Here is a 72,089-nt window from a genome sequence, read left to right as displayed (position 1 = left end):
ATTTTACAAGACTATGATCTCACCAAGAAGTTTGAACACGCCTACAAATCGCTACAAGTCGACCCCACTTCAATCTCCGCCGTCGACCCCAAGCTCTACTCCAAGAGATTCCGCGATTTTGTGGGGAGAATATTCGTCGAGGATAGATGAGCACACGCAAGAAAACACGATTGGATCAGACTTTTACGAGGAATGCCTGTCCGGAGAGGCATACTCGTTGAATGGGCCGAGTTTTTGTGGGTCGGTCGGCCGGCGATCGATGGGATGGAAATAAGTTAATAGTAGTATAAATTTTTGTACATGGGAATAGTGGGAAAGGAGAAAAATTGGTTGTGGGGTTATTTCTTTTTTTGCTCCATCAAGAAAATGTGAAGAAGATTTTAAAGATAGGCATAGGGAAGGGAGGTAAACTGTTTTTTTCCCAACCAAAAAAAGATTCAAAATATTGGTGGAGGGATTTAAATAATGAAGTGTACAGATTACAGGAGAAAAGGTGTTGCATACTTTATGTTGTTTGGTTGATGTGAAAAGTCCTTTTCACCCCACAAATCTCTCTAGAGAAAGAGGAGGATGAAGGATTTTGTAATAAGCACATGAAAAGTAGATAAAGTGAGGTGAAAAGAAGAGATTGGCGTTTCTTGTTGTTGCCCACTTTGTTTAGAGCATCCACAATGGCGGATGTCCCGGCGGACGTCGGACCGGCGTGTCGGACGTCCGCCATTAGGCAGCATGCATACTGATACGGACGTCCGCTGCGGACACCGTAATTCTGCGGCTTTTCGGGACGTCTGCCATTGCATTGACAAGACAGACGTCCCGGCCGATGTCTCGATTTTTTATTGTTTTTTGTGGATGTCCGTCGGGATGTCCGTCGGAATGTCCTTAGGGATGTTCGTCATTGTGTAGTGGGATGCCCTTATGACGTAGCAATGCAGTGGGATATTCTTATGACGTGGCAGGAGGTGTTTTTAGGAAGTCTGGCGGGATGTCCACTGGGACATCCGTCCCATTGTGGATGCTCTTACTGTACCACATGATCACAACTTTCGACAGTCCTTGATTGTTAATTATTGTAGACGAAAAGAAGAGAGTAGCATTTTAGTTTTTAAAGAAGCTAAATAGGGAGCATTTATATACCTGCAACTATTTTTAATAATAATAATATTATATTGTTACTTAACTTTTTGGTTGTCTTCTTCCCGAGAGTTACGGCGACCATTTTTATCTTCTGTAACTTCCAATTTTCCAATTTTTTCAGCCCCTTCTTGTCATGAACATTTGGCAATTTACTCTTCTGTGGTAGAATCTTAGAAAGGGCTATTGATAAGTTTTGAAATTTTTTTTAAAGTTTAGAAGAAGAAAAACATAAAAAAAAAAAAACCCTTTTGGGGAAGGGCTTGCTGTGTCCGCCACTGGCACAATCTAATCTGATCTGGAAATCAAACATTTTATATAAAATGATTGCGAATTGTCCGAAAATTTTAAATCTAAACTATGAAATCCAATTTGATCCGAAAAATTAAAATTGCATATAAAGATATATAGATATAAAAATCTGATAATTCAATACTGAAATTTAAAAATTAAAAATCTAATATCAAAATTCGAAATCTGATACTAAATACTAGTATTAGAATTTTTCAGCATAATAATAATAATAATAACAATATATTTTTTTATATATAAATATATTTCATGTTTTAGATTACTTCTAATTTCAAAAGGCACTCATCCATAATTCTTTTAATTTAATATATACTTTCAAAAATACAAAAGAGTGAATTTCTAGTTAAGAAGGACAATAGAACATCGACATAAACTGAGCCTATTATGTGTGGTTAGAAGCGAACACAAATACACAATCGACCGGATTATCCTTGCTTTGACATAAATAACTAATAAGACTACTACTCCCTTCGTCCCGCTTTAGGAGTCCCGGTTGAGTTAGACACATGTTTTAAGAAAAAAGTGTTGAGTGTGTAATAAATAAATATTATAGTGGATGTTGGGACTCACTTTTAATTGAGTGTCCAATAAATAAATGTTGTAGTGGATGTTGGGACCCACTTTTAACACTTTTTTATTAGTTGTAGTGGATGTTGGGACCTACTTTTAACACTTTAAACACTTTGTAGCCATTTTTTATTAATTTATTCCAATCGGGACTCCTAAAGTGGGACGCCCAAAATTGTTCAACCGGGACCCCTAAAGCGGGACGGAGGGAGTATTATACTTACTATTTAGATTACTTATTAATGATAACCTAAATTCTTCTTCAACGCTAATAAAAATAAGAACATTTTTTTCGCACATAATCAATCAATTTATGAAAATGCATACAAAAACATGTGGCGAATCATTTGTGTACGGCGACAGTATTTTAATATGTTTACGTGTGTTTCTACGTGGTAAGAAAATAATGCAGCGGTCAAAGATGTGAGAAGAGTGGGGCCCATTTACTGTATGGCTCTTCCTTTGTAGTAATTGGATACTACTCTGATCCTATGCATTAGAGCATCCAGAACGGGATAGATGTCCCGACACACTTCCCAAAAATATCTTCTATCATGTTATAAGGATATTCCACTGCACTACAACGTCATAAGAACATCTCAATGCACAATGACGGACATCCCCAAAGACATCCCGACGGACATCCACAATAATTATAAAAAAAATTAAAAATCGGGACGTCCGCCGGGACGTCCTTGGGAAACCAGCAATGGCGGACGTCCCGACGGACGTCGTCGGTAATCCGCGGAACTCCAGTGTCCGCAAGCGACGTCCGCGTCCGCCTAGCGCTCGCCTAATGGCGGACGTCTGGTACGCCGGTCGACGTCCGCCGCTGCGGATGCTCTTAGTCTCCATCACATTTCACACCCATAATTTCCTTTTTCTTTTCTGAAAAGCCCCTATTTTATTTTTATTTTTATCTTGTGTATGAAGTGAAGAAAGTAAGGTAAGAGCGAGAGTAAAGTAAGAGCAATAGGTGTTTCTATTTTTTTTAATGAGTCATATCTTGGTTGCGATAAACCAAAAAGAAAAGTTAGCATCTTTAATAAGATAGATGGAGTATTAATTTATTCAATTTTATGCATGAGAAGTATATTGTATAAATTCCAGAAATTAATTAATTTGATTGTATATCCAGTTTGGTAATCCACCATTTGTTTTCGAAATAAGCCTAAATCTTTAATTTCGTGTAACTCTAAATCTTTAGGGTGTCCACTATAAGGTGGACACGCCCAATAGCCTCACCCCAGTTTTTTGTCCATAGCCCCAAAATTTTGTGTCCGACACACTATGGTGGACACCTCCAATAGCCCCCAAATTTTATAATCAACTTTCATTTTATAATGTTTCAAGTAATTATGAACAAATTTATCGAGCTATACGTAATTAGAAGAAGCCGACTATATGAATAAAACTAAAAATAAAATACAAATTAAAATTAAAATTAAAATTAGAAATACGCACTAAATTAAAATTAGAAATACACACTAAATTAAAATTAAAATTAAAATTACCTACTACATTGAATCTAGTACAAATCACTACCAAGTTTACACAACGCCACCAAGCTGGACATGTTTTTTTATTTTCTGAAAAAAAGTAAATATTTATTTTCTTGGCATGCATGCATGACAAGAAAGAAGAAAATAATCAGTGAAAAGGAGAAATGGAAAAATAATCAGAGCTTCCTCTATCTCAATAATTTAATCCCACGGAATTAAAAGTATCCTACAATTAATTTTACTCTCACACAGCAGAAACCGCCGTGGCCTCCCTCCCCCATTATAGGCGCCGCGCCTATAGGCGCGGCTATAGGCCCCCCCCCCCCCCCCCCCCCCTCCCTCCCTCCCCCTTCGCCGCGTCCGCCCCCGGGGCGGACACCCTTCCCACTATAAGCCGCCCCGCTTCCGCCCCGCTTTCGCCCCAAACGCGGCGTCCGCCGCGTCCTGATTATAGTGGACGCTCTTACAGTCAACTTTCTATAACAAATGTGCATTTAAAATTTCCTCATTATATGCTTTACTGAATTAAAACGCTGTGAGGTAATATTTCACAATTACATTAAATCATTAATAGTAGTATTTTCTTACTATATGCAAATAGGCAATATGATTACATTTTTTATAATACTGTTGAGATTCTAAAACATGAACCATATGCAATTCTTGCTGTGCTATAAATCTGACTGTCGGTCAAAATGGTGTTTCACAGGCAATTTAATTACTTAAATAAATTGTTTGACTGCAGTAATAAAATATTTTTAGTGTTGGATTAGATAATATAATGCCGAAATATAATAAAACAAATATTATATGATTCGTGTCACGCGTATTTCGAAATGTGACCTCTAAACTAGACTGTCTTTGTGTTGGACTGTGTTAACCGAATCTTGATTACCCCAATTTTTAAATAATAGTAATAATAATAATAACATATTTTTAATTGATGGGTTCATCTTATTATTTTTGGTGTATGGCAGAATATTATAGAAATGCACGAACCTCAGACAGTTGACGTGCATTTTGCGCCTTGATCAGATCTCATAATATTTTGCCAGCTATAATTTTAATACATCACACAAACTTATAGTAATATGGAGAAAAAATCATCGAAAATAGGTTGACTTTAAAAGCCCTAACAAATTAAGTTGTCAAATCATTTTCACATTGAGACCATGAAAAATGAACAAGACATAGTAACAAAACCGTCAACACGAATACAACACTCATGATACGAATATGGCATGAATGCGATACCAACACAATTTAATTTGCATTGACTGGGCACGAAAACGACCCTATAATCACGCGACAAGATAAAAATTCAATTTCACATGTCACGATAGCCTCACATGTAAATTCAAAATTATCAAAGTAAAAAAATCATACTTAAATAAATCCTAATTAATGGTCTCAAGATTTAACACAAACTTATTAAATTTATAATGTATTTGTGTCATGCTCTCAAGCCATGACCAAAACTATCGGCCTAATTTACCAATTCTTGTTTGTAATATAATTTGATAGCGAATAGATTGAATAAAGTTTGCACTTAATTGTGCCTACATGTTGACACTTGTCTCCATTTTCTCCCTTGTTTAGGCCCCCAAATTGAAAAATAAACTTGGAAAATTTGAAAAAGAAATTTGATAATCAAATGAAAAAAATCAAAACAAAAAAGGACGAATAAACATTTTGATTAATTGTACACCTTAAGTGGTGCCTGTAACCATCGAAGTCGTATTCTTAGCGTCGTTTTTTAGTGCCCATGTGATATAAATAAGGGTGAGCATTTCTTGGGACATTTTTCTAATGCCAATCATTTCAAAATATATTTTTCCTTTCATTTTTAAGTCATCCCTTAATTAAATTATAACCACAATTATAAAATAACAAACAAAATACAGTCATTTTTGTGCAAATATACAAATTCATCCTTAATTGAATTCTTCGAAATAAAGTGATAAAAAAAATCTCATGACATTGCAGCAGTTATATGAGCATGATGATTGTTTTTTTTGATAAAAATCCAAAATGCTCAAACTAGCAAAAGTAGCGAGCAAACTGAACAATACATGAATAAAATCAATTTGTGTATTTTTGCAATATATCCTACTAAAATTTTATTTTTATCAAGTTAATAATCCTCTAAATTCAGCAAACTATTCGGTCAGAGGAATTCACAACAGTTACACTTAGGTCAATCCATCAAGTTCCGTCAATCTGACTCAGATTGCGGGCTAAGAGCATCTCCATCCGTGCTTTTGCCAACGAGCACAGATGTGGGCACGGACCTACTTTTACTCCCTGTCCTTAGGCAAGAGCACAACACCCACATCAGTGCTCTTCCGCAAGGACAAGCTCAAGGGTCCTACCATTCTATTATTCAATTTAAATAAAAACATTTCCACAATATTAAAATGCATTAAAATTACTCGGAATACTATTACAAAATATAAAAAAAATAAAAATTACATAATTAAAATTCCAAAAATTAAAAATTACATAATTAAACTCCTAAAAAATAAAAATTACATAATTAAACTCCTAAAAAATAAAAATTACATAATTAAAGGCTAAAAATACCCCCGTGGAAGACTATTCATCGGGCTCTACCCCCAATGTTCTTTGGAGACCCCGTATCATTGCCACATGCGATCGAAGTTGCTCGGGGGTCATAGTTGACCTATATGCCAAATAGAGTTGGGCCCAAAACCCCCACAACGAGTTGGTGGGGGGTTGAGGTGGCACAAAGGGAGCGGGAACGCCGGAGCCGGATATTTTTTTTGTTGTAAGAGTGAAATAAAGATTGAGAATTGTAAGAATGGAAATGAGAGAATTTAGATGAGAATTGTGTAGTGTGGTGTGAAATTTTTTGTGTGGAAGTGGGGGTATTTGTAGATGAAAATGTGAATTTTTGGGGAAAAAATTGAAAAATAAATTAAAAGTGGAGAGAAAACGTATATAATTTTTTGGGAAGTGGGAAAATATTTTTTTTTATTTTTAATCGAATTTTTTAATTAAAATCTGATTTTAAAAAAAAGGAAATTCCAACGGCATTGCTGTTGGCCAATCAAGCATTGACACGTGTGCTGCTCGCTGGCACGGACGTGCTCGATGCATCGAGCAGCGCCGCGCCAGCGGCAAGAGCGCAGCAGTGCACCGCGCTGCTGGCACGGACGGACGGATGGCGTGGTGTCACCGCTGCGGATGCTCTAATCATACTAGAATTTATAAGGTTAGGTATTTTCAAACTTTATCCTCTAAATTCAATGAACTATCTACTATACATGAATTTTGAATTGAACTGATATTTCTAATTATACACATCCAACACTAAATTGACATAATCTATAAAAGTAGAGCACACATTACTATTTAAGCCGTCATTCTTTCTTGCAGGACATGATTTTCGATATGGCCATATGGGGTGACCATAATTATGATGAATGGAAGCAAAATTTCCCAAAATAGTTGGGCAACAAAAAAGATAAGAATTGAAGATTGGATCCTCAATTGATGAACTATATTTTCACACCAATAATATTGATTTTGAAGATAAAATAAATTAAAGTGCAACGCATTACTTGAATATATTGGTGGATGAGAGCTGTCAATTTCTTCAACAAATCCATTGCACATTACTATTATTGGGAGATGTATGTTCTGCAAATGATTTGGTGATTTTATTCCAAGTTCCAACAACATGAATGGAATAATTGTTTCTATGTTTCCTTACTATATCTTTTGAGGCATTGATATTATCTCTAATTATTAGCATTATGATGCATTTGACTATTATTATGAATGTAAACTGTTCACAAATGAGAACACTCACTTACAACTATAAGTATTTGAAGTTTAATTTGTGAATTACAACCAAAAACACATGTATTCACAATACAAGAAATACAAGGGTAATGATAAAATTCATATATTATACAAACTCCAAACTATAATCTGGACCGTTAAAAAATATCAACAGATAACAAAATAATAACAATAGAAAATGTAAACACAATATCAACACAGCATCAACCAATACACTGTGTTGAAATTTCTGTTGCTACTATTTTATCATCTGTTGACATTTTCTAACAGTCCAGATTATAATTTGGAGTTTGTACAATATTTAGAGTTTGCATTTTATCACGTTCCCACCACAATATAAAGTATCCTAATTATGAGTAATTATAACAAAAAAGTATTTTGAGTTGTAAATAAGTGTAGATAATTTTTACTTTTTATGCAAATGGACTTTTTTTTAATTCTTTTGCAATAACAATTTGAGTATACATGAGTTAACTCCATGCAGTATATATATTGTATTGTTACCATTAAATAAAATATTAAATTGTTTGGCGCAGCTTAGACAAAGCTGACTGTCTATGGAGTGATATTGCGCATATTCCGTTGCATTAATTAACAAAGACAGATAATATTTTATACACGTAAGATAAAATTTACAGAAGTTCAACTTACATTAAATAATTATAAGATAAAATTTACCGAAGTTCAACTTAAATTAAATAATATAAAGTGATGCGCAATCTTGTAACTTCATAATATATGTATTAGTACACGCCAGCCATTAAAGCCCATAATTTTACTACTTGATGTGTAGATGGGAAAAATTGAGTCGAATGTTTCATTTTATTAAATATAAACAGGTTAAATACTATTAATTAGAATGCTCAACTAGCTTGGATAGGCCGAAAGGGTTAGGCTAAAAGTTATTCAAATAAAAATTAAGAACCATGATATGAATGTGGAATATGTATACATTCATTTTGAAACGTATGTCTATAAAATTTGGAATCTTTGTAAGTGTTAGAAAATGTTCAAATCAATCTATAGTTTCAACCCATTTAGTTATTTGATTTCTATTTTTCTTATTTTATTATGATCACTAGTTTTTTTTGGATTGTCTTGATCGAAAAAGAGATTGTGTTATCAGTCATGAACATTATTTCGATATGATATATGTTGAGGGATGATACTTTTGCTAAAGGAGATAGATCGGCCTGATATTAATATAGTACTATGTTTTTATTTTGTTAGTTGATGCGTTGCTCTTTTTAATATTGATTTTGTAATGTTTGAAACCACAACATATTTAGCTGATTATGCTCATCAATTTTTTTATTCGTCCGTCTATCAATTAATGTCATACTCCATATTTTACTTTTATTATTTTTGGCAAGTGGATTCTACATTCCACTAACTCACTAACTCATGTTTTATTATAAAATCAAATATATATATATATATATATATATATATATATATATATATATATATATATATATATATATATATATATAGGGTTTTGATCTATGCAAAACTGGATTTAAATACAGAAACGCAGAACAATATCATAATTAGGGCACTTTTAGGTCATAATTAGGTAATTTGTAGGTCATGCTAACAAAGCATGACCTAAAACGATCTTAGTATGACATTAAATCCAAATATTATAATATGACCTAAAATTGCTTAATTATGACCTTCCGTGTTTTTGGTTAATTATTGACCATTAGATCATCTAATCCTAGGGCTGAGATTTGGTCTGCATTTCTGGATTTAAACACATACTTATTTTGATCATCTCCCTATATATATATATATATATATGACACAAGTTTCATTAATTTTTTTTCTCACACAAAATCAAACAATTTCTTAAAACACGAGACGATAAAAAATGAGATGATATTGACAGACGAAGAGAGTATTACTCATATAGTAATATAAAAATACTTGTAAAAGCTAAATTAACTAATTAGATAATTATTTGAGTAACTCAAAACAAAAACTTGACTCATTAATCAGCGAGATTGAACGAATTTTTTTGCTTTAAACTACCGCTATCAGCATACCCAACGATTACTAATCGTACAAATTTGTGGACACCTTAAAAGCTGAGACAACTGATCAAAGGTTTAAGATTGGTCGGTTTGGTTAATAACAAACAAATCTCATGCCACTCAACTATGCCCGATCCATTCATAAACCAACTTTTGTATGCAAACGAAATCAATCAAAAATTTGAATACCCCCAAAGTACACATAGCATATTCGCAAACAAGTGAACATATCTGTCTACATGTTTGAATGGGTCAGTGTTTTATTTAGTGAATGCGCCAGTTTGCAAAACAGGTAATGACGATTGATGCATAAAAAGTAGAGTACACAAAAAATAAGCATATAGAAGATCACGAGAGTGGTATCAGAGCATCTCCAATGCTGGCGGACGTCAAATAGCCGTCAAATAGCCTTCACACTGCCACATCATCAGCACTACAATTCTCCTGCCACATCAGCTTGCCACATCAACTGGACATCAAATAGCCATCAAATAGCCTTCACACTACCTATCCACATCACTAATAACAATTATATAATTTAATTTACAATTGTATCAACATACATAATTTAATTTACGAGACAAATACGGAAAATTCGAATAATAATATTAAAATTTAAAAAGTACATTACTTTTAAAAAAAAGTACAACAATTTAAAAAAATTACAAAAAGTAAAAAGTACATTAATTTAAAAAAGTAAAACAAAATCACTCATCGCCGCCGTCCTCGTCTCCGTCGTCGCCCAACGCTTCTTCACTGCCGTCGCCGCCGCCTCCGTCGCCACCTACGCCGCGGCTATTCCCGCCGGTGTCCCTCCTCATCGCCTCCAGTTCTTCACGCTGGCTCTGGAGCAATACGCGAAGAAAATCCTTCACCTCGGGGTCCACCGCCGCTTGGAAGTCGGCTAAGGTCTTCACCATTTGAGCGCGCGTTTGTTGGCGCGCGAAGAATTTGAGCTCCTCGGTAGACCTGCCGAGGGGGGATGCCGAATGGACATCCTGGGAACTCGGTGTGCCCCCCCTCGCAACCTGCTGCGCCCGCCTTTGCCCAACCGGGCGAGGTCGGCGACCGAACGACCGAGGAGTCGGGACCTCCTGGGCCGTCTCGGGGAGGTCTGACGAACCACCGCTGCTGCCGCTATAATCTCCGGTATAGTTCAGTCTCTGCCTCTTCGGCCAGCCAGCGTCGACGCCTGCCCGGAATTTCTCCGACTCGTTGAGCACAACGTAGCAGTTCCAGTAGGTGAACTCATAGTACTTCTTATCCGGATCGGGGTAGGCTCTTTCCGCAATCCTCCTGCAGTCTTCCTCTGTTTGGCCACTGGTCTGCATGCGGAGGGCGTTGGCGTACAAACCCGAAAATCGAGAGACGCCAGCCCTGATTCGGTCCCAGCACTTCCGGACCTCCTCCCCGGTGCACGGTCTCCCTTCAGGGCAAAATGCCCTGTAGGCTGCAGCTATCTTCGCCCACAAGTTGACGATCCTCTGGTTGTTTGAAACGAGAGGATCGTCGCAAACACTCACCCACGCCTTGGCAACCGCAACGTTCTCCGCGTCCGTCCACTTCCTCCGGCCCCGGATTTCGGCGCGGGGCTGCGACGACTCGCCGACCTTCTTCGCCTTGCCCTTCTTCTTACCCCGCCCTACTCCCTGGCTTTGAATGAGAGTTTCAGAAACGTCGTTAATATCAAAACCCAAGTCCGCTAAGGAGAAGGTCTCCGAATACTGTGCATCCGTTGGGGTCGATGTGTGCGAAGAACCGGTGGAAAAATCAAAAGTCGGCCGATAGGCGTTGTCCCCCCCGTGCGTCGCCTGCGACTGTGGAATCATATGTTGCGCCGGTGGCATCATCTGCTGCGCCGGTGGCTGCATGCCGGGTGCCCACCCCGGCATCATCTGCATAGGGGGCTGCATGCCGGGTGCCCACCCCGGAATCATCTGCTGCCACGGGTACACGTTGTAGTACCCGCTCATTGGAGGCCAACCACCTCCCCCAGGAGCCGGGGAAGTATGGGACCCTGCCCCGGGAGTCGGGGGCGTCTGAGACCCTACACCGGGAGCCGGGGGAGTCTGAGACCATCCCCCGGGATTAACTGGAGTACCTTCGTAGTTGTTCTCCATTGCTCGTTATTGATCTTGTACAGAAAGTAAGGTAGAGAGAGAGTACTCGTTAAAACAAGTGGTGCGAATGAAAATGAGGTTCAACGCGCGTATATATTGTGTTTTGCGAAAAAAAAAAAAAAAAAAATTTAAATCCGACGCCGGTTTGGCGCCGATCCGGGAGCCACAATGGCGCCCGTGAGGATCGGCGTGGGAACCGGCGTCAGCGCGGGAATCGGCATGGCGACGCCGATTTTGACGCCGATTTCGCCCACGCCGGTTCCAATGGTTCGGCGTCAAACCGGCGTGGGCGAAAAATCGGCGCTCCGGTGGTGACGCCGACCATTGGAGATGCTCTCAAAGATCTTGATTTGATATTTAAGTGCAGTTGTGACAGTGCACCCATCTATGATCTATCTATCTATCAATTTTTACTAATTTATTGCAATTGGACCACTCAAATTATACCCCATTTATTTCACAAGATTTTCGTAGGATTACATTTTTGTACAATTTTACACACCGGTTTACTTCATTTTCTGTACAATTTTATTTAATGTTGTTTTTTGAGCTGTAAAGATTTGGGGATTTTAAATATGCTTGCTTAATTGGCTCTATTAAAGCTAGACATTGATTCTTAAGAGCTTGCCCTATTGCTTTGGTAATGTAAAACAAACCCATTTTTCAAGATTAAGAAATAGGACACTCATTGTTATTTAACTTGCTTTGAAAGCTAAGTTTTATACGGATTTTTGGGGGTCAATCTTAAATTATTTTTTTAAATATTGTTTTTTAGCTAGATATTACATACATTTAGTTTTTACATATTTACTTTATTTATTTATCAACTAATTAGTACTCTCTCCGGTCCACTCAAGATGACAACATTATTGAGTAGCACGTAATTTTAGGTGGAATAGTTGCTTATGATAAACCAGAGTGTAAAAGGTAATTGAATATTTTAATGAAGAAATGCGAGAGAGATTTAAATATAGAAAGTGAACATCTTGAATTTGACAAATTAAAAATGAAATGTGGATATCTTGCATGAGACAAATGAGGGAGTACAAATTTTTAACATTTAAAGTTGTTTTACACTTAAGAATCAAGAATCAAATTATTACATTTGATTAACGATGGATAAGTCTCCTCCAATCAGTCACATTTACTAAATTTTTAATTATAAAATACACCAATTTCCATTGGTTAATAGTTGAATATAATGATTAATAACTAGATAATGTGAATGCCTATTTTATAATCAGAGACAATATTTCCATTTGAAACTCAAATCTCATTATTTTTCAATGGCCAAAGTGCACCGTGCATGTCATTTCAAGAAGCTGTATCGGCAGAAAAAAATCAATTTATCATCGAACATGTCTTTCATTTTTTGTTTTATTCTTTGTGTTAGTACTTTTTTAGATCTCAATCTTAGATTTGGTTTTTATCTAGGATGATGATTATTACCCAATGGAAAAGATTGGTTGAAAGTATTAAAAGTGCAATCGTTTTCATCTTTTTTAATCTGCCTAGTTTGCTTTTATTTGCAGCCAATTATAGTTAACAAATTAAAAGATGAAGTACTATAGTTTCTAAAAGCACTTGATCAAGTAGTAGAAACTTTAATTAATTATATGTTTACATTTATATATATCTAATGTCGTATTGTTTACCCTAAGTGTCGCATTAAATCATAAATACTACAAATTATGCAAGGGTTTTTCAAATTTTTTTATTAAAAAATTAAGAAAGAAATGCCAAGGATTTATTTGTTGCAAATTAAGTTTCGCATTCTGCTTTCTCTTAGAATTTAATTTATTTAAGTATATATACAGCATTTATAAATCTTTATAAGATTGTTGATCCAATGATCCTTGACAAATCATTATAAATTACATTTATGTAATCATTGACATATTAATAAATTGCATTATTTCATTTTCATATATGTAATCATTAACAAATTAACGGACGAGAGACGAATAAACAAAATCTCACTTGAAGTATTAAATTATCAATGTCATACTTTCGCATAAAGGAAAGAAAATTATACAATAATTTTTTAATATGTCCATATTTATCTTTATGTTGAATCAATGCTAAAGGCTTAATCAAATAATTAAGAGTGAACTACAAAATTAGCCCCTATGTATGGCTGATTGAACGCTGGAGGTATACATGTTTCATTGAATAATTTAATGGTAATTAAATATATTTTATTCCCAAATGATTTCCTTAAGAAATAATAATAAAGATTACAGTATACTACTAATATATAAAAATTATTTTCCCCACACTCTTTTAAAACTAATTTATACTAGGAATTTATAAAAATTCTTATTACTATAATATTATCATCACTAAAAATGGCTAACGGCAATACGGAGAAGATCTCAAAAGTGTTCAATAATGGAAAGACCGGAATGCCCTTGGAGTGGCATTTTGGAAATAAATTGAGGGTGAGAAGGGCATGAAAGACCGTAAATAGTGAAAATGGACTTCAAATTATATTATACCCATACGTAGAGGCGTCTGGTGCATTTTTTGAAACATGGGTACCTCCAGTGTTTGATTAGCTATACATAGGGGCTAATTTTGTAGTTCACTCAATAATTAAACAAGGGTATGTTGGTAAATGAGCTAAAAAAATTTGTAGCATACCTTTACATTTGGAAATTGGAAAACTCAAAAAGAAAGCAAGTTTATACATTTGGGACCAAGGGAAGCACGTTACGATTCAAACTATAAACAAAACAGTCAATTAAGCTAAGCAAAACAAAACTATATGCAATTTTGGCATCTATATTTGGGGACCAAATTGAATATTGCTTTTGTGATTTGTATTGACCATACATACATAACGAAGTAACATGACTAATTGTTCGTATATATCAATACCTTCACCTTGATTAATTTTGGTCCATTAAAAAATTTCAGACAGACCATATCCACTAGTTTAAAATTTGCACTGTAGTCATGAGGAATACAAGTATTTTGATTTTATAATGGTAATTTTATTGGAAATTTTCAACATTTTCTTAACAAACATTTCCATCTTACATTTCTCACTTCCAAAATCCAAAACTTTGAAAAAATATCTATTGAGCTAATTGCCCATAAAATTATGAATTTTGAATCTAATTATCTTGCACTTTTAAAATTTTGAATAACAAATTTTAAAAATTCTCAATTGTCCATTATGACCAAATTATTTTTGTTTTATTATTTTTATAGTGTTAGTCACTTAGGCTCAAAATGACGTCGTTTAATTGTCCAGACAGTCACATTACATTTACGTCACTGTTCATTGACATCACCAAACATGTGCACCAATTCAACATCAAATTTTCCCCAAAAGTTATAGTGGGACATTTGAGAATTTTTTAAAACTTCGTGGTTTATCATTCAAATCTTGAAAAATGTGATGCAAACTAGAATTTGACTAACTTTTGTGATCATATAAGCAATTAATCAACCTAATTCTATTTAGAGCATCCACAATGGTTTTGGACAAGCAATAGCGCAGCCATAGCCTAGCCACAGACTCCTCCTGTCACATCAGCAGCCCTAAAAACTCCTCCTGCCACATCATCAGGACAAGCAACTTGACAAGCAATAGTCCAGCCATAGTCTAGCCACAATAAACAAAATTATAAAAACAAATAATTAACAATCACACAAAATACGGGATTAAATTTTCGACACAGATATGAGAATACTCAATAATAATATTAAAAATTTAAAAGTACATTAATTAAAAAAAAGTACATTAATTTTAAAAAAAAATCCATAAATAAAAAAATCCTCCTCCACACACGAGCCCCCCGCCTCCGCCTCACTCCTCGCAGTCGTCGCCGTTGTCGCCGCTATCCGGGACCCCCAAATCTGCGGCATCTGAGCCCGCGTCTGAGGCCCCCACCTGTGCCGCGGCGGAGGTTAAATCGGTCCGCATACTCACGAGCATCGCGTGGAGAAAACTTTTCTCCTCGGGGTCGGTTGCCGCCCTCCATTCAGCTAAGACCTTCCACATCTGAGAGCGCGTTTGTTGACGCGCGAAGAAGGCGAGTTCGGCTGTCGACTGGCCAACAGGGGGATGCCGACTGGACCTCCTAGGAGGCCTGGCAAGCCCGTTGCGCCCGCCTTTGACCAATCGGGTGATTGCGGAGAGCAAACGCGGGAGGGGACGAGAACTCCTTTGTATCCTCGGAGAGGTCGTGGGAACCACCGCTGCTACCGCCGCTGTAATCACCGGTATAGTTCAGGCGCTGCTTCTTTGGCCAGCCAGCGTTGACACCTGCCCGAAACTTCTCGGAGTCCATCAGCACCTCGTAGCAGTTCCAGTATGTGAACTCCTTGTAAAGCCTGGGCACGGGGAACTCTTTCTCCGCCATCCTCCTGCAGTCTTCGTCAGTTTGGCCACTGGACTGCATGCGGAGGGCGTTGGTGTACAAGCCCAAAAATCGGGAGAGCCCAGCCCTGATTCGGTCCCACGCCTTCCGGCACTCCTCCCTGCTGCGTGGCCGCCCATTCTGGGCAAAATACCTTGTAGACTGCTGCTATTTTAGCCCACAAGTTGACGATCTTCTGGTTGTTCGAGGTGAGGGGATCATCGCAAATACTCACCCATGCCTTGGACAGCGCGACATTCTCGGCGTCCGTCCACTTCCTCCGTGTCGGGCTGTCGTCACCAGTCGGCTGCGACGACTCGCCGACCACCCTCTTCCCCTTCTTCTTCTTGGGCGCGCCCCGACCCCGCCCTACTCCCCCGTTTGAACGGGAGTGCCCGTATTCCCTAGATCTATTCCCAACTCCTCTAAGGAGAAGGTCTCAAACCCAGTGTACTGCGTCTCCGCTGGGGTCGATGTGTGCGAAGAAGCGGTAACAAAATCAAGACTGGGACGATAGACGTTGTCCCTCCCGGCGTCGGCGTCCCCTGCATCCCCCGGGTACCCCGGCATCATCTGCATCCCGGGTTGCATCCACGGTACCCCCTGCCCGCCCGGCATCGCCGGCCCCCCCGGCATCCCCTGCCATCCCGGCACACCACCCCGGGGGCATCATCTGCTGCCAAGGGTACATGTTGTAGTACCCGGCCATCGGACCCCATCCACCTCCCACGGGTACCATGGGGGTTTGAGACCCGCTCGTCCCTGGAGTAGGCTCGTTGTTGTGCTCTATTTCGCGTTGTTGCTCTTGTACAGAAATTAAGATAGAGAGAGTACTCGTTATAACAAGTGGTGCAAATGAAAATGACGTGCAAGTCGCGTATATATAGTGTTTCAAAAATTAAATTAAAAAACAAATCCGCTTGCCGATCGCTCGCCGTTTTTCTAGCCGATTTGGCGCTCGCCGGCTGCAATGGTTTGGCGAGCAGACCGGCGAGCTCCAGGGATCGGCTAGCCGGTGGGCTCGCCGCCATTGCGGATGCTCTTATATCTCGTTCGAAAAAAAACCCTAGACCCTAGAGTCTACCTAAACATTCAGCGAGTCGACTCATCATTCAATCGCATAATTCTATAAGGAGCAATGTCAAACCAAACCTTTCGAAAGTCAAAGATTTTTTAAGTGAAAACGTATTTTGGAGACAATTTTTCGAAAACATCACTGAAAGTTTGGGGGGACAAAGTATAATTAATGAAGAAGTACACACATACTATGTATTACAGATTGTTCCAGCCATGCATGGTGGAGAATGAATTGATGTATATCATCATCAAAATCCAGCTACTCCTCTTCCCACAAACGTTCACTTTCATATTAAGAGCTTTGAATTTTCGAAAAGGACTAGTGAATTGAAAATTAAGAATGTTCTCCCATTTTTGCATGGGGAGTATTTCATCCACGTCGATGTTGCATATGCCATGCATTATATCTATATAGCAAACTATGGACTATTTTTTAAGCCAATTCTAAAAATATATTAAGACAAAGACGCATTTTCGAGCTTTCAATTCGCCTGTAACAATCAAATGAAATGCGAGTAACCCGTCAGGACGTCCACGTCTCTTTCAAAGAAGGGGCGATTTCGATTTTGTTGGTGGTTGAAATAATTTTGTCTACTAAATAATATCACACATCACAATCTATACAATGATCAAATTCGAAGCTTTTATTTTCGTGTAGTGAAGATAAAAGGTAGCTACATTAATATATTTTCTTTTGAGTATAAACTTATAGATTATCATTTAGTATCTATTGTGCTAGAGTTTTAATATATGAACCAACTAACTATTTATCATCATTACCTAATTTTTATTACATAGATAAAACATTGATATACTAGCTAGTAGAAATTGTGGGGCTCCAAGCCATAAGTATGTTAACTTTTCATTCACTATTCATAATGTCTAGCTTCTAAACCCTAATTATAGAATTATTCAATTTAATTCGTAACAATTGCGTAAATGCTAATTAAGTACTTATAATTCAATGTAATTGATGATATAGGGACCACGAGCTAAGTAAACCTAGTTAGAAGTTAATTAATAACACAACTGACTATCTTTTCATTAATGAATGTATATGGCAACACAATTAAATTAAAAAGCATTTATATGTCGGGTAAAATCACAAGTATTTCCAACACTAGGCTTCTCTAAAGGTAGACAAGGCCACCATCAACAGTTGAAATAACACTACACATTGAAATAAATATTTTTTAAGTATTCAACTTTTTAACATTGTGAGCTAAATAAAGTCAATCATCTAACTTGATTATTGTCACAATGTTTGGGTTCGTACATATATAATGCTACAATATGCCAAATGTGAATGAACATTATGTCTTAAAATTTGTGGGCATTTTATTTGGATTAATTAATAAGAAGTGATGTATGGAATTGTAGCATTGTTGGCCCAATTTCCAAAAGGTTGAAAAGAAATCCCCATTATATGGCATTATTGTCCTCTTGTGATTTTGTAATATTTATTAGCTTAGTTCACTTAATTATATTATCATCCATGTTTTGTAATTATGTGCTAGTATGAGTGGGGTATGTCCCATTATGTTACTTCATTTTTTTGGCCATTTTCAAATTTGCAAGTGATTTGGAATTGAATGTTTAGGCTGACATTATGGGTCACCATATCTTTGTATTTGTGTTGATTGAAATTGATAGTGTTGTTATATGTAGATCATGAGCAACCTTTGATGTGTCCTCTTCTCCTTCACAAACTTTGAATCTTTAAATTGATTGGATTAGGAGATATTCATTTTGATAGAGTACAGTATTACTCATAAATAATGATGGCACTTTTTATTTTTGACAAACAATGGAGTATTTGACAAAGATTACTCTATAGTGTATATTGGTCTGGGAATGGACGTACAAATAAACAAGAGTAGATACTTAATTTTCAAAATGTTATTTAAAAATAAATTATTAATAGGGATTTTTATATAATGATATATATAGCATATGAATAAATTTTAAAACTTTACAATAGAAAAAAGTTTTGAAAAATGGAACTTAATAGGGGCTAAAGCCCTTGTTCATTCCATGTAGGGTGTGCCTGAGATTTATAATGATTACAGTAGAAAAAAGTTTTGAAGAATGATTAATGCCTGAGATTTAATCTGTTACGAATTCTATTGTGATTACAGTCTTTTAAATTTTAATAACCATTTTAATTATATAGTTGTGGTTTGATATATTCAAAATTGTAGAAATGAGGGAATATGATCACAATTTTCTACAAAGAAAGAAAAGAATGTGATCACAATTTTCAATATAATAGATTCAAACATAATGTGGCATGTTTGTCTTTTAGGGTATAAAAAAGATTTACAATAGTATTTTGCATGATCCTTGTCGCTCTTCTATAAATCCAAAGTTGCATTTAAACTTATATGCATGAATGTCTCTTTAATGACGCCCATACAAAATTACAATATATATGATGTTCATGTGCCCATTTATATATTTCAAAATTGTCTCTTTTTGAAGTTAATTATAAAGTGCCGAACGAATCTTGAGTTTTCGATAATATCCTAGTCTTGGATTTAATTTAAGTAGGGTAGTAGTTCATATATAAATATATGAACTTTAATTTTTTAGGTTATGGCATAGTCCACATTTTTCTTGGTTTTTGATTTCAAGATAAACCATAGAAGAAACCTATGAAATATTTTCTTGGACGTTATCTTTAATGAAGCCTTTTAAGTTTTTATTTTACTATGTTGTAAATTTACAAAAGTTGAATAATTAGAAAAATAGCAATGTTAACTATAAAAAAGGGCAATGTCACATTAAACATGTGGTTCCAATAGAGGGGACAATCTCCAACCATTTCTCTACTTGGTTTCTATTATTCAACATTTCCTTTTCTTATTAAATACTATAAAACATTTCAACTCTTTATAAGTCTTCCACAGCAACTTGCCAAATGTTAGAAAGTAAAGCAATATCATGATAGCATCTCCAAAGTATCTAAATAAAATAAATACTCTAATCATTGGATCCAAAAATATCAAGAATTTGTGGAGTACTAAAGAGGAGGAAAGTTTATTCGTTTTTTTTTTCTCTTTAAGAACCCATGAGTTTCTTTTTTGCATAGTTTCCTAACGAACTCACAAAATAAATAGGGAAAAATGTACTACTATTATTTTAATATTGAAACATGCTACGTTAAATAAATACTATTAGTACTAGCTCTATATAGAAAACACATAATATAGCTAAGACAACTTTTTAAGAGATATAATTGGGCTTTTTATATCCTTTTTAAGTCGGTTTTGTCCCAACTGCAATATAATGGGCTTTTCTTCTATGGATGGCTGCTTTGGATTCTTAAAGCCCCGGAGCTAAGAGCATCCGCAGCGGTGGCGAAAGACGCCACCGCCGTCCGCGCCGTTGGCAAGGCGAAGGACCGCCGCCGCTGCAGCCGCGCCGCTGGCACGACGCTGCTCGATGTATCGAGCACGTCCGTGCCAGCGGACGCACACGTGGCGCGCTCCCATTCGTCAACGGCATAGCCGTTGTGTTTAAACTTTTTTTTATTTTTTTTTAAAAAAATCGGTATTTAATTATAAATAATGCTAAAAAAAAAAATATTTTCCAAATCCCAAAAATATGGCCTTTTTTTCCCGTTTTTTCTGAATTTTTTGATTTTTTTTTATTTTTTTTTCCCCCAAAATCATCTATAAATACACACATTCATCATCCATTTATCACATCAAATCATCTCTCATTCATCTCTCATTCATAATTCTCATACAAACTATCAACACATTCATCACCCACTCAAAATCTCAAATGGATTTCACCCATATTATGGCGGAAGCGGAACGCGAAGAACAAGAATACTACGAACAACATCGTGCCGCTTACGAAGCATATGTCGCGGCTAGCTTCTACGACGAGGACGAAGCCGGAAGCTCAACAGCGAGGTCTCCCCTACGCCGAGGCGAGCATACGACGGTTGGCCAGAGGATCGAGACAAGACACACAATGCGCGATACTCGAATCCACAATCAACTACAAGAAGACCTAATCAACCACATGTGGGCGAAATTCGGCAACGAGTAGTGTCATTTTTAATTTTTAGGATTTTAATTATGTAATTTTTAATTTTTAGGATTTTAATTATGTAATTTTTAATTTTTAGGATTTTAATTATGCAATGTTTAATTTTATTTGTCATTTGTAATATTTATTGTGGGTTTTAAATGAATTTTAATATTATGGAAATGTTTTTGTGTAATTGAATTTTATATTAATTGTGCTCGTCCTTGCGGAAGAGCACAGTTGTGGGTGTTGTGCTCTTGCCAGAGAGCAGGCATGAATAGTACCGCCCGGGCCCACAACCGTGCCGCTGGCAAGAGCACGGTTGTGGATGCTCTAAAGCCCAGCCCGGAAATAAATTTAATTACTATATTATTTATATTTTAATAATTTTTATCATATGTTCACAAATAAAAAAAAAATTGACATTTGAAAACCAACTGATTATTTTCTTTCATGCTTATTAGAGAACAATGGTTAAAATCGATGTATTTTGGTTTTTAACTAACGTAGATTTTTGAAATATTCTGACGATGATTAGTACTATTATAAAATTTATTTTGGTTTGGATGTATAAACACTGAAAAAATTAAATTTATTTTTTATATAATATATAAATAATATATTATATCTAAAGAAACTTTATTTGTGTTGATTTATATTAACAAATGTTATTAATATATTTGTGCAGTTTTGAGTTTTCGAGTTTCATTTTTTGAAGTTAGGATTTAAAATTTTGGAAGTCTTTGGATATATTTTGTGTAATTTCGGTTTTTCAATTGAGATGAATTTTTGTAGCCTGCATTTCATTTTTCAAATATAGTTGGTTGATTCAGTTTTAATTTTTTGCTAAAATAGGCAAAAACCTAACCGAAAATCAAATACTCGCATATTTAAATTTTCCATATAAATTTCAATTTATAATATGGTAGGATAATTGAGAAAAACTTAAAAGTTATGATTTTATATTCCAATTTTAAGATTAGACTTAAAGTTATTTAAATGATAATTATTTCTAATTTAAATATGAAATTAAAAACAGGATTGCCCATGTGGTGTCTAATCAATCTATACCGAGATAACCTATTAATTTGATCTGTTTCCTGAATTGCCAAATGAAAAAAGTATTGCATCAAATTGAATCAATTACTAATGAGAAACAGACTTTCTTTCCTAAAGCCAAGAATAAATATGATAAATTATGAAATGGGAACACTAGAGATGCTTCTTCAGCCATATCGTGCAACTCATGAACAAAGAAAACTGCATGCTCTTCATCGTCAGAATAAAAGTTCACAGATTTATTTTTCATTGTCCATAGCCTAGCCTATACTGTATAACCAGTACTTTCGTACTAACCTCGCACATTCTCCAAACCACAAAATATCACCAGATAACAAGCTACCATCATCCTTGTTCGAAGCCTCTAGAGCGTAGTCCTACTTGAAAGTTGAAACACATCCTATACATTACAGAAACAAAAAAAATTCAGCGAGGTGTCTCTTAAATCTTGACATACAGACAATAATGCACAGCAAGTTTTATATAGCAAAATATGTTCATGTGTAAGTAAAATGAAAGAAGAAGCATCCGTGTTGGAGAGCAAACAGAAGGCAATTACAAATTCCGAGGAAATGGTTGGTGGGGTGGCGATTAAGTTTGCATAATTTGATTTTTCAACTGGGAACATTAAATATCAATGAAAACCAAGCAGTGGTGCCAGAGTGCATGGACTAGTTTTAATAGTTATATTATGGAAAAAGTCGGGTTGCAACTTAGTTTCAATAAATTCTTATGAAGTGACAAACTCCAACTCAAACTGCAATAATATAAACACACACTGGTATATAGTATCAACTTTCAAGTGTTATCGCCAGAGTGAACAAAGGATAAACAAACTCACTTGGTCAATTATTTTGGGAAGATGAAATGTTTCTATCTCCCCCAGATACTTGTCCAAAAGCTCCATCTTGTGAAGAGCCGTAATCAGCATCTTGGGTAAAGCCCCTTTGTCCAGGTTGTGAATGGCTCTGGTGTCTTCCCTGTTCCTGTGCATAATTAGGTGAGTTTGCATAACCTTCACGTCGGTTCGGCAAATAGCTCTGCTGTGATGGAGATCCGTAGCTGTTATGTGGCTGTGGTGTATGACTGGGCTGTGATGCATTGTTTTGATATGGTGGTGCCCCATAGTTCTGCTGAGGTGGTGCACTGAAGCTCTGCTGGGGTGGTGCACCGAAGTTCTGTTTGGGTGGTGCTCCAAAGTTTTGCTGGGGTGGTGCTCCAAAGTTCTGCTGGGGTGGTGCTCCAAAGCTCTGCTGGGGTGGTGCACCGAAGTTCTGCTGGGGTGGTGCTCCAAAGTTCTGCTGGGGTGGTGCTCCAAAGTTCTGCTGGGGTGGTGCTCCGAAGCTCTGCTGGGGTGGTGCACCGAAGTTCTGTTTGGGTGGTGCTCCAAAGTTCTGCTGGGGTGGTGCTCCAAAGTTCTGCTGGGGTGGTGCCCCAAAGTTCTGCTGGGGTGGTGCCCCGAAGTTCTGCTGGGGTGGGGCTCCGAAGTTCTGCTGGGGTGGGGCTCCGAAGTTCTGCTGGGGTGGTGGCCTGACGTTCAGTCGTGGTGGTTGCCCATAGTTCTGGTGCGGTGGTGGCCCATAGTTCTGCTGTGGTGGCGGCCCATAGTTCTGCTCTCTTGGACGCCTATCCCTGTTGCTTCTTCTCCCATAATGCACTGGGGGTGGTCTTGGAAAAATCTCTCCATTGACATATTTGTCTCCTATAAATATGATGGCCATGCTTTAAATAGGTAAGAACTATAGTACAAATCCAAAAGACACATTTCAGACACACAATAACAGAAAGAGCGACTAACCTCCGTATTCCTTATTTACTGGATCAATGTAGGAATCTGGCAATACAAATACCACTTGTGGAATACCTAACAACAGAATTTTAGTCCACTCTGGGCTAAACTCCACTGTGTGCTGTAATTTGGGCAAAAGGAACACTTACTTTTAAACTTTTCAGATGTCTCCTCCGAACACTCCACCTGGAAACCTTGATATGTTGTTGTACTCAGTGCATATATTTTCTTCTTTGCCTCTTCAACGCTGAAGAAAAACAATCCAAGGAGGTGTTAGACAATGTTTCATTGTGATGCTTGGATCAAATTAAGCAGTGATCACATTCCCATATGCAATTCAAATACGAACCACTACAACCAATCGTTGTAATAGCAATCACAATTGTAAGTGCATAGAAATCAGGACAACACAAAAGATAAAACTCAGCCTCAAATATCATTTATAAACAGGAGATTAAAAAATCACTAGCAATATACACCATTTATACGCTCTTTTCCAACAAGTTAAATATGAACACCCTTCCTAACCAGTAACAGCAAACAATAAAACATAAATAAAATGATTTTTATACAAGGGTAGATATAACTGCATTGATATTAACCATATAAGAATATTTGTGGATAAGGGTCAAAAGTCACCTTTTGATCATAATTCCTCTAAAATTCAACCAAATTTGTACAGCAAAGTGGACAAATATAGGTAGAGCTACACAATACAATCTGATTGGAGTAATGACCTTAAATCATCAGATCATTCAATTGATCTTCCGAACACCAAACAGTATCAGTCATTCCGAAGCCAGCAGTTTTATCAAATATAATCAATACACTGTTCAAAAATCACCTCTAAACACGCACTGAAACCAGTTAGCATTTCAACTTCGATTCAATTGACGAAATATTACCCTATCCACTCACTAATTAGCCATAATTCGATCAAAATTACATGAATAGAGATGAATTAGAGTGTCAATCGACCTGCCGAAGACTTGTGCGGCGATATTGATATAGGTTTCGATCATCTGTTCGCGCGGAATATTGGAATCCCTGGGGAAATCGACGGTGATCAGCCAGTGGTTGTAATCGCATCCTTCGAAGAGGATGGTGTCGGGCCCGATTTCATCTGTCTCCGGATTAAATGCCCTGCGGAATAGAGTGGTGGAGGAAGTGAAGGGGCGGCGAATCGACGGAGGAGCCGGGGCGGGGGATGGAGGAATCCGAGGAGCGGAGATGAAGGAAAATGGTTGGGGCTTGTAGCCATGGGAGGAGTGGCCTAGCAGAGAAGATGAAAGGGCAAGAGCGCGGCGGAGGCGAAGAGGGTGAAACGCCATTGCTAGAGAGAGAGAGAGAGAGAGAGAGAGAGAGAGGGGTTAGGGCTTTTTGGGGGTTTAATGATTTGGTCATGTAATTCTTGTTCATCTTTTTTTATTAATTCTCTCTAATCTTATTTTCTTTAATTTTGTCATTTTAGAGTAAAAAAATAGCCTTTAATTTAGTCATTTTAGAGTAAAAAATAGCAAGGAATGCAAAGAAATTATATGGTGAGAGACTAATAGTAAAATATGACAAATTGTTATAAAAAACGATCAATAATCTCTGATTCGAGTTTACCATAATGTAATTTGAAAATGTTTTAAGTCCTTGAATTAGCATTTAAGGTAGGGGTGGGTCGGTATGGTATACCGTACCGACCGTGCCATGCCGCATACCGTACCGGAAAGTACGGTATGACAAAATTCAATACCGATACCGTACCGAATTTTCGGTATACCGGAAATTCGGTATGATATTTTTTGATACCGTTAACGGTATACCGAAACACGGTACGGTATACCGTGATAACGGTATGGTAACGGTAACGGTATACCGAAAAAAAACCTATTGTGTCCAAAATATTTAAAATAACAATTCAAGTGTTCAACTATTTAAAAAAGCCTAAAACAATAAAACTTCATCACGATCAAATCTTGTTCATAGCATTCAAATTAATAAAACTTCAACATTCAAATCTAAAACAATTTATGAAGTCATGATCAACAATATTATCTTCATTTATTCATCCTTCAATTTAAGTAGTATATAAAATAAGATAACATACAATGAATTAAACACTAATTAAACAATTTGATTCATTTTCAGCTGCACATATTTTTAATTGACATTTTATGAAGTGGGACGAAGAATAAAACAAAATTTTTAATTACTTTGTATATTTGGAATATGACATTACACAAAGAATCATATACTAAATGGTGTGAGTTAATACAAATTCTTTCAAATGTGCTCTGTTGAAACATATTCCCGATATCGTATTTCCAATCTTCTTTCGGTGTTATGTGCTATTGTGTTTATTATATTTAATAGGATGAGTTGATAAAAAAATAATTCAGGTTATTTTTGAATTTGTTTGAATAAATTATCATTTGAATGTTTAATTTTATTGTATTAATTGATGTATTAATTTTTTTAATATAATATATATATATGTAATATATATATTACAACATATTTAATATTAATATATATATAATAATCTATCGGTATACCGGTATACCGTGGATTCGGTATATACCGAAGTTTCGGTATACCGTGGATTCGGTATACTGCGGTATACCGCGGTATAGAAAAATTGATACCGTTACCGTACCGAAACACTGCGGTACGGTATCATACCGTACCGGAAACTGCGGTATACCGAAAAATCGGTATTTTCGGTATTTTTCCAGTACGGTAAGTCCGGTATTACGGTATTTCGGTATAATTTCTCACCCCTAATTTAAGGTGGCAAGCATCCACTGGGCTGCCCCTCTTCCGACTACCATTTTACCTTTACCTCGCTAGAAGATCTCCATACCATGTCTAAATCATCGGTGTCGTCCCAATGAAGATGAAACTCTTGTGAAAGTGTGATGTTAGGAGAAGACAACACCACAATATGCTAAATTTGGTTGTTGTTTTTTCCCGTCAAATATATGCATATGTATATGTATATTTGTTGTGGTGTAGTAGTATTATCATTTTGGTCTGTCTCACAATAAGAATCATATTTCATTTAGACCATAAATGATAAGTAGGTCTCACATTCCACCAATTGATTCCACTCTTATTTTATTACTACAAAATTAATATATATAAGTGAGACTCATATTCCACTGACTTATTTAACTCAATTTACATTTTTTAAAATCCATGTCATAATCAAATATGACTCATATTGCGGGGCGAATGGAGTATTTATTTTATAAAAATATATTGAATTATTATATTAATTTTTCTAGTATAAGACAATTGGTTGGACTACATCACAAAAATATTGAATTATTATATTAATTTTTCTAGTATAAAAATACATTCAGACATGAATGTCATTATTTTATATCAAACCAAATGGAGTCGGTCTATGGACGTGAGATCATATATCATATCACGTCCATATATCTTATCATCTCCATAGGTGGCGACGATGTTATTGACGAACATTAATCGAGATAAGAATTTCTCCGCATGCGACAATGTTATTGATGTACTATGTGATTGTGAACAGAGTCTCCTAAGTTAAGAATGAATGTGTATGTAGCCATTGATCCGTATTTGTGAACAGAGCCCCCATGCATCATATGGAAGGATGTGCACGTACTCATTGTAGCCGAAAAAGACCTGATTTGATATATTGAATCTTTACTCTCTTTTGTCAACTATCTTAGTTAGATTAGGATTTTCAATAGCAAGAATGAAATTATCAGTCTTTCTTCCCCTATTATACACTTGTTGATCAATCATCAAGCACCTCCTCGTATTATTATGGATAATTAGATAAATCTAATTCATAAATATTAATAGTGTCTGATAATTAGCTTATAGATTCATATGTTTTTAATATAGCGTATATATAGATTTAATCAACGTTATATATGTTGAATTGGATGTGTGTGTTCAATGATCAAGATCTCATCAATACAGCTAATTTGGTTTTCTCTAAAATATTTATAGATTTTTCGTTGAAGTATTTATCAAGCTAATAGTGTTTATGGAATTTTTGCCTTTTTTTTACTACAATACAAATTTTCGTTAAAATATAATCCCTTTGTCTCATAGAAATAGGTCATAATATTCTCTCCATCCCATAAAAATATGAATATTTGAGACGACACGTGAATTAATACACAATTAGTAAAGTAAGAGAGAGATAGAAAAAAATTGTTATAGTATTGTTAGAGCGTCTCCAAGGGAAAGTGTAAATGGAGAGGTAAAGATAAATAATTACCATATTTACCTTTTGTGGATAAAATTTCATGCTCCAATGGAAAATGTATTTGTGAGGTATTATACCTTCTTTCATTTTGAGAAGTATCTATACCTCTTCTAGGAACAAAAGGTAAAAAGTTAATTATTTTTGTTTGCTTTTTTAATTTACCTTCTTATCTTGGAGTCCATTATATTTAAGAAGATATAACTACCTTTTTGAGAAGGTAAATGAGAAATATACCTTCTCAACTTACCTTTCCCCCTTGGAGATGCTCTAAGTGGAGAATGAGCCACACCTTATTAGAGAGAAGGAAGTTACGAAAAATAGAATGAAATATTTTTTATGGGACATCCCAAAATGGGAAATGTCCTTATTTTTATTGGACAGAGGGAGTAGTTCCATTTATGATAACATTTTTCTTCTTTTTTACTTCATCATTTATGTGTCCACCATCCACTACACAAATTCAACTGTTTTTTCTCCTCCTCTTACTTAACCAATCATGCATTTAAACTCGTGTCAACTTAAATGACCTATTTCTATAGGACGGAGGGTATATTTTACTTAATCAGACAATATAGATAATATTAGCACAATTAAGTTTCCAAAAATATAAAATTCAACTTCTTATGCACATGTCATTTCACCACACTTCTAATTCAATACTTTTAATACTCTCTCCATCCCAAGGTAGTTGGACTCATAATTTTTTTTGGTTGTATCGGGGTACTTTAATTGTTTGAAGTAGTGTTGGTTAAAAATTCATAAGTTTCTTAGTTTTTATACACTTGCTTAGTGGTTGAAATGGGTAAAGACGATTCCTGTTGTGTACTTTAATTCATAACATAATAAAGAAAGAGTAGATGAAGATAAAAAAAGTGCTACACTTAGTATATGAACAAATAATACCTCAAATGAATAGGCAATAAATAAGTCTGTCTATGGTTGAAACAACGTCGTTGCTTCATCTACATTCCAGTTTATATGGGAAATACACACTTATATATATATATATTTATAGGTTCATGATCAATTGAGATTTTTTAGGCTAATTGAGAAATGAGATGCAACATCAGCCACTCATTTTTATTAAATGAGTGGTCCAGATTTTGCCACAAAAAAAAAAATTTTAGATTAATTTATTATAAAAGGGCAGAATGGTAATTTCATGTTTTATCTTCTTTGCCATCAATAATTTTCCCAATTTCACTCAAAAAATCTCCTCCTCGTCAACCACCGCCGCTCCTCATCTCCGCCGCACTTCATCTCCACCGCTGTCGCACGACTCCACATCCTCCTCCACTGCCGCCGCCATTGCTGCGCCTCCGAATTGGAAGGCGAAATGGAAGGCTTCTCGATCGACGCTGCCGAGTTCCCCTATTTCTCCAGCGTCAATCTGTTCGACAGTATTGATTTCGACGATCTCTTCCTCGGAATCGACGAGAGCGATGTTTTGCCCGATTTCGAGATGGATCCCGAGCTCCTCGCCGACATCATTGATTTCTACTCTTTGTTGGATTTTGTAGTGAGATCTGCGATTTTACTCATTTTTCCTGAATTGGAATTTGTAGATCTAAAAATTTGAACAATAAGATTTGTGAGATATTGAATCCTCATGTCGAAATTGTTAGATTTTTTAATTGACTAATAGATTTTGTGTATGTTGGTGGAAGCTCTGCTATGTTTCTGAATTTGATAGAGTTGTTGACATTTTAATAGAGTTGTTGACATTTGATATTATCGCTATTGATATGTGAATTATAAGTGTTATTTTTTAGTTGTTGGCATTTTAATAGAGTTGTTGACATTTGATATTCTCGCTATTGATATTGTTTTTGAGCTGTTGACACTTTATACAAGTCGTTGACAAGCTGTTGACATTTTATATACAGACTATTAACATGTTGTTGACATTTTGCTATAAGTTATTGACATTTGATATGCATGCTATTGACATATATTGTATGAACATGATGCCTGAACTTGTGTCAATTAAAAAAATTAAGATAAAATAGTTGTTATTTTTTAATTACAAGAATTGTTTTTGAGTTGTTGACACTATATACAAGTTGTTGACAAGCTGTTGACATTTTGCTATAAATTGTTAACATTTGATATGCAGGCTATTGACATGTGTTGTATGATCATGATGTCAAAACTTGTGTCAAATAAAAATTGAAGATAAAATAGTTGTTATTTTTAAATTACAAGAATTGTTTTTGAGTTGTTGACACTATATACAAATTGTTGACAAGTTGTTGACATTTGATATACAAGCTGTTGATATTTTCATATAAGTTGTTGATATTTGATACGAAAGCAATTGACATGTATTGCATGATCATGATACCAGAACTTGTTTCAAATAAAAAAATTAAGACAAAATAGTTGTTCTTTTTTAATTATAAGAATTATTTTTGCGTTGTTGACATTTCAATATAAGTTGTTGAACTGGTTGACATTTCATATATATTACATACTGCTAAGTTCAAAAGTCAGAAACCACAATAGTTGTTCATGGTTTGTGTGGGTAGTGCAGGTTTTAGGAAGAAGCCTTCACCAACCCAAAGTTTGATGAGTTTAGAGGCACGTATCTCACAATCTTCGGGGAATGCACCCAGGTAAAGGAAACAACCTTGAAGTCTAGCGGGCAAGTAAAGGTAGCTGAGAGCCAAGATCTTCAATTAGGAACCCTCCCCCATTGCAGCAGCATCAACAGTATCTTCTTCTATCCTTTTCCAGAAATCAATATTTTCTGTCTCCTGAATGAGTTGTTGTTGACATAATAGTTGACATAAATAACGTTTGATGTTGACATCGTAGTTGACATAAATAACGTTTGATGTTGACATCATAGTTGACACGAATAACGTTTGCTGTTGACATTGTAGTTGACATAAGATCAAGATGTTTTTCACTCTCTCTCTCACTCTCACTCTCACTCTCATTCTCACTCTTTCTCTCAAATAGATCAATATGTTTCTTACAAGAACCAAGAAGCTATGGAAATCTTAGCTCAAGAGGCAAACAGAGAGAGAGAGAGATTACCTATGGTAAAATATCAAGACCAATAAAAAAATCAGCAGAATTAACTAAGACAACAACTCCATTAAGAACAATTTCAGCTCAAGAATAAGAAAAACAATCCACCAAAAAAAATCCCTCATTTAAAAGAAAGGAAACATTTGCTAGAAAAACATAACACATTCAACCATCACTATAAACAAGAAAAAAGAACATTTTTTTCTGAAAAAAAAATCGAATCTTAATAATTAGATTAGCCATACAAATCACTCTAAACTTTGACACGCACAAACACACACACCTTCTGAATCAATTCATCAAAGACCTGGAGAATCCGATCGAGCTCCACCACCTCCGCCGTCTCCTTGTGCTGCTGGTGGCTCCGGAACGACACCGGCGCTCTCTTCACCTACTGCAGCACAGAGAAGAGCTCCGGCGTCACGCCCTGCGACGGCTGCTGCTGCTTCGAGATCCACCACGACGACATCTTCTCCCTCAAAGCCTTCCTCCTCTCCAACGGCTTCACCGTCCCCCTCAGCTCGATCCCCTCGAATTCTCCATGGAAATCCTCACCAACCTCCAACCACCGGAACAGCCGGAGCAGGAGCAGGAAAATGATATGACATGGTGGAGGGTGGTAGGGGATACATCACAAAAGGAAAGTTATGATCAAGAAACAGGACATCCAAAATTTACATGAGGATTTTTTTATTATGTTAGTATCCTTTATCTCAAATATATATCAACATGCTCTGCCATACAAATATTTTTAAGAAAAGAAGCATAGTTTTAAAGAAAATAAAAATATTTAGATTCAATAAACTGCACTTTCCCTTTTAAGAAAAGAAGCATAGTTTTAAAGAAAATAGAAATATTTAGATTCAATAAACTGCACTTTCATGGGAACATGAAAACAAGGACCAAACTCAAGAAAGCAAACCAAAGGAAGCATGGTATAAACTGCATTTAAACTTCTCTAACGATATTCATAGGACAAAAGGATGGATAATAACTACCTTAACCTAGAGAAAGCATGGTAAATTTGAACAACAGATGTACCAACATCAAAATAACTACTGTTCTTTGGGCAGTATACAACAGATGTCAATTGAATCCATCTCTCCTCCTCCAATTGAACACAAAATCAGATCTGGAAGCTCGAGAATCCACGAATTCACACTCCTATCCTTCCGATTCTGGAAAATCATTTACAGAACGAAGCAATTGCTCGTCACCAACACACTGCAAGCCGTAGGAGTCGGAATCGTGCTCGGCAAGATTTACATCAACATCGGATTAGACAAATTGGGGATCGAGAAGCGATTAGGTCTCTTCGCGTTCACGCTCACCTTCCTTCTCTCCTCCACCACCGAAACCCTCCCGATCTTCATCAACGAGCGCCCAATCCTCCTCCGAGAAGCCTCCAGCGGCGTCTACCGCCTCTCCTCCTACCTAATCGCCAACACGCTCGTCTTCGTCCCCTACCTTCTCGCCATCGTAATTGTCTTCTCCTCTTCTGTTTACTTCCTATATTCATGTTTCAATTGCTCAAATTCTTCAGCTTCAATTTAGGGGAAAACGGTATTGCTCAAATTCTTCAGCTTCAGCTTCTGTATACTTCATAGATTTTGAAGGTCTTCGATTTTGCACAATTGTGTGAATTGTATGAAGATCAACAGATTTTTCAGAGAGACTTTTGGAGAGGGTTTTAGAAAATGATTTCAAATACAATTTTATTTTTTTCTGCCATATTATTAATGAAATGACACTTATACCCCCGTGTTGACATAATGTAATAGCTGTTGACATTTCATTAATCTTGTGGATTAGTGGCTGAGATTGCATCTCATTTCTTAATTTAATTAAATAATCTCAACCTAACAGCACCCTATATTTATATTCATATATATATTTGCAACTCGTACAGACAATCCTTATCCGATTTTCCAATATTTCCTAAACTACCAACAACAACAAAACAAATTAAGAACCAATTTCCTCTCTAAGTCAGACTATAGTATGATTAGAATGTGTATTACCAAAAACATCATGGCATCCTTCCCAGTTGCCATGTTCCCTAGCTTCCCAATATCCACCAATGTAACGGTACGCCTCCGATCCTTTGTCTTTCACGAACCAACGTGGCTTCCACCCCTTCTCTTGCATCGACCTCGCCTGTTTCCAATCCAATCAAGTCGACCACATACTTTAATGGATTGCATTATTATGATAATGTCAATTCATGTCTTGTCAATCTAATCTATCAACGAAGTAAATACACCGTTGTGGGAAATACCTCGTTTAGAATGAATTTATATGATAGCAGAGAATATAGGCATTGTTCCAAATCAAGCTCGAGACTATTCGGATCAAGAATGTAAAATAGTGGAAGCCATGAGATCAAACTAGTTACCTGCCGTTGTTGTTGCTCTAGCCGCAATTTTTCAACATTGGCCTTTTCGTACTCCCCATTTTCCAAGTGCCTCTGGTCAGGTCTCAATCTTGAATCTGTTGGGGGTAGCTTCTCCTGCAAAAAGGAGTTCGAGTCCGTATAACTGAAGCCAATGTCATAACGACACAAACACATATCCCCAATGTATAGCACAGCTTATGGATTGCACATTTTAAGGCCAAAAGGCCCGAGGCAGTATCTGAACAACTTTAGAATATCATAAAAACTAGCAGGGAACGATGTAATGGGTCAAGTTATGTGAGATGGATCCTAACCCCCATCCGACAAAAGTGGATAACGAGCCAACTTGAAGAGTTCTGCCTTTTCTAGTAAAAAAGATAATACTGCTTCTAATACTAATACGGAGTACTAGTATTTCACAATAACACGCTGGAATATATTATGGGCCCATTAACGTGGCTTAGAAAGGTAACAAACAGGGAAACATGTGTAGAAAAGTAATTCCTCTCCAAAAAAATTCACCTTTAATCCTGGAGTAAGCTCATTCATTGTGATGGCAAAGCGAGTCAGGTTGTAGCGTGTCGGGAACTCCGGAGGCTTGCTGCGTTTCCATAGTAATTGAGCTTTAGACAGAGATTCTTGACCTTTTCCTTTGGAGAGATCTCCATCAACATAGTGCATGCTCTCATCCCATTTCCCAAACAATGTTGCTAGCGTCTTTCCACTCTTATCTTGTACAACTCCCTGCACCTGCATTCTCAAAGCCGCTTTTATGGAGAAATGCTTAAAAATAATTATATGAAAGCATCATAACTTGCCAAGATTTAAGATAAATTATCAGGAGAAACTTCATCTATCACCAGATATTGTTGCAGAAACATTATACGCTGAGACACATAATTTTTTTTTCAATTGCAGTGTTTAGAAAATTTTCAATTTTACACATAAAAAATCAAGATAGTTCACGTTTATCAACATATATAAGCCTGATTGAAGATGTGGACAAGCCTTCTGTTCCATGAAACACAATAGTCCATTTCCAAACACAACATTATTTAAGATGGTATATACCAGAACAAATGTTGATATTTTCAATTTCATTAGCATAGTAAATAGCACTATATTCTGTATTTTAGTCATACATGGATTAGAAAGATATGCAAACGAAATTAAACCATCACCATCTATTTCCATGATTCCATCTTATTCTTTTCTTGTTTATAGTATTAATCTGTTTATTTTCGTAGGATGCTTATCAGATTACAAAAAGGAGAAAACTCCAGTAAGACCAAAAAACATAAATTCCCATTCCTAAAAAAAAAAGTTACTACGTACATAGAGGTACATAGTTTAGATAGGTAAAAAGATATTGATGGTAGGAGAGAGCACCTGATGAGGATTCCGGTCTATGATGGACTGCTCCTTGAATTTCAGTTTACAAGAGTAGTTGTGGTTTCCTTGTATCCGCATAGTACCATAGTGGTCACAATATAGTTTTCCCAAAATGAGATTATATATAGATGTTGTTACCTGTCAAATAAAGGTATTTGCTTGTTTATTAAATAAAATTGGAGAAAAGAAAAATCACCAATGATAAGTGATATACCTTACTCCATTGAAATACTTCACCATCATCAAATTCAACGGTCAGAATGCCCACAGGATCAAGCTGAATGGACCGACCCCAGAATTTGCTTTTCAGATTACTATCTCCATAAAATTTCCAGCCTGTCCCATCACAATGACATGCTACAATCGTTGGGTGATGACTCACCTGATCCAAAGGAAAACTGGCCGCTTACTTACTCATTGCAAGTAAAAGAAAATAAAAAAAGAAACTCACTTTACACTTAGCACCCTGTTTAGATTAGAAGTGGTAAATCTTTTATTTGAGCTATTGTGCAGTAATAAGTTTACGAAATTATCTTAGCAAACAAAAAAAGTTTGCTATAGTATTATGCTGATACCTTCTCTGAGAAAAACCGCATGCCTTTATCTGGATAATCAGCTTCGTAAGTCTCTCCCAACAATGGATTAAAAGGTTTACAATTTCTTCCTTCTGTAGAAGCATAGCCAGATACTGCAAATGCAGCTACATTTAGAATCCTCATAAGGCTGTTGCCCTGAAAAGAATTTAATGAATCACCATTCAGTTGCTAAAGGATAACAAATTAGAAGCATCCTGCAAGAGGAGCACCGATGATACATCAATTTCTAGAAATTAGATTAATACATTAAGACCGGCTAGAATATAAAAAAGAAATTTTTTTATCGAAATGTGATTCAAATCAATAACACAAATTCAGAACTCAGAATTTTACCTTCCTTCCCCATTCATAAGCTCGATCAAGAAGATATGAATATTCTACATCTTCAAAACATTTCTGCAGAGAAGAGAGTGGTTCATTGAAGTAGACAGGGAGACAAACTTTCGTAAGATCCTTCCCGATGTTGTCTTTGATCATTGACCATAAACTCACTCCTTTCTCCTTCTCGGCAGGATCAGGCAATTTTTTCCTACGCTTAAGATGAGGAAAGTTTCTTCCGGCAGATTTAATGTCATGATCAATACCATCCTCAGATTCAAAAGTATTAAGATCATCATCGGATGAAAAGGATGATGTCCTAAAGTCAGAGCCGTTACTCTTAAAAGAGCTAGAAGAAAGAAAATCTTTGGTATCAAAGAAAGTGTTATCTTCTTCATCTGTTTCTTCGTCAGCTGCACCGGCTCTTTCATTTTCATATTCAGACTCACTGGCAGTTTCTGACAAAAGTACACAGAAGGGTAGTGAGAGTGGCTCAGTTTATTCACACAGTAAATCGGAGGTGCAATATTTGCCATATATAATTTTATGGGCGTATAATAGTAAATTTTAAAATCAACGCCCCTACCAACAAAAAGAGAGAAAAGTTTGGCAGTATTAGACAATCAAACTTCGCCTCTCCCAGTAAATGCAACGAACTAAAGAATTGAAAAACTAGAATTTTGCATTTATAGGACCTTTTTGTCCAACTTATTGTGTTGAGTAAGGTTGATAACATGAGAGAATATGAAAAAGAGCTAAATAATTACTGACAACAGTAAACTTGGGAGTTTAAAAAATTATCATCCACGTCGTCTTGATCATTTACACTCCAGAATACATGATGTGGCTTTTATGCTGTTAAGTAAGCAAAAATAATTAGAAAGCATAGGGAAGCATACCACTATACTTATCTTGCCTTGATCTAGAGGAGGCTCCAACTTCATTTAACTGTCTCTGACTCTCATCGACAACTGTATTCTCCAGATCCACTTTTTCTGTCTACACATTTAGCAAAATTGTTTCAGCCACGAAGTAAAGAAAAGCGAATAGTTAAGAAATCATTGTGAGTGTCACTAAGTAGTAGTATTTGCATAAAATAAACTATAAGCCTGAGTCAAATAGAAACAAAAGAACCAGTGGGTATATAAATCATTGTAAACTACTACAAACGACGGGCTAAAAATAACATTACAGCCAGTAAGCCCATCCCAGAAAAAACTTAGTCATTGAATATATGATTGCAAGTGAAAGTTAAAGGGCTTCGAATAGAGAGTTATCCAGGACAGGTTTGATATGACACAAAAGAGCACCACACAATCAACAATCATCAAAATCTAAAGTAGCCAACTCTATGCAAGTTTCCATGCAGATAAACATATACAAGGCGGGTTTTATTAAGGTGGGTTTTATTGATATGATGAGCAACAACGAAAAACTTACCATTTCAAATTACTTCAAAGACAATTAAAAATCCAATCTTCAACATATTACTATAGGTAATATAATAGACATGCATGCAATGCGTTTTAGGTTACACTTTTATATTAGTGAAAAACAGGTTTTTCTCAAGACCAAAGAAGAAATGTATGACATCAAGGACTTTTCTTCACAAACAATAAATATCAAGTCAGTCAACTTTAGTGACAATGGTACCCACGAAAAAATACATTAGAACAATTATGCATCTGCTTTCTAAGCAATTGAAGACAGAACTTGCCAAAATGATAACCGGTGGCTAATCGTGTAAGACATTGAGATACCATTAATAAACTGCCAGCGTTAATTTCAGCACTCCACTGAAAGGTAAAATATTTTACAAGAAAGACATTATACGGTGGTTTCACAACTTTTGAGGCATAAGATTTTCTTTCACTTTCAATTTCAATCACAATCAATTTATCCACCACTGCCTCCATTTAAGGACCCCAAGGGACCAACATCCAAGTAATAAATTAGAGGGTAAGCCATGTCTTGCCCACAAAGAGAACAATCAAAATCATACTAATAAATGAAGTATTTCAAAAGAGCCTGAGACAAAACACCTTGCTGTAGTACACGTTTAAAATGGTGCAAAGGGAGAAATAATCCTCACTAATTTTATTTATAATTAATTATATACTAATAATGAGTACAGTGACATTCAAGAACCAATTTCAGTTCTAGAGATCAATAGTGCTATAGACAGTCTACAAACAATGAAACCGACCACTCAAAAGACCAAGTCACCCACTATAAGATCTAAATGTACAGAACTTTAAGGTTCATAACTATTTGAAGAAGCTAAAGAATAACTCCGAAATGAATTTGTAAGTTTTGTACTAATCTCAATATGTACCTCTAACTGCCGCAATGTGTCCATGAGAAAGCAATGCTTCTGTTTCAAGAGCATCAGCTGATTCTGCAGTGAAGAGAACTCATTCTTCATGATCTGCTCACTGTCCTGAATTGCTGCCTCGCTCACCCCCTCTTCCAACAACCTCCGTCTCAGCTTTTCCGTCGATACAGCTAGGTTGTCCACGGGAGCCATTAACTCACTGTTGGACATCCTTGGAAACATGTCCTTCATAGTCTGCAGTACCTCCATCCAAGCCAATCTATCCTCTCTGCTCTCAGCCCTTAGATGGAGCCTCTTCGTACCCGTAAAAATAGAGAATCTCCTATCATCTGACCGGCTCTCCCGAACAGACGAGACCTGAACAGAAATACTCAGTTTTTAGATGACCTAAGACACATTTCATTTTCATAATAGCACATATAATACTCCACATGTTTCCTAAATTGAAACCAACACCGAAAGCGTAAGTATTAATTGAAGGTTGATTGTGCAGATCGATGAATTCATTGCATCCTTTCATGAATTACTACATTTTCCCTATTATAAACTCAATCACAATTGCTAACAAGAAGAATAGGAAAAATGATCAAAACCTTTAAATGAACTTCACCAAATGGAATCCGGCTCTTCTCCGGCGAAGCGGCGGTTCCATTCCGATGATGCTGATTCTGGCTCATAACCCGCCGCATCGATTCCTCCCCAATCACCCGCGATCCCCTCTCCGTCTCCTGATTCACCACAATCTTATCCGGCCCATGGATCTTATAATAACTCAGCACTCCATCCTGCAACACGAACCACCGCGGCCGCCACCCCCGCCCGTAATTCACCCACTTGTATAAAATCCCCGAAACCCCATCCCCAACTATATCGTTAATCTTCAATTCGCGGCTGGGATGAACATGGCTATGGCCATTGCTATAATTACTGTGCCGATTGCTGCTCGAATTGCTCAAGCTCAGAGCTCCGCCGCCGCCGACGCCGTGATCGGAGGCGGATTCACGCGCCGACGAAGCCCTAGACACCGCGACGAAATTCTGAATTCTGGCGAGCGGATCGGTGGGCAATTGCGCGGCGGCAGGCATGGAGGAGTTGCTGATCGCCATTGAGGAGACGCAGCAGCAAGGATGCATTGCGGAATTCGACATGATTTAGAGGTTGGATGCTCGGATCAATTCTCCGCGCATTTTCACCTTTTTTTTTGTTTGAAAAAGTTGGGGGAGGAAAAAGAATAGAAGAAAGGAAAGAATTGAATTTTGGTAGGGAGAGTTAGCCGAATTTTGAGGTGGAGAGAGAGGAGAGGTGATTGTTATTGAATTTGGGAGAGAGAAGTTAGGAGCTACGCGGAGAGTTTTCCGGTGAAGGTGATGACTTGGAGCTGAGGTTGGGTTGGGTTGGGTTGGGGTGGAGAAGCAGTCTTTGTAAAGACACCGCTGTTGAATACTCTAATTTGTAGGAATGTGAGGATTGGAATTTAATCAATTTATTTATGGTGCTATAGTTTTTACTACTAGTTTTGGAATAATTTTAACTCGAATTTCCAATTTATTGAATAAACAACCAAAAGTATTTATTTTTAGTTGCATTTAAAAAAATAATTAATGTAGTGTGTTGTAACGATTTCAATTTCATATTACCATTCATTACAATTTTCCGTGTTTTATTTCTCGATTATTAAAATGATTTTAATTTTAATAATGTTTTACTCCATTCGTCCCGCAATAATTGTACACTTTAATTCCGGCATGACTTTTAAGAAATGTAAAGGAAAGTGAGTAGAAAAAAGTTAGTGGAATATGAGTCCAATTTTTATATATTCTATCCGTCCACAAAAAATAGTCTCATTTTACCATTTTAGAATGTCCACAAAAAATAGTATCATTTTTTAAAATAGAATGTTTTTCTGTCATATCTTACACACTTTTTCTCCTCTTTTCCATACTTCACTTACTTTTTCTCAATATCTCTCTTACTATACCTATCTTTTATCTTTCTCTCTCACTTAAAACTTGTGTCGTCCACAAATGAGACTATTTTTTGTGGACGAAGTTAGTAATAATTTTATACTGTATAATAAAATGTGAGTGAAATGAGCTAATGAAATATGATGCCTACTTACTATTTATGATAAAAGGTGAAAGTCGACAATTAATAGGAAATTGACGAAATTGACAAATAGTGGACAATTAATAGAGGACGAAGAGAATATTTTTTACTTCGATTATACAATTATAATGAGTTTAATTTTTTTACTGAATATCGCAAGGGTAAATACAAAACTCATACAAAATGTGTCATCTTTGTTTCATATTAGTACAAAAAGTTTGAAGTTGACATAAATTATACAAAAAGTTTCTTTCGTGTTTCAATTTAGTACATTCCGTTATATGTGTTGAAACAGTGTTAACTTTTTACTTATATGACGTATAAACTATGAAACAATGATAACAAATTTTGTATCAATATGAAACAATCAAAAAACCTTTTGTACCAACATGAAATAATGATGAAACATTTTGTACTTCATATAGACAAAGAGTTAACGTTGTTTAAACACATATAACAGACTAAATTGAAACACTAAATAAATTTTTTTGTATGATTTATGTCACCTTTAAACTTTTTTATTTGATGGGTAGTTAGATCATGGGTAGTTAAAATATGGTACACATGATTTGATAGTTGTTAGTGTTTATGATAAGATATAAAAAATTAACTAACATAACACATGAACATTATGATTTGCTATTTGACGTCGTGGATGAATTTATAAGTTATGAAATGAATGTTTATAATCTGGAATATAGGAGTACATATTAGTGCTTACTTGATATGAAAGTTATACTCCTTCGGTTCCTAAAATAAATGAAAAATGCAGAGAATTGGCATTCCCTTTATAAAATTGATTAACGACTCTAATCCAATAATAATGAGGGGAGATTAATCTTTACCGCATTAGCTATTGGCCTCAATGTTGAATATTGAATGTGTCCATTTATGCAATAGTGTCATTTACCAAACTTTTAGTAAACAAATACCAATATTTCTATCTTGGATATTAAAAATGGATGTTGAAAAGCCAACTGCTTCCTTAACTAAGAAAATTAATAAGAGTTTAAAATCATCGAGTCCAAGTCTAATGTGATACTATAACTTTTCAATTTGTATTTATTTATCGATAAAAATAAATAATACTACTGCTAAATTCTAAAATCCGATTTTCTTAACAAGAAAGATGGAAATTAGTGAATGGTTTTGAAAAAAATATAAATAAGTATTAAAATTAAAAATTATTGAAAAAAGGAGAATGTGAATGTGTGTAGAATGAAGTGCTCTTAAATTTTTTAACCCTACAAATTTACAATTAACATTTTGGATATAACACAAAACATCTATGGAGTAAGACACAGTGAAGAAGGTCGTCGTCGATGTCAGAAGCCAAATGCAATGGGTCAGCAATAGATGACGATGAATAGCAGAAGTGAATCCCAACTCCAGAAAATAACTCGGAGCTATCGCATCGCGGGATGTACGACAACACCAAAAACCGAATTTAGGAGAATTTTTATTTTCTCATCGGCCGACGACGGTGGGATTAAATTGACCCCATATATTTTGATAGTACTAAAAATTAGAATTGTGAACTCGTGATATTACTGAAACATAGCAAATTTAACAATTATCAAAAGAGTGCACATTATCAGAATATTTCTTCTTTGAATACCAATGTATTAATTTAGCATTTTTTTGTCTTTTAATTACTAAAAGCTGTTTCTTACCTCACTCATTCAACACCTCTCTCACCATTTCAATTGCACCTTTTTTGGGGGCAATTAAAGAAGATTGCAACAGATTCTTGCTTTTCATCTCCCATTTAATACATAAACTACAAATCAACCAAATTTATTTCTTTTTATTACAAAACAATATTTAATTTATGGTAAAGTAGTTAAGCATAACATGCTGTCGTGCAAAGATGAAATTCAGACAACCTGTAAAGAGAGAAATCACACTGTGGCAATGCCGTGTTGTGTGAAGACAATTGCAATCTAACAATACGTTTTGGGGAATATTTGGTGGTAACGACATTAATTAGTATCCAAATCTATCGAATTATGTGAATTTTATTATATATTTGATTATTTATTGGTAGTACATAGTTTAGTTCCAGCTGGTTTTGTACGGCAATTCTGCTGTCACACTTATCTATACATCTTATTTTGGTAATTTGAAATTTGGTGATTTTGGAAAGCTCTCTTTGTGGATTTGAGAAATTAAATGAAACTATAGTTGTTGAAATTTGGTGATTTTGGTTATTGCACGTGATTGGAATTTATTTATTTTATTAGTTTTGGACCAGTCAAAATACATGCACGGTAAATAAATATACACACATAGCACACATTGCAAATACTAACGCAAAATACACGCTTCACACAAACAAAAAATGCACACACAATTGGAACTTATTTAGGATGGATCACAATTTGTAGAGTCGGATAGAGTGAAAAATGATTTTAAGGGGATAGAGGTTCTAATCTTGCAAAGGATGGATCGCAGTTTATAGAGTCGAATATAGTGAAAAATGATGTCGCTGGTACCTAATGACAAAGGTGTTCATGTGAAAGCTATTGGTGATTTGGATAACAAGAATTGAGATATCGATATCACTTTGAGAAGTTCATTTTCGTATTAATTGATTTGAGAAATTTTTATCTTGGAAGCTGGAATAATTTCCATTAAGTGAGTAAGATTTCACTTTGAATTGACACGGGTGTTAAAAATATGAATGAAAGTGACGAAACTACCGTTTTCTATATAGTCAATATATTTTTTTAATTATTACTAATATTGTATTTAAGTTTGATTTTTTTCAAACATAGTACACTTACATCTTTTGTTAGTAGTAATATTTATGACACACACTATCATACTGCTTATTTTTAGAGTACCAACAAAGTATACATTAAAGTTATAAACAAATAAAATAAAAATTTACATTTTATTTTTACCGAAAATGACGAAGCTACCTAGTCGAAACAAAATTAGATGCTGTGGAATATCCATGTATATGCCAAATAGTAGTAAAATATTGTAATCATATTTCTCTTCAAATTCGATAGCACTGTTTCTCAAACGACAAATATTCATCCAAAATTGTTGATTGCGCCATTGAATTTTGTAGAATTATTCAGAATACGTACTTATTTGTGAAACGCCAATTATTTTTGTTTACAACGTTGGTTTTATCTAATTATTTAATTTGACAATTTGGCCTAAGTTGGTAGGAAATTCGACATAAATAATCACGTCTCAATAAGAAGTCAAGAATTATGTTCTGCATCGTTTAATTGTTTACCTTTTTCATATAGGATAATAGTTTTAATTTCGGTCTAAAACTAGAAGACATTTGACATATACAATTTTTTAAATTGGAATATTAAATTAAAATTAGGAACAATATAAAACTTTGTGATGGATGTCACCAAATGCACAACCTTAATTTTTAATAGTAATAATTTTCTTTCTATGAAGAAACTAGCAAATGTCATTTTCTTAAAAATTGACGTGATTAAACCGAATAAGGAGTCACATTATTTATTGAAACGTAACAAATAATAACGTGAAAGACATTAATTTGAAAAGGGTCCACAAACGTGGCTAAGCATGTGATGTTATAGAGGCTGAGTGAATAAAAATGGAGGAGATTTATATCTACCAAATTACCCATGATTTCAATATTGATTTGATTAGAATGCAAAGCTTGAATTTCTTTTCTTTTATCAATTCGACAAATAGGGTCTTTGACTACAATGCATGGAAGTCAAGAGCTTTAACACGATTTTTCAAACTTTGCATTTTCCATTTCTTTAGATCTTGCTAGATTTTTCGAGAATGTTACCAACTAGTAAAATAGTTCTAACATTTTTTTGTGAATACAAGTAGATGAATTTTCCATTTTTGATTTTTCAAACTTTGCATTTTCCATTTTTGATTTAGGTTGGATACAAGTAGATGAATTTTCTAAATATAAATTGCAATCATGAAATAGTCTATAATTAATAGCGGATCTAGATGGGATCGATGTTCATACGACGTTGCAATGGAACGTACAGAAATCCCGCCAACTCGATAGTAAATTAAGTTCGATGGGACTTATAAGTCTATCGCCGACATTTGGAGCTCCACCCCAATCATTCGGAAATAAAGTGCACTTTGGTTTCATCTTTTGTATCGCGGCGTCGCCTCAGCCTTGCGACACCAGATACGACCTTCTTTACTGTATCTGATCTTACAAGGTCTGAAGTCCGAATCAGCAGTCCAACTCAAGATTTTTTCCCGCATAGACATGATTAACGATAATCATTGATATTAAATACTGGTTAGTTCTTGAAATTGGACTTCCTTGGGTTCAAAGAATTGGACCAGTATGTAAATATGATAAAAATAATCCTTTGAGTTTATTTGCTAAGTTTCAAATTTGGAGAAAGAATGCGAGTATTTATAATATTGTTAAATATAACCGCCATATTTGACTGCATTTAAATTCTAGTAGTACTATATCTTGTAACGATTAGTTAATTAATTTAACCCCCATTCAATATTATTTCTAAGATGAAAAATGTTTTGGAGACATAATGTCTAAGACATAATGAGGTTAAAGTAGTAATTTTGTATTATATTGTGTTTATTATTAAATTAATGCTTTACATGTATACTATTTTACCCTTAAGGGTATAAAAGGTATGTATGACTTCAATTAAGGAAGGTGGGTGTCTTAATGAGATTTGTGCCTAACAATTAATTAAATTTCAAAGATTTTAATTCATTTTTTTATTAAGTTTTCTCTCCTCTTCTCTAATTATAAGTCTATCAATAAATTCTCTCTTTTTTCTCACATTATAATTCTCCATCAATGAATTCTCATTTTCTTTTTCTCCAAGTATAGTTTTACATCAACAACTTATCTCTTTTCCAATTTGCTCATTTCTAATTTTCTATAACAATAAAAAATTTATTTATATCATTTTATCACATACAAATTAAAATATGCATTTGATTAATTCACTTTGCTTTGTCTCTTCACAAAATTAATACTACTAACTTTTTATTCATTAGAACAAAATTATTTATTTATGAGAATAGTAACTTTATTTTCAAAATAGTAACTTTTATTTGCAATAACAGTAACTTTTATTCCCAAAACATTAACTTTTATTTACAAGGATAATAAATGTTATTCATAAGAATAATAAATTTTATTTATTGGAACAATAATTTCATTTAACTAGAACTATAACTATTACTCCATCCGTCCCCAAAGAATATGCACTTTGGGGTCGACACGAGTTTTAATGTAAAATTGATAAAGTAAGAGCGATGTAGAGAAAAAAAGTAATTAAAGTATTGTTAGTAGAGAATGAGTTCCACCTCATTAGAGAGAAATGACTTTCCAAAATTAGAAAGTGCATATTGTTGTGGGAATGACTAAAAAGGAAATAGTGTATATTCTTGTGGGACGGAGGTAGTATTTGTTACAATAATGCTTTTATTGATTTAATATTTTATTAATTAAAATGATTATATTTTTAACAATTACAATCTCTTGTCAAATAGCAAAAATAAATAACTTTTTTCTGCAATAAATAACTTTTATTTGCAACAAACTAAATTAGTAAATTTATATAGTATTAAACACTAATTTTTCATAGTAAATGTAAATTTTATTCCCAATAACAATACTCTTTATTCTATGGTGAAGTATGGTAAATAACAAGCTCTCTATCTATCCAATAGACCAAAGGATTTGAGTCATCACATGTTAAATAGAAACCTATTATTGATCCTTTTAAAATAATAAATTTTATTCAAAAACAATAACTTTTCTTGAAAATATCAACACAGTGACATTAAAATATCAACACAGTATATTGAAATGTCAACAAAATTATTTATTGTCATTTTAATGTCACTGTATTGACATTTTTAATTCACTGCATTCATAAGTTATCAGAGTTTGCAACTTAAGAAAGTCTCCCCTGTAACAAAAGCTATAGAAAATAACACAAAAAATAAGATAACGCAAAAAATTCTTCATCATAATAACTATATTATTTTATTATAAAATTCAAATTTGAAGAAGAAAAATGTTTTAATTTTTATTTTTTTCATATATTAAAATAAATTATTTCATTGTTGTATATTTAGAATATTTTAAAAAAAAGAACAAGATATAAAAGAATAGTAGTACTATATTAAGTTATCAAATTATTTTATAATTAAATATAACATTTTAGTTATATAGTGTGTTAATTAATACTACTATAATGATAAATTTATAATCTGAATTAATATTTTTTAAATAAGTATTAAATTAGCATGACATAAGTATATATATACATATGATTTTTTTGAAATCCATTTATAACTTTAATGCATGATTCACGTTTATCTCTAATAAATGTATTTAATTTGATACAATTTTCCTTAACTAGATATATATCCATTTAATATGATATTAGGGTAGATTAGTCACAATATAAAATATAGTTATGGCAAAGTGACATATGGGCATTATGTCATAGAGACATTATGTCTCTAAATCACTACCCTTCTAAGATATGCATTACAATCACTATTTAGCTTAAGATTTATGCTCCACATTATTTATCACGCAATCTTAGGATAGAGCACCATTTTTGTTTAATTTATATTATAATTATTTTTATATATATTTAATTTAATTTTAGTATCTTAAAAATTATTTATATTATTAGTTTACATATAATATAAAACAAAAAATAGATTTGTTCAATTTATTTGCATTTTTAAAATATAAAAAATAATTACAGTACTATTTTTCATATTTAATGACTTTTATAAAATTAATGACATTAATTTGATTTTCAATTTGTTAAAGTCACCATTTTTGTTTAGTCTATATTATTTTATTTTATTTTGGCTATTAGTTTTTTTAAATTATACTTCAATTTGTTAAAATTACCATTTTTGTTAAGACTTTAAAAATTATTAATATTACTCCCTCCGTCCCACAAGAATATACACTATTTCCTTTTTAGTCTGTCCCACAAGAATATGCACTTTCCAATTTTAGAAACTCTTTTCACTCTAATGAGGTGAGACCCATTCTCCAATAACAATATTTTAATTATTTTTTCTCTCTACATCTCTCTTACTTTCTCAATTTTGCATTAAAACCCGTGCCGAACCCAAAGTGCATATTCTTTGGGGACGGAGGGAGTATTATTTTACATATAACATAAAAACTAAAATTCAATTTGTTCATTTTTTCTATAATGTTAAATAAATGCATAGCATGTGGAGTATATGAGTAATGAGTTGAAGACAACCTTCGAAATACTCATATTTTTATGGAACGGACGAAAATGAAAAAAAGTGCTCATATTTTATGGGACGGATGAAATATATAAATATATATGAATCATATGAACGTATTAAAATAGCATTATCACTGGATCGAATAGGATTAAGTTTTACTCTATTTAATTGAACAAATAATTTCCGACATTTAATTCAATTTGCTCCAAACATTTCGGCAGCAGCCCATCTCTCATGACTCATGGCATATTTGGTAGCCCACAGACACCCATTGTTATTCTATTTAAATTGTATCCTTTTCTTTTATCCAATAAACAAAAGTTATAGTGAACTTGAATTTTTCTATAAGTAAAAATGCTCAAAGTCAGAAAAACGACAAACATATATTACATCAGATAAAAAAAAGCAAACAAAGACTACCGCTAACAAGTAGCGAAAGATCAACACAACACAGAAAGACAAAATGCTAGTAATACCACATATTTTTCGTTTCTACTTCCAACTTATCACTCTTACCCTTGTCTTTTATTACATCAAAAAAGGCAGGCTAACCTATGAATTTAATCATGCCAAAACTGAGTAAAATGATTAAGTTTGACCACAATAATTGAGGCATGTAGAAAAGCAAAGAAAAAAATAAAAAAATGTAAAAGAAAAAGATGGTGATGACCTCTTTTTTCCATTAAAGTTGGAATGAAAGCTTGTTCAAACCAATTTCATTCTAACCAGTTCTTGAAAGAAATCAAAACTGTAGCACGTGGGTAGCAAAGTTAGAGGAGAAAAACAACACATAAATGCAAACGACAATGAATGACATAGCTCAAAATTGCATTAAAAACTTAGCAAGTTAGAGCACCAACACACCCACACATGTGATAATACATCATTGTTCTTCTCTTTATGTTTACTACTGGATAGTGTTACATAGTGTGTCAGTCGATGAAAGATAAATGGACTAGATTAGGATATTGGGCTTTGATATTATAGTTGGACTTTAAATAATTGATGCCACATAAGATGCAAGCCCATAGGCCTAAAGTTTATGGTGCAACTAATATATACAGTATACTCCATCCATTCTATAGTAGGGACTAGGGAGACATCTCTTTTCGACGCAGAGATGCAAGCCCATAAGCCCATAGGTCCATAGACGATTCGGACTCCATTTCTGAAACGATAAATTAGCTAAAGAATGAAATTAGCCTGCTCTTCACTTCATACACGCAAACACTGTCACAGAAGTTGTTGAGTTGAGTTGAGTTATACACTTATACTTTGATGATAACCGGAGATTCTTCGGCGAGAAGCCGATGGGATAGGAAGACTGGTACTCAGGCGGAGAAAACAATTTCTCTGATTTTTCAGGGATTTTCAGGATTTTTTCAGTTTCATTATAATGCGGGAAATTGTATGTAAGTTTCAAAGTATGCATATTTAACCGTCAAAACGGGCCAATGCATCTGGCCTAGTTACTAATAGAGGTGCCCACGGTTCCAGAACCGAACCGCGAGGGTGTTTTGCGGTTACGGCTTCGGTTCCAAAACCGCCAGTTTTTGTTTCGGTTCCGAACCAGCGGTTTTCCGCCGGTTTTTTACGGTTTCGAACCGCTGGTTTTTCGGTTCCGGCTTGGTTTCACGGTTTTTCGACGATTTTTCGCGATTCCGGCACGGTTTTGGTTCGAAATTTTTTGAACCTGAACCGAACCACGATTCAAAAATCGTCGGTTTCGATTCGGGTTAATTCTCACGGTTTCGGTTCGGAACCGTAACCGGCAGTTACGATTTTGATTTTAACCACTGGTTCGGTAAACCTTGGACAGGTCTAGTTACTAACGGATCAATTGAAATGGGCTGGACCGCGAACCAGAGGAAATTTAAGAATAAAAGGTCAATTTTGTTCCATCATTTGGGTGTTTATTTAAAAATATTCTGTTTAGCAATTGCCATTTAATACTCATTGTTTTATTCTTGAGAATAAATTATAATGCAAAAAGTTAAATGGGTATCAGAATATTAACATGATAATCCAAAGGGTGTAGTCGAGTGACATGAGATTCATCCATCTTTAACCAAATGGTCAAATGATCGATCCATGCCTTTGGGTATGGAGTAGCCTTAAATCTTTAGGCCAATTGTCCCATCTATTGAGGTGCATATCCCACCTATTGAGTTGCCTATAAATCAGTGAGAGAAATAGTCACTTCCCTGTTCATATTCTTAGTAATTACCAGAAAAAGAATATCAACATACCAACTATAATTTTACATGCTGATTAAGTAATTGATAATGTAATTTTTGGATAATCAACGTATAAGATGCGTAACTATCCTTGCCATCACAATGTAAGATAAAAGAGAGGGCAGCGATCTTTTATTAATATTCTTTTAATTATAAAAGGCCCTTTTCTATTTTTATGATTGACACTATGTTATTTCACTTCTATTCACTATGTTCATTATATCTATCGGGTATATAGAAATTTAATATAAAGAACTTATCATAAATAAATAGAAACTAGTTTTGATAGACAACCTGAGAAAATTCATTACTTATTTATATGAAGAGGTAATAAAACACTAGTACTACTACCATGACTTATTTTAATGGATAGAGGTAATAAAAAACTACTACTATATCTTTCTCTCATCAATATATAATGATTGAACAAGAACTTTTTGGGTAAATACATTTCTCATACATAATATTTCACCTTTGTTTTATATTAGTACAAAAAGTTTAAAGTTTACATAAATCATACAAAAAGTTTTATACGTGTTGCAATTTAGAACATTCTGTTATATGTGTTTAAACGCCGTTAACTATTTGTCTATGTGTACAAAATGTTTCATCATTGTTTCATATTGGTACAAAAAAATTTATGATTGTTTCATAATTGTACAAAAAGTGTCACCATTGTTTTATGGTTTGTGCGCCACATAAGTAAAAAGTTAACGCCGTTTAAACACATATAACGAAATGTACTATATTTAAACACGTATGAAACTTTTTGTATGATTTATATAAACTTCAAACCTTTTATACTAATATGAAACAAAAGGTAAAGCATTTTGTTAGTCATGTATTTACCCCAAACTTTTTAGTTATACAGTTCATCTTCCTACTTCTCTGTTTAGCGGGATTCCAACTCAGGGCAGATGACATCAAAGACTCAACTGATAAAATTGGCAAGTCCAATTCTGTTCAAAAAGTTGTTCAACAAAATTTGCAAAATCCAACAAAATATACTCCCTGAGTCCCATTAAAAATGAAACGTTTTCCTTTTTAGATTGTCCCATTAAAAATGAAACATTTTCTAAAATGGAAAACTCTACCTCTACTTTTTTTTATCTCTCTTACTTTACTCTCTCTTCATTAACTCACAAAATAACACTACATAAAATCCCATGCCAATTCTCAAATGTTGCATATTTAATGGGACGGAGGGAATATATGATAGCAGCTGCAACTACAACTACAACTACAACTACAACTACAACTACAACATGAAAGGATAGCTTACTTCTGATGATGGTGGTGGTGGTGACATGTGTCTTTACAGACAATTTTGTTTACAAAAATCTATAGCTATATTTTACAAACGAAACACTTTCCACATATGGCATGATCTCCAAATCAGCATAAAAAAAAATCTGAAAGCTTGACCAGATGGGAACCTAAACAACAATAAAATTGTCACGGAGATAAACAACTCAATCATTTGAAGAAAATGAGACATTGATCCGGCATGTAAGTTTCTTCACTGGCTAGCTAACTGTTCCCGAAGCTCAAACCAAACGGTTGAGAGTGAACAGAAACTTACGCAACTGGTCTCTTGATACAGACGTTCTTGGGTCCGTTAGCATGCCCTGGAGTTGAGAGCATAGCAGCTCACCCTTTTGATCGTCTACGGTTGATTCAGCAATTAGTTGAAGCAATGTACAAAGTTGGTCAGGAGGGCTAGGTGATTTAGGTGGAACTGGAGGAACGAGAAAAGGGTGTTGGAGTAGTTGAGGGATCCTCCAACGCTCATTCCGGTCCCATGCAAGACATTTCTTCATGAGATCCAGAAGCCATGGGTTTGGGAGAGGTTCGTATATGATCTTGTGATTTGGGTCAGTGATGACTTTGAATTTTGCCCAGAAAGTTCTGTATTCTGCAAAAGGCGTTCGCCCATACACCATTTGGTAGAGGATACAACCAAGGGACCAGATATCCGAAGAACGGCCACATTTTATTGTGTTTCCATTAGCATCTGTCTCGTTACACATAAATGCTTCAGGAGACATGTAACTTAGGGTCCCGACCTGCAAAGTGGTATAATCTTAGGAAATGAAGAAGCATAAACGAAATGCAAATGTTAATGCATAAATGTTATAATAGCCAGACTGAACACTCGAAAGTTCATATTGGATTTAAAGATATTTTTTCCAATGCTCAAACTACTTTTAGAAGGTAACTAGCATCTCAAGTAAATATGAAGTTTTAAAATAACAGAAGTAGACCTGTGAGTCCCGTTGAATGTTAGTTGTGTCACTCATTATAGCCTTGGCGATCCCAAAATCTATTAGTTTCAAGGAACCTCTCACCAGAAGAAAATTAGCTGGCTTTAGATCAGAATGCACGATGCGTTCCTCGTGAATGGTGTTTACTGCTTGAAGTATTTGCTGCACCATGGTATGTAAATTGAGATGTTTATATAATTATATCTTGCTCTAATGTTTGGCAATGGCCAGTTTCTTGAGCAAGTATAGAGGAAATGAAGCAAATAAGTGAACGGATTTCGTGACGGACCTGCCAATAAAATCGGAGCCAGTTCTCATCTATGGTTGCATTAGAACCATCCAGTTCCTTCCATTTCTGAGCTAGCATGTGAGCTAAATCAATTTCTCCATGTTCAAGTACCATGTATATGAACCCATCATCTTTAACCCTGCGTTCCTTATTACTCATTGAACCTTGCATCACTTCCCTTAGTAAAGTTTTATCTGTCACCTAACAAATACAACTAGATATTAGTCTGTAAGTTGTACATGTGATAGTAGGTCACAACAAAGAAGTAGCACGAAAAAGAAGAGAATATGCACAAACTTTTCACAAGTACTTTCAATTTAACACATAAACTTCAGCAAAAGCTTCCCTTCTTGCAGAACATTTTATGTCTAACACAGGACCTTTTACTAGCGTTTTAGTTTCTCAAATCAACTTTGTCACCAATTTGATTAGAAATCTTAGCAACAGTTCAAACATGTGCCCTCAGGAGTCCATTATACTGAAACAAATTATCATCTGCATTCATGTAGACTTAATTTTGCATACCGATGTATTTTGGCATATTATTTACAGTGAGTTAACTTGTTGATCAGTTAATGCCGCTTCAGTCATGATACAAAGCTTGTTCCATACATTTACAGCAGACCACTTGAAGGTTAAAGAGGAAAAAATTTGCTGCTTCCAATATGGTGTCACACCTGTGACCTCACTGGGGTCAAACTTATTTGGGGGAGTGAAGAACAATGGTTATGCTCTTAGTGGAATAGTGGTCCCACTTGTATATATTAGTTTTAAATGAAATGTGAGAGGAATGAGTTAGTGGAAGGTGGGACCCCTATTACCATTTATGGTAAAAGTGAACCAGGACTCCTATTCGCGGACGGACTAAAATGGAAAAACGGGACTCCTATTCGCGGACGGAGGGAGTAATTAGATATACAATTTTAAAGCTATCATTCACCACACACCAAACAAGGAGAACCATAGGAACATAACTAGTCAAGGTTATTTATTCGCTCTTACTTTCAGCATGCAAAAATTGTCCGAAGTGTAAATTTATAGTTGATATTTTAATTACGTACAAGTTCCGAGTAGTATAGATATTCATAGCTACTTAGCTAGTATCTGAGAGAGATAGTACCTCATAATCAACCAGCTGAATAATGTTGTTCTTCCCCCTCAGTTTGTCTAAGTACTCTATTTCTTGGCAGAATCCAAATGCAGTGGCATAGTCACGGCCTTTAAGTTTTATCTTCTTCAAGGCATAAATTGTGCAATCTGATGATATAACTTTATGGACCTCACTACTTCCACCACTACCTATCTTGCCAAGTCTTTGATAGAGCTTCCCATTGACTTTGAAAAATAAGTCAGGATCATAACCCTTCTTACGAGAAGTTGATGTTGCTTTACCCGTGGCACCACTTTCTAGTTTCTCTGACTTGGAATTTTCCATTTTCATATCTGATGGAGGTAAGTCTGATGGTGGAAGTTGAGATTTTACATTGGGAACATCGCCCTTGACTGGATTGCTGTTGTCTACTAGAGAAGAATCTTTAGTAATACTATAATTATGCGGCAAACTAGTCTGCAACTCCTTACATGGATCAGATGATTTATTGACTTCTGTCGCTGTTGCAAGAGCAGAGCTGATAGCTTGTGAGGCCACAGCTGACTGAGGAGCTGATTCTCCAGTTCCACCAGTATTCTTGGATAAAGAACATGATGGCTGGACTGCATTTATCTGCCCTTCAGCTTCTTCAGCTGGACCAGTGCCCAATCGAGCACCGCCTGCTTGAGATTGTGAGCAATAAGTTGTTGAATTAATCATAGGAGCAGAGCTTGAGTTCATTAGCGTTGAAGTAACACAAGAAGATCCAACCACTGAAGACTGTGTCATGGCATTATTCAAATCATTCTGTAAAAAGTTTCCAAACTGGTGGAGTTGATCATGAACACCCATTGTCCTTCCAGTCAACACAGAAGTAATACCTCCCTCAGACCTAAGACTGTTTTCCATTTCCATACCTTGAAGATTATGATTTCTCCAGTCCTGATTGGCAGCAGCTGATGTATCCACTTGATTATCCATAACCAGCATCTTTTCTGTCAATGCAAGTGAATCCATATGAGACAACAAATCACCTGTTCCAGTGGCCATTTGATCATCGGCCCCTGCATAGACAATTTGCAGTATCTGCTATAAATTGTGAACTGCTACTAACCCCTAGTTTTATCACACACACACTACTTGACATCCATTTACATACTATTTTTTAGTTAGTTACTCTTGACAATTTATATCCATTTAATCTCATTGAAGCATTACTTAACAAATAGGATTAATAATTACCACAAGATGTGGCAATGGCATTGCTGGAAAAATGAACCTTCCTCTGAATCTCTTGTAGAGCATTCCCATGGCCTGGTCCCAATGAAGCTTCCTCTCTCTGAGGCCTAGTAGGTTCATCTCTCTGGGTATTGAAAAGCTTCATATTTGCATCCTGTGCATCTACTGTGGTAATCCTGTCTGAAGGTGGAGTTGTTGGAACATCGTCATTATTGGAACATCGCAGTGATTGCATCCTCCGACTCTGCAGGATATCCCCTTTGCATTTTTTGGAATCCAATATTGATTGTGGTCTTATACTTGATTCTTTTGGAGTCTCTCGCTGAGGAACCACATTTCTTACCGGTCTATGCATTACAGCTGATTATCCATGCAAAGAAATCCAATACAAAACCGTTAACAAAGCTATACTGATATTACACCAACAAACTTATCTTACTCTCAATTCAAATGCAGTATACCAGTAACAAAATCCAAATTAAGTACCAACGGACATCAACTAAAGATAATTTTTTAGAAAAAATCTTCATAAATCACAAAGCTAGTTTGAAGCAAAATTAGAGCTTTCACTACTTACATCCGCAGTCAGAGCATGAAGTAGAACACATTAAAGATCATATCTCCGAAAAAGAAAATCTAATGAGCTATAATTTTTAACATAATGCATAATCCAAATTTGTTTACAAACTCTTCCGTCTTCGATTCCTAATTTCTCTAAATTCTCTTTTCCCCCATTCAATTCGAGCCACACGAGATCAGCATGAGTGATTTTAAAAACACCATTGCCCTAGCCACACAAAGTAGCACCAACGCACTATACCTACGGGACGGTGTCGTTTGAAGGCGGCTTGCATATCGCGAACGAAGCCGGGAGTGGACCGCGACGAGGATGAGGACGACGACGTCGAGTTGCTGGTGGAGGTAGCGTTGAACGAGCGGCTGTGGTTAATCGGACGGCTCTGCTCCGGCTCCGGCTCCCCTTCCATCGATCAATCGCTCAAGCATTTCCGATTCTCCACGAATACTAGCCGAGAAAACCACATTCACGGAGATGCATCCATCAAAGAACTGTTCATTCTCTGTGAGTAAGAGAAGAGGATTTTGAAATTGATCAATGGCGCTCTCTGCTTTTTCTGGTTTATTTTAATTTTCCCTTTTATTTTTGTATATATTTATTGGGCTGTTGAGCTCCAAATTGGCGCAGGCCCAAACTATTTAGACCTACTTAAATTGGGCTACGTATGAATCAAGGCCCAAATAGCCATCAAATATATTCAGAGGGTTTTCTACTTCTCTTCGTCTTCTCCAGCTTCAGCGTTTTCTGACATTTGGAGCTCACCGTGTGCTAAAATACGCCAGGTGCGTACTTCCCTCATCTATTTTCAATTTAGTTTTTGCTTTTTAATCCTTTTATGCTGGCAATCCTATTACATGGGAGTATCAATTTTGGATGTGAAGCATTTTGAGAATTTTCCCCCTTTTTAGTTTAAATTACGAGACTGTGGATTGGATGATGCTTTGATTCATTTACCTTTTTATTATTTCTTCTGATTTATGTAGATGTTTTTACTATTGATTTGAAAAAAGTTGGGATTTTGAAATAGGTGTTTTGTATATCTGTGTTGATTATGTTTTAAGAGATATAATGAGCAAAAAGCTGTGTAATTTGTTTAATTAACTACTATAAAATGATGATTTATATTGCTGAACAGTTATTAGAATTAGTAGAAGTGATGGTTGGATTTGAAATTAGGTATTTTTGAGTGAGTGAAGCCCGAAAATCAGCAAGAATGAGGCTCCTGACTCATAATATGTTATCATCGAACATCAAAGGCGTGACCAACGGATTCCCCCTTGGGATTGAGGTGGAGAAGATGGAGGAGAAGGAGGTGGAGATGAACGCGGACTTCTTGCGGAACATGTTTGCCAAGGTGGAGTGGAAGGCGCTCGTGGAGGCTGCGAAGACGTTGGGGTATACTGAGCTACCCGACAATGTTGAGCCCTCCATGCTTGACTCGGATGAGTTTCTGCACAGGTTCCACCATGCCCTCCTCGAGCTCCACCTTGAGGAGGGCGCGTTGGTTTGCCCTGAGACTGGCCGGAAGTTCCCTGTCAACAAAGGGATCCCGAATATGCTGCTTCATGAAGATGAGGTTTGATTGATGCCTTTAGTCGAATGTGTGTCCCTATGCGGCCGTGTTTAGGGTTATATATTTGTCGATGTTAGGATCTAAGGGCTAGTAGAGTTGTAGAAACATGAAATCTGATTTGAATGGTTTTGTGCTTGTTGAGAAATTTTAAATGAGTTCTTGTTAGTCAGCTTGCTTGATGAGGAAGCGCACGCTTCGCTTCCAATCAATAGATCGAGGTTCAAGTAAATCTTGTATTTGGGTCAAGTGGTTTGATACCCCACTCGACACCTAAATCCAGTGTTGTGAAAATCGCGCTTGGGGCGTGGGGCGGTCAAGGCGCTGCTGTAGTCGCCCCAGCCACCCTGGGCCGAACGATATTCATGGGGCGGGCTGGGGCGAGACTGGGGCGGGTTGGGGCGAGCCGGGGCGGTTGGGGCGGCTGAAGCGACGGTGGGGCGTCGGCTGTTTCGTATTTTTTTTGACACATTTTCATTATTGGAATGTCTCTTTATAATTATTCTTAATATTTAATTAAACTTTGAGTTGTCAATTTTTGTTTAAAATTGTCATACATCGAATCTTTTATATACTATTAGACTACAAAGCCATCGTTTAAGTAATATATTTTTAAAATGATAAAATTATAAATCACATTGTGATATACGTTATGATTTTTTATGCCAGTGAATGGACACAATTTTATAGTTTAATAAATTATTTTTGATAATTCAGACTTTTTAAATAAGAAAAAGATTTTTTTTAGCATTGTTTGTTTTGTATTAATCATTCAGACAATTTTATATATTTTGCAACTTTTTTGGGACTTTGATTATTTTTGATAATAAAATTCAGTTATTTAGTTATGTTATGTTGTTTAAAAATTTATATTTTTTGTCAAATCTTTTTTTTTTTTAATATGGAGTAGTGATGTATGTAGATTTATTTGATGTGATAAATATTCAAGCAACAAACTTATAAAACAGACACAAATATAATCATCATTCGGCTATTCTGGTGCCCCGATTCGTGGGTCTCTCGCCCCGTCGCCCCATCGCCCCGCGACCCGGGGTCCCCCTCATTGCCCCGGGGCGCCCAACACTGCCTAAATCTTGTGTTTTATTATCATCACTGGATTTGTTAGATTTGAATTTTGAAATCCATATTCTTCATATCAGATTTGAAAGCTAAATGCTTTGTTACCATGTAAACCGATTCAATCAGCTATCATTTGTGCTTGTGTTGGCCTAATGGTAGAATCAATAATGCCCGAGAATATAGGTCTCGGATTCAAGTACACCATGACGCAAACTCAATAGTATACCGAAGTGACCGAGCATCTTATGAAACACCTTTTTAATACGAATAATCTGAAAATTTTAGGACTAAGGGCATTCACAATAGATAGGACTAAGGGCATTCACAATAGAGGCGCCCGGGTGGAGGATAACCTTAGGATTTACTTGATAGTTGAAATGCAAGCTTTGATACTTTGTGGAGGATAACCTTAGGATTTATTTAGAGAAGTCTAAGAATATCAGAGGAAAAAGTGGTATAAGCTCATCCACTGAATTTAATCTCTTTTATAACTGAATGTGTACATGTTGAACTTTTTTCTTGTCTTGCAGCAAGATATGTCAATGAGATGTTCAGAGTTAGAGCTAAGCAAAGGTCTTATAGATGTACACATATTATATATTATAATTTGCATCATATTATACAATAACTATGCCAAATAATTGTTTTCTAATTATAAATATTATTGTTTTTAGAATACACATACACAATAAATAAATTAAAATATATCAATGTGTGTAGTTATGCTCGAAAATGTTAGATAAATATATAGTATCTATATATATATATATATAGGGGAGCCTTATTCTTCTTTTCACCTCTTAGATCTTTTTTCCTTCTTAATATTACATGTTAGATCTAGGGCATCGACGGATCATATTGTTTCTATAAATCTAATTCCGTGTTGCATTATACAAGGTGGCTATATACATTACAGGGGTAATATAGACATTTGACCGAAGATGAACCGCCATATTTTGGTATCTGCATTTTTCACGGGATTTGAAACAATCCTACTCTTCTTCTTTCCTCATTCATTACGCACACAACCCAAACCATTCCCTCCACTCTCTCCACTACCGAAAACCCTAGATCTGTCCCTCCCCATCGCCGCGTCAGAAGATTCAGCAGCAGTGGACCAAAATTTTGGAGAAAAGTAGCTACCAGCGTTAACATCTGCGCATAAACACCGACTCCTTTCTCATAGGTATGTTTCAACAGTGATGTAGGCATCTTTTTTTCATGATTTTGCAGACCCATATTGTTAAAATCGAAACTTTAAATATGCCGAGGCGCAGAAAGGAGTGAAATAAGTTGTTCTTTGTTTATGGTTTTCTCTTAATGTTTAGTGATTTTGGGTTCGGTTAAATAGACATGAATTCCGGTTTCATGATATGTTGTTGTGGTTTCAGCCAGATCGAAAATGACTAAGAGGGGACGACCGCTTTCTCAAGTATCAGAGGCTGCAGGTAAACTTTTCATCGGACTGATTCAAGTCAATATCTTTTTTGTAGTTTGTGTGAAAGGGTATTAGCAACCATGTTGAATCCGCATTATCCATATTGTGTGGTGTGGTGACTACAAACACGAAAGATTTCATAAGTTCAGATGTATTCAGTGGAGCTATATTTCTGGGTCCTTAGCACAGCCAAGGCTTACAGCCAAGATTTCATAAGTTCAAATGTATTCAATGAGCGGGCTGTAAGGCTTACAGCCAAGGCCAACAACAACGACAAGGAGCTATATTTCTGGGTCCTTAGCACATCAGAGACGTATGAATCTATCTGGTCTGTATTATTTGTTTTGCTTTAGTTTGTGAATATGGTTATTCTCTTTGTTGATTTACAAAATCAGTCTATATTACGTACGCTTATCATTAGGTCTGGTCCGTGCATTCTGTCTGTAAACATTCTCTATATGTAGAGTATTCTGTGCGTACGCTTATCATTAGGTCTGGTCCGTGCATTCCGTCTGTAAACATTCTCTATATGTAGAGTATTCTGTGCATTATGTGTTTTACGCTGTGCATTATTTGGTGTACATTTTGCATTACGTATCATGTATTGTATGTGAAGTATTAGTGTGTACAGCGTACGAATATAACATATGTGCATTGTTTTACTTAGTTAATGCATTATGAAATTCACACAGTGCTTTATGTACTCACACATGATTAGAAGTATATTATCCATTCGGTCTGGTATTCTGTCTAAACCATAATAAACCTACTGAGGAGTACATAGTTACATTATTTGGATTTGGGAGTGCATTATGTATCATGTTCTTTACATTACTTCTGATATTGATATGCAGGGATGCAATTGTGTATGAAGACACCTACAAACAAACGGTGCAGAGTGAGTTCCTCTCGTTAGCACCGTTCAAAGCTGTCAGCCCGGTAATTATAGACACTTGGTGCTCTTACTTGAATAATATGGAGAAGCTGAAGGCACCAGATACAGCATCAAGACTCTTTTTTTCCACAAGGCCATGCGTGAGTGAATCTTTTGTGTTTTCTAATTACCAAATGGATCTTAATCTGCAACATAACTAACTGAATTTCCAACGATAATTGTAGGCACAATCATTGATAGACAGCCCTGCAGGGTGGGATGAAGAGAGGCGATTTGCTTCTTTTTGGACCATCCTTTTTGAGGAAGCACTTGGAGCTGGATACAACAAATGGGAGAAACACGATATGGTTAGTCTGATTATAAACTTTTGTGTCTGAGAATCAATTGTATATGACAGCATACAAAACCATTTAATCTTCTCTTCATTGTGTAGTTCTTCTTCCCAATTTGGGGTGAGAGACATCAATATGTGGTTTGTTTTGATGTGCCGGATGGCAAGATGAACTTTATAGAGCACACCCTGGCAGAACCGCACGCATTGTTCGCCGACAAATATAGGAACACACCCGATGTGCCGCAAACCAATCTAAGGCAACGAAGTATTGGAAAGATAAACCTGCAAAGTTCAATTTCGAACAGTGGGTCGAGAATTATGGGTTGTAGTGCGTGATGGTTTCGGGTATATGTTGAGGGGGCCTACTGACTGTATTGATTCCTTGGGTGACTTTGCACTTTAGATATTTTTACAACCTTGAATACACTGAACAATGTTTTTGAGAATAGTGTTTATGACTTTGATATTGCGAACATTCAGCCGAACAATATGTGCATGCTGTTTATTCAGATGACTTAACATAATTAGTGTATAATTGGTGTATTTTAATTTGTCTTGTTTGTATTATGTTATTTGTCTGTATAGGTGTCCGATTACCTATCATAATGCTTAATATAACCCAAATAATGCACAAATGCTTGTGCGTAATGCAATGCCAATACCACATAATGCATTTGTATATTGTACACTAAATATATAAAGTCATATAAAGAGTATGCCTTAATTTTTTGTGCATCATATCCGCATATAATGTCATTATTCGTAATAGATTATGCATTAATAAACTTTGTGAATTTGATCATGCGAACATTCAGCCGAACAGTATGTGCATGCTGTGTATTCAGATGGCTTAACATAATTTGTATATAATTGGTGTATTTTTATTTGTCTTGTTTGTATTATGTTATTTGTCAGTATAGGTGTCCGATTACCTCTCATAATGCTTCATATAAACCAAATAATGCACAAATGCTTGTGCGTAATGCAATACCAATGCCACATAATGCATTTGTATATTGTACACTAAATATATAGAGCCATATAAAGAGTATGCCTCAATTTTCTGTGCATCATATCCGCATATAATGTCATTATTCGTAATAGATTATGATTTATTAAACTTTGTGAATTTTATCATGCGAACATTCAGTCGAACAGTATGTGCATGCTGTGTATTCAGGTGGCTTAACATAATTTGTGTATAATTGGTGTATTTTTATTTGTCTTGTTTGTATTATGTTATTTGTCTGTATAGGTGTCTGATTACCTCTCATAATGCTTCATATAAACCAAATAATGCACAAATGCTTGTGCGTAATGCAATACCAATGCCACATAATGTATTTGTATATTGTATACTAAATATATAGAGCCATATAAAGAGTATGCCTCAATTTTCTGTGCATCATATCCGCATATAATGCCATTATTCGTAATAGATTATGCATTATTAAACTTTGTGAATTTGATCATGCGAACATTCAGTCGAACAGTATGTGCATGCTGTTTATTCAGATGACTTAACATAATCAGTGTATAATTGGTGTATTTTTATTTGTCTTGTTTGTATTATGTTATTTGTCTGTATAGGTGTACGATTACCTCTCATAATGCTTAATATAAGCCAAATAATGTACAAATGCTTGTGCGTAATGCAATACCAATACCACATAATGCATTTGTATATTGTACACTAAATATATAGAGCCATATAAAGAGTATGACTCAATTTTCTGTGCATCATATCCGCATATAATGTCATTATTCGTAATATATTATGCATTATTAAACTTTGTGAATTTGATCATGCGAACATTCAGCCGAACAGTGTGTGCATGTTGTTTATTCAGATGACTTAACATAATTAGTGTATAATTGGTTGATTTTTATTTTTCTTGTTTCTATTATGTTATTTGTCTGTATAGGTGTCCGATTACCTCTCATAATGCTTAATATAACCCAAGTAACGCACAAGTGCTTGTGCGTAATGCAATACTAACACCACATAAATATATAAAGCCATATAAAGAGTACGCCTCAATTTTCTGTGCATCATATCCGCATATAATGTCATTATTCGTAACAGATTATGCATTATTAAACTTTGTGTGTGTATTATAAAGAGATAAAATAATGCTTATTATTAGAGTTAGTGACCGGAGGAAAAGCCTCTAATAAACCCAAAAATTATTCCCAAAAAGCAAGTAAACTTGCAATTCTATTACAACCATTCGACTAAGAATAAAAATATGACCATATAACGAACAATGTTGTTTTTTTATAAAACATGATTCAATCTGGATTTTTCCCCTTCCGCGCATCTTTCTCCATCGTCAACTCTTTAAGCACATGACAGTTTCTGGAGTCGTGATGACCCAACTCATCGCACGCCTTACACCGTCTAGGAGGCCTAGTCACATCCTTTATAGCCTTCTCTCTCTTTGAAATCAGACGGCTCGCTGAGCTGCTGGCGTGACCCTTCGTCTTCACGACATCCGGAGGATGCACCGCAACAGATTCAGGCCTTACCATTCCATAAAACTCATCAACCAAACGCCTCTTCTCAGCGACTGAGGTTGCCGGAGTACCAGCTTGAAGAGAGTTTCCAAGTTCTTCGACGCCACCTACGAATGCACGTAAGACATCGATGTCGGTCTCAAACCGTTTAAGAAAATCATAAAACATCGAAATCGCCTGCTTAGACACAGTTTGCCTATCGTCAGCGGAGGAATGGGTAAGCAAGGGATCCTGAAACTCCTAATGTACAGCCTTGGCTAATGGAGTCTTCATCCATCGGCTTTCACAGTATTTATCCGGGATTTTTTTCACCTCATTGTTCCGAAACAAGAAAAATATATGGCTGCACAAATAACCATGCCGACCAAATAGCTTGCATTCGCACGAGTAAAATAAGATATTATGCATTAGACAGACAATATAGTGCATTATGCATATTAATTTGATGCATTAATTGTACGAACTTTATTCAGTATACTTTGTACGTTGGAGACTTACGTAATTTATTTATAGGTCAAACACAAAGCTTTCTTAAACGTTGTTATTAATGTTTACGTACTATACCCTAGCCCCTAGGCTTATCAAACCCTAAGGGGAACCAAGTAACGTGCGCCAACATCGAAAAACAGACGGAATCTTTTTACCCTATACATTGCCGCTCAAGAATTATGCATTATATAGAAACATAAATTCATTATGCTTCGTCAATATGTGCATTACATGTATCATTTCAACCTAATACCCTAGATATGCCGAGAGCGAATCCATGGATGAACGTTTCACAGCAAGCGCTCATGTTATACCAGCGGCAACACAATACACGAATTAATTGCTGATTAAATATCAAATAATCAGACTGCTACAACTAGCACTGAAACATTCGCAACATAAACAAAATCAGGCTAATTCGTGATTTACCTTCTTCCATTGATTAAGAACAAAAACAGTTGCTACAACGCCAAGTAGACAAGATTGAACTGCCGAGGATTGATTAACGAGAAAATTGAGAATTGTGATAATTGAAACCTTGCAAAAAACTGGCGATACAAAATCATATACGCCTCATCCTTCCTTCGTCGACGTGAGAGAAGGAAAAAAACCGCAATATCTTCCAATGAGAGAATCATGGAATTTCCATAACTAACAAATAAGTATTTACCAAATCTGCCCTTAATTGATTTTTAATTGATTATAATTTAATGGCCTCAGCGAATATTTTCAACCATCCGATTGATGTAATTAACGGTAGAGATTACGAAGGAAAAAAGAGGAAATATGAGAAAAGGAAATAAATACATCCATATATATATATATTTGTCCTCAAATGGAAATGAATTAAAGTATGTAAATAATATTTTTTATATAGTTTATATGTCACGACCGCACTTCCTAAGGATAGAAAGAACGGTGGGTCGCGACTAATGGGGGAATTAAGAAGCGGGAAGAAAGGGAAACAATCAAGGGGTACGACATGTAGACCAAAAGATGAAAATTTATTACCAAATTATAGTCTGAAATCACGAAGCAACAAAGTTCGTAGGAAAAATAGTCCAACAGATTAAAGAAACATAAGAGTTTAAAACTTGGCATAGCGGAAGCATTTGAGAGTTAGCTACTACTATGTATGAAGACACAATAGCAACCGAAACATTTATTGAATGCGGTCTTTGTCCAAATGCTCAACATCCTCCGTCCTCGTCAACGCTCAACCTGTACATAGGGAAAACACATGTAGGGGCTGAGTACTTGATGCACTCAGTGAACTCATGCCCAAAATATATTTTATCAATAAAGGTATGTCAAGCCATCATTGAGTGAAACTCGGGTTTTACTTAAAATGTCGAGAAACACTAAAATCATTTCCATAAGTAAAAGGGTGTATGTGCAGACAAATATCATCGTCATCCTCCATCATGTACCATATCTGAACCATCATGTGAAACGAGAATGTGACCACAAACTCGATCACTGGACCGACCGACCCAAGGGACGACTCACGATCCCCATCAGTGCACTAGCCTAAGTAGGGCTTAGACCCTAGTTAGACCCGAATTCGTTAACCATCAAAGTCTAGTAGAACATTATTCTAGTAGACAATTAGATATGCAATTCAAAACATAAAATACGGCATGACATAACATTTAAACCACCCTTATCTCACCATATATACATCATTGCAAATAAAATAGTTTAAGTAATAAAGCCCACCTCAAAAGCTTAGTAATTTCCTTAACACGCTTCTCGATCCGACTTTAACGAGCGTGCGAACAACCTTTTTGAGAAAATTAAAGTACACATCAATCTCAAGAAAGAAACCATTTAGAATGCATGCACTCTAATTAAGGTCTTTTATCTCGTTTCTCAGTTTTCGTGCATTTTCGATTATTCGGCGGCCTCTCAAGGCGTCGCGGGCGACGCCGGTCGGCCGCTTACACTAATACTTCCTCCGTTGGCTCCTCATATTTTTTCTCCACGCTATAGGATTTAATCCCAAGATTCGTAACTCACCTTCACCAATCACTTTTCCTTGAATTAAATATTTGGACTTGAGATAAAACTATTCATTCTTCAACATATTCCGGGATTAATTAAATAATTCATCTTGATTAATTATCAGCCCAAGGATTTAATTAATTTAGCCTAAAATAAAAAGTGGCCCACAACCAAAACTCCTTAATATTTAAAACCTTATTTTTCCAATTAAAATTTGAGCCTAGACAAAAATAAAAGAGTGGCCCAAAACAAAAAAAATCCCACTACACTGCTCCCTTCCTCCATCTCGGTCAACAATCTCTCTCCTTCACCATTCCAATATCTCTCAACACCCCCAAATCGAAAATCTCCACCCAGAAATCTGTCGCTCTTGTCGACCCTCACGCTGGCGACTACCGCTAGCCAACACCGCGTTCGCCGTCGGTCCGCACTCCCTCCTTAACCATTTCCACAGACATCCCCGCGTCGTTGAGCTGCTGCTGCTCGCTGACTGACGCGGCGAGTTCCGCCGCCCCGCACACGCCACCGTTCACTGCTGTTCGGTGGCGCCGCTTCTGCCTTCTCGGTGGTGCGCTGCTGCTCGGGCAGCCGCAAACTGCTACTCTACAGCCCCGGTTTGATATTCAAACGGAACCGCCCCGAAACCACCCCGCAAGATAAGTTCTTTACCAAATTATGTTCCTTCGTATTTTCCGATTAATCACAGCGGGTGTTCGATTGTGATGTTCGTTTGATTGAATTATGTTGGTTGTTGATGCGTGATGATATGGTGTGTATAACAACGATCAAAAGGGAAGGGATTTATACCTCAACCGATTGGAAGTTGTGATGCAAAGCTATAGAGCCGAGAAGGGATTTATCTCTTTGGCTTCTTTGGCTTGGCAGATTCGGCTTCTTAACTTGGTTGTGGTTGAAACAAAAGGCAACAATTTCTTCACTCTCTCGGCTCTCCCTCTCTCTCTGTGAATTTGCTTGAAAATGGCTGATGTGTATAGGGAAGGAGAGGATATAAATGAACATCAAATTTAATTTGTGTGACTCTTTGATTTTTTTTGCAGAATTGAATAAGGGAGATGGAAAGTGGAAGATCACTTGAAAGATGGAGAGTCTCCATGGAGTAGAGAAGTTGGCGCAGGGGAAGAAAGGAGGAATAAGCTTGGGCTTGCAAAAAGTTCTATGAAGAAATTGAGCCCAAAAGATATCTCTATTAATAGTCCAAAGCCAAATTGTAAAATAAAGCATTGGACTTTATTTAATTGAGAAGCCCAAATTTTACTTTTTGCATGTCTTTTTATTAATTAAAGTTCACGGAAAACTTTAATTAATTTCATCGTTCCCAACTCCAACAAAGAAAATAACGAGAAGCATAGCATGACGGCAGAAATTCATTTTAACTAATTCATGATATTTTTTTTAATTTAGAACTTAAAAAGTACGGGCGTTACATTATATGTTTTAATTAGGGGTGGGTAGGTACGGTATACCTTACCGAAACCATCATACCGTATACCTTACCGAAAATTAAGTATGAGAAAAAACCATACCTTTACCTTACCAACATTTTCGGTATACCGAACTTCGGTATACCTTATTTTCGGTATGACAAATTTCAATATCGATACTATACCTTATTTTCAGTATGTCATATCTAAATTCGGTATACCGTAATACCAGAGTTTTACGGTATATCGGACTACAGTACGACATACCAAACTATCATTGCTTTATAAATAATTCTAAATACAAACACAAATGAAAATAAAAATTTAAAAATACTTAGAAAACATGAAATTTAATCAAACTCAAACATATTCAATAAAAAAAACTGCAACAATTAAACTTCACGCAATCACACAACGTTCAATGATATTTGTTTGGAACTAATTTAACTAAAATCTTATATTTGTTTGAAACTAATTGATTCAACGATATCAAGTTTTCCTAATTGAGTTTATTTGATTTTATATTTACATGATTGCCCGACAACTATAATGAGACAAGATTTTATTTCTACATGTAAATATTTATTTGTGTGGTAAAAGTATGAATCTACTTGATATAATTTGGCATATATTGATATCGGTATATACCATATTTTCGGTATATACCTAAAATTATGGTATATACCGTATTTTCGGTATACCCCGGTATACCTCGGTATATGAAAATTCATACCGTTACCGTACCGAAATAAATCGGTAAGGTATGATACCTTACCGAAAATCGCGGTATACCGAAAATCCGGTATTTTCGGTATTTTTTCGATACGGTAAGGGCGGTATTTCGGTATTTCGGTATTTTTACCCAGCCCTAGTTTTAATCATGATCAATTATGGATTCTTATTATTATGCCATGTACTATATTTTCCTATACATGCAAGCATATATGTGTATGCGTGTAGTTATATTAGTAGGCAACTTTTCACCATTAGTTTTGTAGCAGAGAATTAAGGCGGCTAAGAGAAATAAGTGTTCATTTTCTACAATACAAAGCATAAACCTAAGTACGGTGGACTAAAGCAGTAAGGAGAAAGCAAAAGAGTTGTCCAAATAAATTACTCCGAATTTCTTGGATTAGGGACGGTGAGATCTTTAATTGAGTTAGTTACTTTTATGGACATCAAATAATAATTCTACTTATGCAATGATTTAATTATCATAAGTAGCATATAGTACCCTACTTTATGAAAAGTAGTAGCCTTTGAAATGAAGCTTTCTATGTAAAGAAAATTTGAAGAACATAGAATTTTAAATTTCGAAATTCATAAATAATTTTGGAATATATTACTACATTATAATCAACTGTTTATTTATAATACTATAATAAAATGATTTCAATAGTCAATAAGTATATATATTCATTTTAGTGATTAAATGATATCAAACCAGAGTAATTATTATAGTAGTTAATCTGCAATTAGAGGTATTAAAGTAATTTTTTGTATTTATTTGTATAATATCAAGAATCGTAGATCGTGAAGCAAGAACAAGTGCTCAACTAAATTATCTGTATCAGGTGTCTATAAATCACACTTTTAGTTTTACATGTGTTATGTGGTTGATTGTTATATGTTGAATTGGAGTGAATTATTGGATTATATGGTGTGAAATTGATATGATTATGAATTATTAGATTTTGATGGTCGAATATGATATGAATATTTGATTGTTGAAATGGACATGTTTGTTTAGATATATTGAATAATATGATGTCGTAAATGAATTATACGATAGAAATATGAAATTGATGTTTTACATATGGTATTGAAAGTACATGAATCATGTGATTAAAGAGGATCTGTGACATCCTTGTACTAGATCTGAAATTTTAGAGGGACCTATGAGTCTAATTACAGAGAGACCTTCGGGTCAAATACAGAGGGACCTATGAGTCCAAATACAGAGGGACCTTCGGGTCAAATACAGAGGGACCTATGAGTCCAATTTCAGAGAGACCTTCGGGTCATAGAGGAATCCCGGGCAGATACCAGGCTTGACTGTTACAGAATAATAAACTGAATAGAGTGGCATATGCATATGAATATGAAATGGTTTGTTTTTAAACTATGTTATATATATATATATATTGTTCCTGATTATATGTATTGATAAAAGAGTATGCTTGATGTTTGTATCATGTGAGATTAAATGTGGAAATTTATATATACTGAGTTATGGCTCATATAAACCACTAAAATTTTCAGGAATAAGATAGCAGTAAAGTTTTGACTGACGTGGGTCATAGGAACTCCACGTGTTATCAGGTGCGGCGGCTGACCCATATTGGCAACCTTCTCCTCCTCATCATTTTGCATGTAGATAAATGTATAGTATATAGAGTGGTGAGAGGGTTCCACTAATTTACAGGATATTTTGAAATATGTATCAGATACGTGTTGGTTTGAACTTATATAATATGGGTGTTCTATGAATTAGACATGTGTATTGATTATTTTTATGATAAGATATTTATTTATTATAAAAGTATACGTCAGAGGGGTTGAGGTGTGACAGTTTAGGTGGTATCAGAGCAGGGATAAGGATCCCGCTGGGACATTGCATCCATGCATTGCATATGATATGTATTGGTTATAAGTTGCATTTGGATTTGAATTATCAAGAACATGGATATTCCTGAACATATGTCATCGAGGAGAGAAGGGTCAGCCGCCCCGCATAATTCATTAACTGCAGAAGCATCTCATTCACATGTTGCATCATCTGGGGGTAGCCAGCCAATACATAGGCGGGTTGAACAAGAAGTACATGGACTAGAAATGAGACCAAGGGGTAGAAATTTTAAAGGACTACGAAAGATGGGAGCCGTTCACTTTGTTGGGACTACTGATCCTGCCGAGGCTGAGATATGGTTGAAGAGGACATAGCGTGTGTTTAATCAGATGGGTTGTATTGCAGAAGAGCGTTTTGATTACGTAGTGTCTCTTCTTCAGGGCGATGCTTACTATTGGTGGGAGATTGTCCCACGAGCTATGATACATCCTCCAGTACTCAGTTGGGGATGACTTCTTGAGAGAGTTCAGTGATAAGTATATGCCACCAGTGTATCGTGATGAGAAGCAAAGAGAGTTTTTGTCCCTTAAACAAGGATCTATGTCATTTGCAGATTATGAAGTGAAGTTTACTTAGCTTTCTCGTTATGCATCAACATTGCTACCTACAGAACAAGATAAGTGCAGACGTTTTGAAGAAGGACTGATATACGAGATAAGGAGTAAGATCACACCTTCAGATCTTCATTCTTATAGTGATCTACGTGCAGCGGCTATACGAGCAGAGAGACTAGTGAAAGAAAGATATGTGTTTATTCAAAGACAAAAGAGGGGATCACAAGAGTATAGGGGTGAATCAAGCTCGAGCATTTCAAAAAGGCCTAGTTCTTTTTCTTCGTCATCGAGTTTCAGTAGAGGAGGTCCATTGGGTCAAAGAGGCGGACGTGCACCACCTTTTAGTTATGAGTGGGGACGAGGATCGGGTATGACAGCACGTGCACGACCTTTATGCGTGCACTGTGGACGACCACATACAGGGGAATGTCGAACAATTACCGGAGGTTGTTTTCACTGCGGACATCAAGGACACTATTATAGGGAATGCCCACTTGGGTCTAACATAATATCAAGTGGAAGAGCAGCGACAGAACCAACAGTACAGAATGTGCGACCTGCAGCATCGAGTGCAAGTATTAATCGAGGTCGTGGAAGAGGACAAACTATGAGTACACCTATGGGTCGAGGGCGAGGACAGTCAGAGGCACATGGATCTACACCCCAGGGACATGCTCGTGTGTTTGCTATGACACAGGAGGAGGCATCTAGAGCACCAGAGGTCATTACTGGTACACTTTATTTAGTTGATGCTATGGTATATACATTGATAGATCCAGGATCTACTCATTCATTTATATCACCTGTCATCACATCACATATGCATAAAGAACCTGAACCTCTAGATCATAGACTAGGTGTACACACACCCTTGGGTGAAGTTATTTCAGTATATACAGTATATCGAGATTGTGCGGTGAGAATCAATTCAGTAGAACTATTGGCAGATTTGATTCCCTTGTTAATACATGAGTTTGATATTATCTTGGATATGGATTGGTTGTCACGTCACCGGGCTAAGATAGATTGTTATGCTAAAGAAGTGGTAATAGAGTCACCAGGACGAGATCGAATGATATTCTACGTCAATCGACAGATTATTCCCTCTTGTCTTATATCTGCTATAACGACTTTTCAACTGATTCAAAGTGGATGTGAAGCATATCTTGCCCATGTTGTAGATTGTCCTACGGTTAATGATCAAGTTCAAGACATTTCTGTTTTTAAAGAATTTCCTGACGTTTTTCCTAAAGATTTACCTGAATTACCACCTGATCGGGAAACAGAGTTTACTATTGAGTTGTTACCAGGTACTGCACCTATTTCAATTCCTCCTTATCGAATATCGCCGATGGAGTTACAGGAGTTGAAGAAACAGTTACAAGAGTTGTTGGATAAGGGATTTATACGACCCAGTGTTTCACCTTGGGGAGCGCCAGTGTTGTTTGTGAAAAAGAAAGATGGTACATTGCGACTTTGTATAGACTATCGGAAACTGAATCAAGCGACGGTGAAAAATAAATATCCATTGCCGAGAATAGAAGATTTGTTTGACCAACTCCAGGGTGCACAAGTGTTTTCAAAAATAGATCTCTGATCAGGGTACCATCAGTTGAAGATTGCTAAAGATGATATCCGAAAACAGCTTTTCAAACTCGATACGACCATTATGAGTTTTTGTTTATGCCTTTCGGACTTACGAATGCACCTGCAGCTTTTATGGCACTGATGAATAAAGTATTTCAACCATTTCTGGATCAGTTTGTGATTGTTTTTATTGACGACATATTGGTCTACTCGCGAAGTACAGAGGATCATGTTAATCACTTGCAATCAGTATTACAAGTTCTACGAGATAAACAGCTTTATGCAATGTTGAGTAAATGTGAGTTTTGGTTAGATCATGTGGTATTTTTGGGACA

The 72,089-nt window shown here is 35.6% G+C and overlaps 6 protein-coding genes across 7 annotated transcripts in view; 3 read left to right on the top strand and 3 right to left on the bottom strand.

Moving 5' to 3' along the window:
• LOC121782912 (phosphatidylinositol 4-phosphate 5-kinase 2-like) overlaps window positions 1–1,180 on the top strand; it is a 4,508-nt gene extending 3,328 nt beyond the window's left edge. Inside the window, exon 8 of the mRNA XM_042180913.1 lies at window positions 1–1,180. This exon is cut by the window's left edge and continues 157 nt beyond it. Within this exon, the coding sequence (XP_042036847.1) occupies window positions 1–150 (150 nt within the window). The 3' untranslated portion in view covers window positions 151–1,180.
• Window positions 1,181–22,234: 21,054 nt separating this feature from the next.
• Window positions 22,235–25,227, bottom strand: LOC121782559 (multiple organellar RNA editing factor 8, chloroplastic/mitochondrial-like). The gene is made up of 5 exons (XM_042180444.1): window positions 24,814–25,227; window positions 23,985–24,082; window positions 23,845–23,910; window positions 22,888–23,748; window positions 22,235–22,446 (listed from the first exon to the last, which is right to left on the bottom strand). Exons 1-4 carry the CDS (start codon window positions 25,164–25,166, stop codon window positions 22,892–22,894), a joined length of 1,374 nt encoding a protein of 457 aa, XP_042036378.1. The 5' UTR covers window positions 25,167–25,227; the 3' UTR covers window positions 22,235–22,446; window positions 22,888–22,891.
• A 6,804-nt stretch (window positions 25,228–32,031) lies between these two features.
• LOC121782417 (oxysterol-binding protein-related protein 1C-like) lies at window positions 32,032–39,599 on the bottom strand. 2 transcript variants are annotated; one of them, XM_042180256.1, is made up of 11 exons: window positions 38,753–39,599; window positions 38,160–38,516; window positions 36,724–36,823; window positions 35,840–36,282; window positions 35,486–35,641; window positions 35,125–35,292; window positions 34,908–35,048; window positions 34,041–34,268; window positions 33,519–33,632; window positions 33,145–33,280; window positions 32,032–32,632 (listed from the first exon to the last, which is right to left on the bottom strand). In XM_042180256.1, the coding sequence occupies exons 1-11, from the start codon at window positions 39,305–39,307 to the stop codon at window positions 32,496–32,498; spliced, it is 2,535 nt and encodes an 844-aa protein (XP_042036190.1). In that variant the 5' UTR covers window positions 39,308–39,599; the 3' UTR covers window positions 32,032–32,495. The 2 variants fall into 2 exon arrangements, with proteins under 2 accessions (XP_042036190.1, XP_042036191.1); XM_042180257.1 differs by lacking the exon at window positions 32,032–32,632 and adding an exon at window positions 32,710–32,741.
• Window positions 39,600–51,015: 11,416 nt separating this feature from the next.
• On the bottom strand, window positions 51,016–55,753 carry LOC121780699 (serine/threonine-protein kinase MPS1-like). Its single transcript, XM_042178328.1, has 6 exons — window positions 55,459–55,753; window positions 54,642–54,998; window positions 53,430–54,463; window positions 52,310–52,510; window positions 52,021–52,182; window positions 51,016–51,822 (listed from the first exon to the last, which is right to left on the bottom strand). Exons 1-6 carry the CDS (start codon window positions 55,622–55,624, stop codon window positions 51,304–51,306), a joined length of 2,439 nt encoding a protein of 812 aa, XP_042034262.1. The 5' UTR covers window positions 55,625–55,753; the 3' UTR covers window positions 51,016–51,303.
• A 158-nt stretch (window positions 55,754–55,911) lies between these two features.
• Window positions 55,912–56,953, top strand: LOC121782017 (multifunctional methyltransferase subunit TRM112 homolog A-like). Its single transcript, XM_042179723.1, has 2 exons — window positions 55,912–55,997; window positions 56,392–56,953. The coding sequence occupies exon 2, from the start codon at window positions 56,429–56,431 to the stop codon at window positions 56,795–56,797; it is 369 nt and encodes a 122-aa protein (XP_042035657.1). The 5' UTR covers window positions 55,912–55,997; window positions 56,392–56,428; the 3' UTR covers window positions 56,798–56,953.
• Window positions 56,954–59,276: 2,323 nt separating this feature from the next.
• LOC121782018 lies at window positions 59,277–61,009 on the top strand. The gene is made up of 5 exons (XM_042179724.1): window positions 59,277–59,313; window positions 59,488–59,631; window positions 60,158–60,338; window positions 60,423–60,545; window positions 60,632–61,009. Exons 3-5 carry the CDS (start codon window positions 60,279–60,281, stop codon window positions 60,866–60,868), a joined length of 420 nt encoding a protein of 139 aa, XP_042035658.1. The 5' UTR covers window positions 59,277–59,313; window positions 59,488–59,631; window positions 60,158–60,278; the 3' UTR covers window positions 60,869–61,009.
• The last annotated feature ends 11,080 nt before the right edge of the window (window positions 61,010–72,089 follow it).

This window comes from Salvia splendens, chromosome 20, assembly GCF_004379255.2.
Source record: "Salvia splendens isolate huo1 chromosome 20, SspV2, whole genome shotgun sequence".
NCBI classification, from domain to species: domain Eukaryota; kingdom Viridiplantae; phylum Streptophyta; class Magnoliopsida; order Lamiales; family Lamiaceae; genus Salvia; species Salvia splendens.
The sequence above is the reverse complement of the archived record's forward strand: the minus strand, read 5'-3'. Positions and strand labels throughout refer to the sequence as shown.

Bases quoted from the DNA above. Each gene is read 5' to 3' on its own strand.
- LOC121782559 (XM_042180444.1), bottom strand. From the start codon at position 25,166: ATGGCGTTTCACCCTCTTCGCCTCCGCCGCGCTCTTGCCCTTTCATCT. The intron at 24,083-24,813 runs GTCGATTGACAC...GTTTTTCTTCAG, and splicing joins GCCGCACAAGTCTTCGGCAG to CGTTGAAGAGGCAAAGAAGA. The intron at 23,749-23,844 runs GTTAGTCGCTCT...TCATATTTATAG, and splicing joins AGTAAATAAGGAATACGGAG to GAGACAAATATGTCAATGGA.
- LOC121782417 (XM_042180256.1), bottom strand. From the start codon at position 39,307: ATGTCGAATTCCGCAATGCATCCTTGCTGCTGCGTCTCCTCAATGGCG. The intron at 34,269-34,907 runs GTGCTCTCTCCT...TTGAGAATGCAG, and splicing joins TAGACCGGAATCCTCATCAG to GTGCAGGGAGTTGTACAAGA. The intron at 32,633-33,144 runs GTAATACACATT...ACATGAATATAG, and splicing joins AGGATGCCATGATGTTTTTG to GAAGTAAACAGAAGAGGAGA.
- LOC121780699 (XM_042178328.1), bottom strand. From the start codon at position 55,624: ATGGAAGGGGAGCCGGAGCCGGAGCAGAGCCGTCCGATTAACCACAGC. The intron at 54,464-54,641 runs GTAATTATTAAT...TTGTCTATGCAG, and splicing joins TGCCATTGCCACATCTTGTG to GGGCCGATGATCAAATGGCC. The intron at 52,183-52,309 runs GTCCGTCACGAA...ACCATGGTGCAG, and splicing joins GGCTCCGATTTTATTGGCAG to CAAATACTTCAAGCAGTAAA.
- LOC121782017 (XM_042179723.1), top strand. From the start codon at position 56,429: ATGAGGCTCCTGACTCATAATATGTTATCATCGAACATCAAAGGCGTG.
- LOC121782018 (XM_042179724.1), top strand. From the start codon at position 60,279: ATGGAGAAGCTGAAGGCACCAGATACAGCATCAAGACTCTTTTTTTCC. The intron at 60,339-60,422 runs GTGAGTGAATCT...CGATAATTGTAG, and splicing joins TTTTTTCCACAAGGCCATGC to GCACAATCATTGATAGACAG. The intron at 60,546-60,631 runs GTTAGTCTGATT...TTCATTGTGTAG, and splicing joins AATGGGAGAAACACGATATG to TTCTTCTTCCCAATTTGGGG.